Source organism: Heterodontus francisci, chromosome 4 (assembly GCF_036365525.1).
Source record: "Heterodontus francisci isolate sHetFra1 chromosome 4, sHetFra1.hap1, whole genome shotgun sequence".
In the NCBI taxonomy this organism is placed as follows: domain Eukaryota; kingdom Metazoa; phylum Chordata; class Chondrichthyes; order Heterodontiformes; family Heterodontidae; genus Heterodontus; species Heterodontus francisci.
This window is the reverse complement of record NC_090374.1, coordinates 137036952-137109040: the sequence shown is the minus strand read 5'-3', so window position 1 is coordinate 137109040 and position 72089 is coordinate 137036952. Positions and strand designations below refer to the sequence as shown.

General features: G+C 42.2%; 2 protein-coding genes across 2 annotated transcripts in view; both read right to left on the bottom strand.

The window, feature by feature from the left end:
- The window catches only part of kcnv2a (potassium channel, subfamily V, member 2a), a 16339-nt gene extending 9553 nt beyond the window's left edge, over positions 1-6786 (bottom strand). Inside the window, exon 1 of the mRNA XM_068029029.1 lies at positions 5476-6786. Within this exon, the coding sequence (XP_067885130.1) occupies positions 5476-6786 (1311 nt within the window). The remainder of the gene's footprint in view (positions 1-5475) is intronic.
- A 30086-nt stretch (positions 6787-36872) lies between these two features.
- Positions 36873-62353, bottom strand: vldlr (very low density lipoprotein receptor). Its single transcript, XM_068030210.1, has 19 exons — positions 62101-62353; positions 59447-59566; positions 54055-54177; positions 53227-53349; positions 52077-52448; positions 50512-50634; positions 50320-50442; positions 49451-49570; positions 49254-49379; positions 48044-48215; positions 47156-47377; positions 46844-46962; positions 46633-46772; positions 46155-46296; positions 45588-45737; positions 42363-42461; positions 38570-38647; positions 37912-38081; positions 36873-37352 (listed from the first exon to the last, which is right to left on the bottom strand). Exons 1-19 carry the CDS (start codon positions 62168-62170, stop codon positions 37317-37319), a joined length of 2628 nt encoding a protein of 875 aa, XP_067886311.1. The 5' UTR covers positions 62171-62353; the 3' UTR covers positions 36873-37316.
- Between the last annotated feature and the right edge of the window lie 9736 nt (positions 62354-72089).

The following is a 72089-nucleotide window of genomic DNA, read 5'->3' as shown; positions in this document are numbered from 1 at the left end:
AGTACTCATTTAGCACCTCGCCCATTTCCTCTGGCTCCACACATAGATTCCCATCTCTGTCCTTGAGTGGGCCAACCCTTTCCCTGGTTACCCTCTTGCTCTTTATATATGTATAAAAAGCCTTGGGATTTTCCTTAATCCTGTTTGCCAATGACTTTTCATAACCCCTTTTAGCCCTCCTAACTCCTTGCTTAAGTTCCTTCCTATTGTCTTTATATTCCTCAAGTGCTTCATCTGTTCCTAGCCTTCCAGCCCTTACGAATGCTTCCTTTTTCTTTTTGACTAGGCTCACAATATCCCGTGTTATCCAAGCTTCCCGAAACTTGCCAAACTTGTCTTTCTTCCTCACAGGAACATGCTGGTCCTGGATTCTAATCAGCTGACGTTTGAAAGACTCCCGCATGTCAGATGTTGATTTACCCTCAAACAGCCGTCCCCAATCTAAATTCTTCAGTTCCTGCCTAATATTGTTATAATTAGCCTTCCCCCAATTTAGCACCTTCACCCGAGGACTACTCTTATGCTTATCCACAAATAACTTAAAACTTATGGAATTATGGTCACTGCTCCCGAAATGCTCCCCCACTGAAACTTAGACCACCTGGCTGGGCTCATTCCCCAATACCAGGTCCAGAATGGCCCCATCCCTAGTTGGACTATCTACATACTGTTTCAAGAAGCCCTCCTGGATGCTCCTCACAAATTCTGCCTCATCCAAGCACCTAGCACTAAATGAGTCCCAGTCAATACTGGGGAAGTTAAAATCACCCACCACTACAACCCTGTTACCTTTACATCTTTCCAAAATCTGTCTACACATCTGCTCCTCTACCTCCCGCTGGCTGTTGGGAGGCCTGTAGTAAACCCCCAACATCGTGACTGCACCCTTCCTATTCCTGAGCTCCCCACCTATTGCCTCGCTGCATGACCTCTCTGAGGTGACCTCCCGCTGTACAGCTGTGATATTCTCCTTAAACAATAATGCATCTCCCCCACCCTTTTTACATCCCCCTCTATCACGCCTGAAGCTTCTAAAGCCTGGAACATTTAGCTGCCAATCCTGCCCTTCCCTCAACCAAGTCTCTGTAATAGCAACAACATCATAGTTCCAAGTACTAATCCAAGCTCTAAGTTCATCTGCCTTACCTGTTATACTTCTCGCATTGAAACAAATGCACTTCAGACCACCAGTCCCGCTGTGCTCAGCAACATCTCCCTGCCTGCTCTTCCTCTTAGTCCTACTGGCCTTATTTACTATGTCCTCCTCATTTACTTCACTAGCTGTCCTACTGCTCTGGTTCCCACCCCCCTGCCACATTGGTTTAAACCCCCCTGAGTGATGCTAGCAAACCTTGCAGCCAGGATATTAGTGCCCTTCCAGTTTAGATGCAACCCGTCCTTCTTGTCCAGGTCCCATCTGTCCCTGAAGAGAGCCCAATGGTCCAGATATCTGAAACCCTCCCTTCTACACCAGCTGCTCAGCCACATGTTTAGCTGCACTATCTTCCTATTTCTAGCCTCACTGGCACGTGGCACAGGGAGTAATCCAGAGATTACAACCCTGGAGGTCCTGTTTTTTAACTTACTACCTAACTCCCTAAACTCCCCCTGCAGGACCTCATCACTCTTCCTGCCTATGTCATTGGTACCGATGTGTACCACAACCTCTGGCTGTTCACCCTCTCCCTTCAGAATGCCCTCTGTCCGTTCAGAGACATCCTTGACCCTGGCACCAGGGAGGCAACATACCTTCCTGGAGTCTCTTTCACGTCCACAGAAGCGCCTATCTATGCCCCTGACTGCAGAGTCCCCTATAACTATTGCTCTTCTGCGCTTTGTCCCTCCCTGCTGAACAACAGTGCCAGCGGTGGTGCCACTGCTCTGGCTGCTACTGTTGTTTTCCCCTGATCGGCCATCCCCCCCAACAGTATCCAAAACGGTATACTTGTTTGAGCTTGTTCGAGTTGAGGAAAAAAAATCTATAAAAAGACACAGCTAATAAAGACACACCATAAAACAAAGGAACAAGACACTACTGCTGAGAAATCGGTGTACCAGAAAGTAAGAATTGAAAACTAAAATTAAATACAGCTAAAATGAAATACAGCAAATATAAGAACTCAAAGCCTGGAGTTTCCACTCAATTGCACTTTTTTTGGCATTATTCCCTCGATATCGATGTAACTGCACAAAAGATCACAGAATCTTAAGAGCAAGTTTGTCGTCAGCTCAACTCGAGATTTTGCGATCATTTGCGCTAGTTTTATAAAATTCCCCTAGAAGTAGGACCTCTCCACAAAACTGGTCACACTCCCAGGGTGAATTAATCACCATTGGGAGTTTCTGCTAAATGCACTCGTTTACAGGCATTAAATTGGCTCCAAAAATTAAGCTGGATCTTTGGGGCACAAGGACACTAATTCAAAACACTGGACTGAATTTTACTGCCCCCCCCCTCCCCACCTCGACGTTGCGGGGTGGGTGGGGGGGTGGGGTGAAGGGTCCAGAAAATGCCACGGGCTTCGATGCTGGGAAGGCCCCGCCCATATTACTGGTGGCAGTGGGACCTCGTGGTGGCACCCCCCCCCCCCCCCACCCCCCCCAACCGCTGTTCGGCGACAGGACCATCATTTCAATATGTTAACTAATTAAAATTGAGGAATAATTATTTACCTCGTATTGCTGGCCGTCCCGCTCCGATATTACAGTTCGACCTCTGACCGGAGATCCGATGCGGGACACTGGTGGGGAGGGAGGAGGAGGTAAGTTTTTAGGTGGGGTGTGGGGGGGGGGGTGGTGGGGGAGAGGGAAAAAACTTACCTGATTGGTCGGGGGGTGATGGGAAGGGGTAAAGGTGTAAGTTTCTGAACTTTGAGGGAGGGGAATGTCGGGTACTCAAGGTAAGTATTTTGGGTGGGGGGAGAGGGCAGGAATGATATGTAAGGCTATTAGGGGAGTGGTGGGAGAGGGGCTGGAAAGATTTCTCTAATAATTTTTAATTTTTTAAAATTCACTATTTCTTTAAAAATTTAAGCTGTCAGTAAGGGCTCTAAGCCCTTTAAAAATGGTGCCAGTGCCGGCACCTGAGCAGTGGCACCGGATGCTGTTGCCAGGGATGGAGCGCCCGCCCATCCATGTCATCGGGGGTGAGGGGGGTTGGTCTGCCTCTGCCACGTAAATGATCGGCGGCGAGCTGGAAATATTCAGCCCAATGTTTCGAAAATATTTGAATTTAAAAAAAAATTACTAATGAACTGCCTACTGTATCCCAATCTAACTAGAAAATAGTTCTGCAAATTTTTTAAATGTAATTTTCATTAATGTAAAATCAAGTCACTCATTGGTGGTGGATTGACACTGTGATTTAAAATGCTTATCTTTTGTGATAAATTGTTTTCCAGCTGTATCAATCAAAATTTACCAAATTAAATATATCTTAAATATATCAAGGAATATTTTTTGAAGCAACATTTTTTAATAGTTACTTCTTAAAACGTTCCCAATTGCGCTGGTTCAAGGCAGATTTTGTGTCTTACGATATTCTAATGAATTTGAACAGAAACTCGGGGGAAAGAAAACACTTTTCAAATTGGCTACAGTTTTGGGTGCAATCTGTGCTGGAATTGCCCATTGTACCCAGTGAAAACTCTAACTGATTTTAGTCAAACCACATTGGTTATGCTAATTATTGAGAACCTAACTGTTTTAGAAAGATGTGATTTGTTACATCATAAAAAGCTGAAGCTATCTGCCTTCATAAACACGGCCAAAGACTGATTACTATTGACCGGTCAAGGAACTCATTGTGTTGAAGCTCTCTGGAAACAACTATTCAAGCTTCTGAAACAAGTGATGTCTGCTTGATGGCGGATTTTCACTTGCTAAGAATTCAATGACGAACCATCAAATGTTGAGGGCTAAAAGCTAAAAGATTTGTGGTAATCATACAAAGACTTTCCTTATTCATCAAGTTGATGAAGTACCCGGGGTTGTTATTTCCTTGATTTAATGTTCAGGCGTAATCCTAACACAGAGTCAGAATTCTATGTGGAGGAATTCTTGGGCAATAATGACCATAATATTATAAATTTCAGTTGATCAGTAGAGTAATGGACATTGAAAATTCAATATTAATTCCAGATTAATCAGGCTACTTTACTAACATAGCAGAAGACTTGAATCAGGTTAATTGTCAACTTCATCAGATGGGTGTATTACTAAAACCAATACTGAAGAATAATGAAATATCATTAAAAACATATTAAAATGCAAGGAAGCTATATATGTCCCCAAAGTCAAAAGAAGGGCACATGGTAAGACAAAGTGAAAAATGCTGACTGGTCATGTAGAAGGACAAATTAGACATAAAACCGATTTTATAAACTAAAGGATAATAACCCACAGGAGAATAGAGACAAATATCTTTCAACAAAAGCTGCCATTGGAGGAGTTGAATTGTCATGGAGAAGATGATAGTGGACAACTGTGGTTGCAGTGGTAAAAGCTTTTTTACTATGTGAATAGTCAGAGGGCTATTAAAATAGGGCCATTGAAGTATTCCTCAGGACAGATTCAACTAGATTTCCAGGGTATGGCTGATGCCTTAAATGATTACTTTGCATCAGTCTTCAGTCCTGTGAATGATGCTCAATTACCAACAATTATTGACGTCAAATTTGAACAAATTAAAATATCTGAGACTATCTGCTTGAATAGAATTATCTGTTACTAACACTTATCTGGAATTAAATGGCTGCTGCTGCAGAAAACATTGAGCCGAAAGTATTTAAAGAGATGGGATTGTGCTTTGCAAACCCCTTACCCATATTTTTAACAGCTTGCTCCCTTGCACTGGAAGGATGTTGATGTAGTTTTGATTTTCAAAAAGGTTGGTAAGTGCCTGGGAACTATAGGCCCATTAATTTCACTTCAATCATAAGCAAGATACTAGAAAGGATCATAAAAGATGTTCTCTTTAGTCACCTGGATAGAGAAGGAATTATCAATGACACTCAACACAGCTTTTGGAAAAGAAAGGTCATGTCTTATTAATTTGATTGAATTTTCTGAACAAGTTGCTAGGTTGGTGGATGAGAATAGCCCAGTAGACATGCTATAAGGATATGCTTGGGGGAAAATGGGAAAGTTCATATTTGGGTCAGCATAAAATCCAGATTAACATAGCATGGACCTGATGCATAGCACTCTTCTGTGGTTGCAAATGTTCATACTTCGAGGGCACTGTAGAAGGAGCTGAACTCTGAATTTGACCCACGCACCTAAGCAGGGAGGGTTGATAATGAAAATTAATGACTCTCTCCTCTAGATTGACAGCCCTTAACATCATCACAAAAAGACATTTTGGACATAGCAAGTATAACATTCCTTACACTTCACTTTAAGCCCTGAAGATAGTTAATTATTAAACAAAGTTACCCTTCCCCATTAATTGAGGAATTGTTAGGTTGTACTCACCGAAGCCCACCACCAGGCATGGGGTATGGATGTAAAATTAGTGCCTGGCATATCATGTTCAACAGAGAAAACCAAAGCAGAAAAGGAAAATATCCCCATTGCTATAAAGAGGAAAAGGCAGCCAACCTGCTGGTAACATTGCTTCAATGTGAAACCAAATGCCCTCAGTCCAGTGGAATGCCGGGCAAGCTTTAAAATCCGGAAAATTCTCATCAGTCTCATGATCCTCAGCACTTGGCCAACTTTTCCCACTCTGCCCACTTTCTCAATATCCTGATCATGCCTCCCATAGTCTTCATCCTCAAAACATTCTAGCAGGACCTGGAGATAAAAGGGGAGGATTGCAATAAGATCAACTGCATTTAGAACGCTTCGTGCAAACTTCTCAATATCTGGTGTGGACAGTACTCTTAGAAGGTACTCTGCAGTAAAGAAAATGATGCAAATGCTTTCTACAAGTTCCATGTAGGTATGTCCACTCAGTTGGCCAGCTGGACTTTTGTACTGCATTTCTTCAACTGTGTTCAAGGCCATGGCTACAATGGAAACTAGCACAAACATACTGGAAGCCACAGCCACCATCTTAGCTATAACCGAAGAGAAAGGCTTTTCCATTAAGTTCCAGATTGTTCTTCTCTGGTGACCGCATATCAAGTCTCTGAAGTGCTCCTCATCTTCTTCCACTTCAAGTTCAGCTTGGAGCTGTCGTTGTATCTTTAGCTGCTCATTCAACTCATCTTGTCTCTCTTCAAAGGAGATTCTGCAGCACCTATTAGTGTTTTTGATCCGTATACCCCAGTAATGGATCTCTTCAATGAAGTTTCTGGGACAGAGCTCATTTTTGATCCACAAAACCCCTGTCCTGTAGAAGTTAAAGATATGGTGGAAGATTTCAGGATCTCGATCAAAGAAATATTCATTGTTTTTTACACTGTAGTCATCACACAGATCCAATTTTCTATTGGAATCAGTATATGTAGCCAGTTTTCCAATTCTGGTCTTAGGAAACCGAGCAGCAGCAATGTAGGTGATCTCGAACATTTTGCCTCCGACATTAATATTCAACATATAATCTTTTGAGGAAGAATTTGGTCTGTACTGGGGGACAGTTGGTAACTCTTCATCAGATTCTACATCATCATAATTAATTTCATAGATATCAGACCCAAGTTCTTGCATGGAGCTCCATGGTTTCAAGCCACATTCTTTCACAAATGCCAAGTCACTCGCTTGTTGCTGAGATGCTTTTAAACTCTCTTCATGTTTGTAGTTTGCAAACAGACTTAGGCGCCTCTGCTTAAATTTTAACATTTCTGTCTTTGAAAGAACTTACCCGATCAGTGGCAAGTGGATTGAACTGCATTGAGTTTATTAAAGAGTGTTAAAGACATGTTTGAGAAATGCTGCTGACCTCATTAACGTGCTGACAGAGAGGATCTAAGAGCTTAAGTGGTGATTTAGACATTATCCCATTTCAGCTGCATCCTCCTGGTGCCACTGACGTCTTTCATTTGTGCTCACTTATCAATCTATTATTTTTGTGGTGTGTGTGTGTGTGTGTGTGGAATAGATTAGACAAAATATTTCCTGGGTTATTGTCAGTCTTGGAAATTATGTTATTTATCTATAACCAATTATACCAATAAACTATTACAGTTTATGCTATTAAGTTGATAGCAGCATACTTACATCATTATGTAATCATTGGGGACATTACAATGTAAAATAATGAAAGATTTCATTTGAATTAATAATGAATACAATGTATCATAAGACTGTGCATGTAAAATAATACCCTGTAACTACTTTCTATTGTCCAAATAGGATTATAAGACAAGTATGACTCCTTTTAGGAGTAATCGTGAAACTGGGTGAATCAGTACAAACAAGTTGAAAAGAAGTCATAGTTAGGAAAAAAAATTGCAGTAATTAGCCATTTCTTCTTCCTCTTCCAACTGATGTAAAAGTAATAAGTGCAGTTTACTCTGCTACATATACTGAGGAAGATCCATGGAAAGACCATGACTGCTCTTGTATCTTAATCTTGTTTTCTAGCTTTACCTTATTCACATAGTATATTGAATTCTCCTTTACCCATGTGTTATGTTTTGGGGTTTTTACAGTATGTAGTTCCTTAGGTTCTGTATTACTGGGCACTCCTGTATGTGGATTTTGTGCCCTCGACAAATGATAATGTACCTTTACCTGCCCAATAATGTAACAAGATCCCAATTTTGAACAGAGAGCCTATGTCACTGTACTCCACTTTAACGGAATATATCATGTGCTGCCACATGATCTCATCTTTAGTAGACAGATATCAAACTATAGCCTAGCCCATAAACCACTAGGCAAATTTTTTGAACACTCATCACTCTCATAATGTTGCACAGAGGAAGTCAAAACTTTTTTTTATTTCCAAAATCTACTTTATTCATAAAAATCTGATAAAAAATACATTACAAAACAGTTCCAAACAGCATCAAGTCAAAAAATACAAACCGTGCAAAGGAGGTCAGTTTCCTTCAATGCAGGAGTGAGTTGCCTCACAACCCTTCCATTTCATTTTTCATGCCATATACATTTTACAGCAAACAAAAATTTTCCCAATACTGTTCGAGGGGTTTTCCATGGATCCAGCCCCTCAGTTCAGCTTGGTGGGGGGAACCTTACATAGAGGTCATTCACCATTGAGCCTTTAGGAAGTCTTCAGGTAGAATGAGAATAAAGGCAGAGAAAATTTGAACAGGGTGTGAGGATGTAGTTCTGCCTCCATTTTAAAGTCATATGTTCAGCCCTTTATATTTCTGTTATACATCCTATGTCCACACATAATGAAAACTGCCTATCTGAACTTGCCACACTGTAGTTGCACCCTTCCCCTAGTGGTGGCACTGCAAAGCCTTCACTGGAATGAGGTGTAATTACAAAATAAATTTACATAAAATGAATGTAAACAATTAGAAGGTGAAATTAAATTTTATATTAGAAGTTTTTATATCATAAAGACTTGGAAGAAGTTGGAATGAGTGAGGTGGTGCTGTAGTGGTAATGTCATTGAACCAGTAATCCATAGACCCAGGCTAATGCCCTGGGGACACAGGTTCACATTCCACTAGGGCACTTGGTGGAATTTAAATTCAATTAATTAATAAATTCAATTAATACAAATCTGAAATTGAAAGTTAGTGCTAGACTCAGTGAAGGTGCCATCAAACTATCATTGATTGTCATAAAAACTCACCTGGTTCACTGATACCCTTCAGGGAAGGAAATCTGCTGTCCTTACCTGGACTGGCCTACATGTGCCTCCAGGACCACAGCAATGTGGTTGACTCTTAACTTCCCCCTGAAATGGCCTAGCAAGCCACTCAGTTGTCAAGGGCAATCAGGAATGGGCAACAAATGCTGGCCTTGCCAGTGATGCCCACATCCTATGAAAGAATAAAAAAAATGTGAATATGTAAGTTGTATAGTAAAATGTATTTATGTCATGGAATGTTTCTTCTATAATATACATAAACCATAGAGTATAAGTTCTATGTAGTAACTTGCATAGAAATAATGCAATAAAGGTATTATGAATAAAAGCAAAATACTGCGGATGCTGGAAGTCTGAAATAAGAACAAGAAATGCTGGAACTACTCAGCAGGTCTGGCAGCATCTGTGGAAAGAGAAGCAGAGTTAACGTTTCAGGTCAGTGACCCTTCTTCGGAACTGGAAGGTATTATGAATGCTTGTTGCTGTGATGTTTTGACTGGAAGTGAGAAGCTACAGGCAGTACCCAGAACTGAACCCGGGTCGCTGGAGCTGTGAGGCTGCGGTGCTAACCATCGATGATTTATTTATTTATTTAGAGATACAGCACTGAAACAGGCCCTTCGGCCCACCGAGTCTGTGCCGAACATCAACCACCCATTTATACTAATCCTACACTAATCCCATATTCCTACCAAACATCCCCACCTGTCCCTATATTTCCCTACCACCTACCTATACTAGTGACAATTTATAATGGCCAATTTACCTATCAACCTGCAAGTCTTTTGGCTTGTGGGAGGAAACCGGAGCACCCGGAGAAAACCCACGCAGACACAGGGAGAACTTGCAAACTCCACACAGGCAGTACCCGGAATCGAACCCGGGTCCCTGGAGCTGTGAGGCTGCGGTGCTAACCACTGCGCCACTGTGCCGCCCTGATTTCTGATAATTGTAGGGATAGGTTGGGGGGAATACACTGAAATGGTGGAGAGGTATGAAATGTCAGGGGAGAACTCTGGAGAGGTTGGTGTTAGTGAAGTGTAGTGGTGAATGGATGGTAAAAATTTGAGTGACCGGAAGTACTGAAAAATGTCCAAAGAAAAATTGAGCTCCAGAGTTTTTAGGGCTGGGGGTTAGTACAAAAGGTCAGTAGGATGAGGTTGGAGAAGGAATGAGGGAGTTATGAAGGGAATGGTCAGGGAAATTCTATGGAGGAAAGGTAGAAATAATGTAAGAATTTTTAAGGGTTGTCCTGGGAAATGTAACAGAAGGTGGATTGTTAAAATGCACAAAGGTGAGATCAGGATTAAACATAGCAGAAGAACAACAAAGGTTGGAGTAAAAAAACAATGACCAGAATGGGAGTAAGATTAAAAGAAACAGAAATACTGGGAGCAGGTGATAGAAAGAGAAACAAACTTCGGGAGCAACATTAATAGTATAGAAATAACAAGAGGAAGAGCCAGAAAAGCATATCAATATAAAGAGCAGGGTTTCTAAACATATGGATGCAATCAGATGAAGCATCAGACACGGCTCTCTTAGACTTCAAAGATTGTTTTATTACAAAAAAAAAGTTTCAAATGAGTAAACTTTAACTAGAACTTATATCAACCATGTACAAATACTCTGATAAATGTTAAATAGAACCTTGAATATTTAGTTTTTGTTTGAGAAAGTTAAACTCTGTCAATTCAATACATTTTTACAGGAACTCTGATAAACTTAAATAGCTCCCTGAGAAATATAGTTTAATTACAAAAAATAATTATAACAATGTTTAACTTTTGTAAGTTCTCATGGTATAAGAAACATAGGTCCCAAAAAGCCTGGCTGGTCTGCCGTTCTGGCTATAACTTTGGCAGGAGATTGCTGAAATAGTCGGAAACTAAGCTGGGGGTCTGGATATGCTGGGTCTTGGTCTTTTGCTAAAGAAAAGATGGCTTTGTGGAGATGAACACCAGAGGTGAGGTGAGAGTGACTGCCCTTGATATCAAGGCAGCATTTGACTGAGAATGGCATCAAGGAGCCCTAGCAAAACTGGAGTCAATGGGAATCAGGGGGAAACTCTGGGTTGGATGGAGTCATACCTAGCACAAAGGAAGATGGTTGTGGTTGTTGGAGGTCAATCATCTCAGCTCCAGGACATCACTGCAGGAGTTCCTTAGGGTTGTGTTCTAGGCCCAACCATCTTCTGCTGCTTCATCAATGACCTTCCCTCCATCAAAAGGTCAGAAGTGAGGATGTTTGCTGATGATTGCACAATGTTCAGCACCATTCGCGATTCCTCAGATACTGAAACAGCCCAGCCCATTATGCAGCAAGACCGGGACAACATCCAGGCTTGGGTGGATAAGTGGCAAGTAACATTCGTGCCACACAAGTTCCAGGCAATGACAATCTCCAACAAGAGAGAATCTAACCATCTCCTCTTGATGTTCAATGGCATTACCATCGCTGAATCTCCCACTATCAACATCCTGGGGGTCACCACTGACCAGAAACTGAACTGGACCAGCCACATAAATACGGTGGCTACAAGAGCAGGTCAGAGGCTGGGAATTCTGCAGTGAGTAACTCATCTCCTGTCTCCCCACTGCCTGTCCACCATCTACAAGGCACAAGTCAGGAGTGTGATGGAATACTCTCCACTTGCCTGGATGCGTGCAGCTCCAACAACATTCAAGAAGTTTGACACCATCCAGGACAGACCAAGGCTTCTTAGACAGCTCCTTCCAAACCTGCGAACACCACCACCTGCAAGTTTCCCTCCAAGCCACACACCATCCTGACTTCGAAATATATCGCCCTTCCTTCAATGTTGCGGGATCAAAATCCTGGAACTCCCTTCCTAACAGCACTGTGGGTACACCTACACAACATGGACTGCAGTGGCTCAAGAAGGCGGCTCACCACCAAGGGCAATTTGGGATTGGCAATAAATATTGGCTTTGCCAGTGATGCCCACATTCCAAGAATGAATAAAAAATAGACATGGAAAATCTGAGAGAAGAAAAAGGAGAGCAGGGAGATGGGTAATTGTGTCTGCCTTTGCTTCACTGCATGAATGTACAGCACACAAACAGGCCATTTGGTCCAACTGGTCCATGCCGGTGTTTATGAGCCTCCTCCCACCCCTCATTATCTAAACCTATCAGCATAACTTTCTATTTCTTTCTTCCTTGTGATTATCTAGATTCCTCTTAAATCCTTTATAGCTGTGTCTTCTATACTAGCCGTAACTTTCTTCGTAAGCCAATTTTTACTAATCAGCTTGGCCAGATTGGAAAAGGGAGCAATATGTTTTTCTAGTGTTTTGTTGTGGATTACTTCTTTAGCTTGGATGTGTTAATTATCAGTTCTTAACACACTTACTGCCAAGGCAAGAGGTTGTAGGTTCAAGTTCCACTCCAAGACTTGAACACAAACATGTTAGATAACCCTCCAGCACAATATTATGGGAGGTACTACCCTTCAGGTGAATGTAAAAGATCCTATTGCACTCTGTTAAAGAAGAGCAGAAGAGGTGTCCTAGCCAATATTTATCTCTTAATGAACATCACAAACATAGGTTTTCTGATCATTATTACATTGTTATTTGTGGGAGTTCGATGTGTGTAAACTTGCTTCCATGTTTCCTACATTACAACAGTGATTGCACTTCATTGGCTGTAAAGCACTTTGGGACATCCAATGGTTGTGAACGGTGCTATATAAATGCAAGTGTTTCTTTTCCAGCAATAGTTTTTTGCTGCTCATCAAGCTGAGAGATGTTCAAGCTAAGGAATGGAACTCTTACCATTTTAGACAGCCAATTCCAGCATCAAGCATTTAGAACTGAATTGAAATGGTTGCAACTAATTTCAATAGGACATTTACAAGCAAATGATAAAGGAGTCCCCCTTCTCCTCAGTCAGATGAATCCAGATTCTAAAAGTGAAAGACCAGAATCTGACCCACTGTACCATTCAGTTCCCACAGCAGCAGTTTTTTTCCCACAAATTATGCATGATCCACCAAGTTGCTTCTGCTTTTGGATAGGTGTGTGTTTTTCTCCAGCTTTAAGTTCCAAATCTTAGCCTGTACTCACTTTCTCAATTTTTCTTCCTTCCTGGATGGGGAAATCACTGGGAACCCTTTTAAAACACATACAATATTCTATCTCCCTGATCTTCACATCTCCAGGAATGACCGTTGCATATAAATCTAATTCTCAAGCTACCCTTTATCACAAAAAAGACTGATTTGGTGTTAAATACAATCACTGAATTATTATCAGTTGAATGATTTTTAATCTCACATGCACATTTCTGTTGCATGCACACAAAAATTAGCAGTGTGTTTGATAATAAAGAAGAAAGCTGTAGACTGCAGGGAGATATCAGTATATTGTTAGGTGGGCAGAACAGTGGCAAATGGAATTCAATTGAGAGAATTGTGAGGTAATACATTTGGGGAAGGCTAAAAAGGCAAGGGAATATACAATAACTGGTAGGATACTGAGAAGTGTAGAGGTACAGAGGGAACTTGGAGTGCATGTCCACAGATCCCTGAAGGTGGCTGGACAAGAAGATAAGGCAGTCAAGAAGGCATACAGGATACTTGCCTTTATTAGCCGAGGCATAGAACATAAGAAATAAAAACAACAAAATGCTGGAAATACTCAGAGTTAACGTTTCAGGTCAGTGACTTTTCATCAGAAATGGCAAAGGAAATATAATAGGTTTGAAGCAAATAAAGTGGGGGTGGGGCAAGAGATAACAAAAGGCAAGGTGTTGATAGGACAGAGGATCACAGAGAGTAATTGACAAGGAGGTCATGGAGCAAAGGCAAAGGGCGTGTTAATGGTGTGCTGAAAGACAAAGCATTATTGTAGAAAAATGAACGGTCCAAAAACACAAACATGAAAAAAAACAGTGGGCGGGCCATGGTAAAAAAAAATGATGAAACTAAAATAAAATAAAAAGAAAAAAGAAAAAATGTAACTGAAAATAAAAAGGGGGGGTCCATCATACTCTGAAATTATTGAACTCAATGTTCAGTCCAGTAGGCTGTAGCGTGCATAATTGATAAATGAGATGCTGTTCCTCGAGCATGCATTGATGTTCACTAGAACACTGCATCAAGCCCAGGACAGATATGTGGGCATGAGAGTGAGGAGGGGGGGGGGGAGGGGGGGGGGGGGGGTGCGGTGTTGAAATGGCAAGCAACTGGAAGCTCGGGGCCATGCTTTCGGACTGAGCGGCAGTGTTCCGCCAAGCGGTCACCCAATCTACGTTTGGTCTCCTCAATGTAGAGGAGACTGCATTGTGAGCAGTAAATACAGTATGCTAAACTGAAAGAAGTACACATAAATCGCTGCTTCACCTGAAAGGAGTGTTTGGGGCCTTGGATAATGAGGAGAGAGGAGGTAAAAAGGCAGGTATTACACCTTTTGCGATTGCATGGAAAGGTGCCGTGGGAAAGGGACAACATGTTGGGAGTTGTGGAGGAGTGGCCCAGGATGTCACAGAGGGAACGATCCCTTTGGAATGCTGACAGGGGAAAGGAGGGGAAGATGTGTTTGGTAGTGGCATCACACTGGACGTGGCGGAAATGGCGGAGGATCATCTTTCGGATGTGGAGACTAGTAGGGTGGAAAGTGAGGACAAGGGGAACCCTGTCGTGGTTCTGGGAGGGAGGGGAAGGGGTGAGGGCCCTGTCAACCACAGTGGAGGGGAATCCTCGATTGAGGAAAAAGGAAGACATATGAGAAGTATTGTTGTGGAAGGTAGCATCATCAGAGCAGATGCATCAGAGATGGAGAAACTGGGAGAATGGAATGGAGTCCTTACAGTAGGCAGGGTGTGAAGAAGTGTAGTCGAGATAGCTGTGGGAGTTGGTGGGCTTATAATGAATATTAGTAGATAGCCTAACCCAGAGATGGAGACAGAGAAGTCGAGGAAGGGCAGGGAAGAGTTGGAGACCATGTAAAGGTGAGAGAAGAGTGGAAATTGGAAGCAAAGTTGATAATGTTTTCCGGTTGGGGGCAGGAGCAGAAAGCGGCACTGATAAAGTCATCAATGTACCGGAAAAAGAGTTGAGGGGTGAGGGCAGGGAGGGCCTGAGTAGGACTGGAACAAGGAATGTTCGACATATCCCACAAAAAGACAGGCATAACTAGGACCCATAGCAACACCTTTTACTTGAAGGAAGTGAGTGGAGTTGAAGGAGAAGTTGTTCAATGTGAGAACAAGTTCAGCCAGGCGGAGGAGGGTGGTGGTGGATGGGAACTGGTTGGGCCTCTGTTCAAGGAAGAAGCAGAGAGCCCTCAAACCGTCCCGGTGGGGGATGGAGGTATAGAGAGATGGACGTCCATAGTGAAGAGGAGGCGGTTAGGGCCAGGAAACTGGAAATTGTCAAAATGACGTAGGGTGTCAGTAGAGTCATGGATGTTGGTGGACAGAGACTGGATCAGGGGAGAAAAGATAGAGTTAAGATAAGAAGAAATAAGTTCAGTGGGGCAGGAACAGGCTGAAACAATGAGTCTGCCAGGACAGTCCTGTTTGTGGATTTTGGGAAGGAGGTAGAAGCGGGCTGTCCAGGGTTGTGGGACTATGAGGTTGGAAGCTGTAGAGGGAAGATCTCCGGAGGAGATGATGTCAGTGACAGATAGTACAGATAAGTACAGATAGAATATAAGAGCTGGGAGGTTATGCTTGAACTGTTCGGCCACCACTGGATTACTGCATACAGTTCTGGTCACCGCACTATAGGAAAGATGCGATTAGACTAATGAGAGTACAGGGGCGATTTATGAGGATGTTGCCAGAACTGGAGGATTTTAGTTATGAAGAAATATTGGATTAGCAGAGGCTGAGGGGAGACCTAATTGAAGTGTATAAAATTATGAGGGGTCTAGACAGAGTGAATAGAAAGGCCCTATTCCCCTTGGTTGAGGGGTCCATAACCAGGGGGCATAGATTTAGGGTAAGAGGTTTAGAGGGGATTTGAGGGGAATTTCTTTACTGCGAGGATGGTGGGGATTTGGAACTCACTGCCAGAAAGGGTGCTAGAGGCAGAAATTCTCATAACATTTAGTAAGTACTTGGATATGCACTTGAAGTGCCGTAACCTACAAGAGAGGGAAAGTGGAATTAGGCTGGATAGCTACTTGTTGGCCTGTGCAGAAAGGATGGGCAGAATGGCCTCCTTCCATGCTTTAATTTATATGATTCTATGCAGATTTCCACATTCTTCCCTAGTCAGTCCTGATGAAAATTGCTTTTGATGGGTTTTGCCAGTTTTCTTGATTGGATCCTTGTGATGTTTAATTGGAAAGGAATAAGCCACTGATGTCGTTAAAATGCGCTATTTAATTTTTCTAAACTACTTTTTGAAATGTTATTTTCCATTAGTTATGTCACCTGTAGCCCTAACCTTTCTCAATCTTGTTTTTACCTGCCAAACTTTCTACCGTTGGGATGTCAACCTTAATCCTTGGGGCATGCAGATCTGTGGTCATTGACTTCAGAGGGAGTCTGTTGGATCAGTGGGCACCTTGGCCAGGACCCGCATACACTGGGGCCCAGATCTGGGCCAAAAAATCTGGATGAACCTTTTGGGGTGAACTCTCCAGCTTCCGTAAACAACACAATCATCAGGGGAGATTGGGGGCTGGGCAGGGTCTGGGGTCTCCCTGAATCAGGAGTTAATACATGCTGGGCCTTCTGAGGGGCCTGGTGTGTAGTCAGTGAGGATATACTTCGTTATACTGTTAGCAGCATCGAATGAAGTTAGAAGAAATATTTGAACCTGAAAACTTGAATCAGGAACATTTTATTTTACTGAGCACAATGCTATGATATGGCACATAACTGAATATTTTACTTTTGTACTATTTTTACATGCTTCTAATCAGTTCAATCACCTAGAGTCTCCCAAGGATCTATCCTTGGCCTTCTCCGATTACACATCTACATACTGCCTATTGGCGATATTATCTAAAAACACATCATATGTACTGACGACACCCAGTCTTACCTCACCATCATCCTTCTTGACCCCTCCACTGCCTTTTATTTGTCGCGACATTAAATGCGGCAGCTCATTTAAATGACTGGGGTGGACCGCACCTGCTGCGCCCCCACCACCGGATGACCTGGAGGGGGCGGGTGGACTGTCCCCGGCAAAGGCATCAGGCACCACTGTGCAGGCGCCGACACCATTTTTAAAGGGCTTCAAGCCCTTCAATTTAGTTTAAATATTTAAAGATATTGGCCTTTTCTATTTTATTGAAAAAATTAATGTAATGTTTCTTACCCCTCTCCTACCCCCTCCTATGACCATATAGTTCATTCCTTGCCTCTCCCCCCACTAAATAATTACCTTGCATATCTGACCTTCCTCTCCCAAAGTTTATGAACTTTTCACTTCAACCCCTTCCCTACATCAATCAGATTGATTTGACCCTGCTCTCCCCCCACCGCATTGAAATACTTACCTGTTCTCCCCTCCCACCAATGTCCTGCATCCGATCTCTGGACAGAGATCCGAAGGCGCGGGAGTGCCTGCCACCGGCAAGAATATCGCACCGGGACTGATGGCAGGAGTGGGTAAGTATTTAATTCATTATTCAAATAAATTAACATTTAAAAATTTTGATCCTGCCGCCGAGCAGCACCACGAGGCCTCGCTGCCGCTAGCAATATGGGGCTGGGATTTCCCAGCGTAGAGGTCTGTGGTGGGCTTCTCCCAGAGGCATTTTCCCGTTTCCCCCACCTTGACCCCCAATGTCGAGGGGGTCTGTAACATTTGCCCTGTGTGAGCTGAAATTTCCTCCAACTAAATATTGGGAAGACCAAAACCTTTGTCTTCGGTACCCACTACATACTCCATTCCCAAGCTACAGATTCCACCCTTACTCTGGCCACTAACTGAGGCTGAACCAGACTGTTCGCAATCTTGGTGTCCTATCTGATCTTGAGATAAGCTTCGACCCTATATTCTCTCCATCAAGATTACCTACTTCCACCTCCGTCACATCGCCTGTCTCCACCTCTACCTCAGCTCACTTGCTGCTAAAACATTCATCCATGCCTTTGCTATCTCTAAGTCAGCTATTCTAAAGCTCTTCTTGCTGGCCTCCCAGCTTGTACCCACCATAAACTCTTGCTCAACCTAAACTCTTGCTCATACCCTAACTTGCACCAAATCCCATTCAACTATCACCCCTGTGCTCACAGACCTACATTGGTTCCCAGTTAAGCAACACGTTGATTTTAAAATTCTTACCTTTGTTTTCTGCATAGCCTCACTTCTCCCCCATCTTTCTAACCTTCTCTGGCCCGACAACCCACCGAGATCTCTGCGCTGCTCCAATTCGGGCCTCTTGCACATCCCTAATTTTAATCACTCCAATACTGGCAGCTGATTATAGCTGATTAGGCCCAAAGCTCTGAAATTCCCTCCTTAAACCTCTCCAACTCTCTATCTCTCACTCCAAGTTTAAGATGCTCCTTAAAACCTACCTTTTTGGCCAAACTTTTGGTTATCGTTCCTAAAGCTCCTTATATGGCGCAGTATCAAATTTTGTTTGATAATGCTCCTGTGAAGAGCCTTAGAAGATTTTATGTTACAGGTGCTATATAAATACAAGTTGTTCTTGTTGATAATGCATTGTTATGATTTTCAAGAAGCAAAGGGATGAACTGATTGTATGTTGTTGACACAGATTAAACCTTGAACTATGTACCATCAAAGTACAATATAGTTATTTTTTTCTGATTAGGCAGTGAATTCAAGTTAAGAGTGTTAGGTTTGCTTTATCCTCCAACTCTTGTAACTTCAGAAAGAAGACACTTTAAAATACTGGAAAGCTACTCTGAAGTTGGGACATTGAAGTTGCATGTTCTGGTTAAAGCAGGCATATTGTCATGGATGGTTAAGATTTAATGCCTTCTACACATACTTTTCCATGGCATCTGCGTATTTGGGATGCCAAACCAAAAAGGGACAACTGACATCTTTCCATGTCCTCTCTTTTTTTCTTCAAGAATTAGCAAGTATTTGGCTGAAGTATTCTTTTTTGTCTTTGTTTGCAACAGAGCTCTAAAGAAAAAAATCTCTATTTTTCGGTGAACAGGTGTGTGCGAGTGTGTGTGAGGGGCTAAGGTAAAAGGGAACATTCATATCTCAATCTGTGTGATAATGCTTTGCTTCGTTACTGGTTAAGTCTTGTTTTATAACAAACCAATAATTTTGTTGTTTATGAAAGAAATCTGGTTGGTGTATTTTATTCTGAGATAAAGAGCAGAGTCTATGATTAACAGCATCGGTAACTGGGTAAACATTTTAATACATGTTGTGACCTATGGAGAAGTGGAACTAGGAAAAACAGTGCACTCCTCCCAGCTCGGTCGTAACATATAATTGGGGGCTCATCTGAGATTAAAACAAATGCTGTCGACGTACAATTGTAAGTGGGGCAATAATTATTGAAAAGAGGAAAAGTAAAAAAAAAAGATTTATGGTGCACATAAAGTTTACACTACCGAAATGTCTGTATGAGTTGCTACAACCTTTTTGGGGAAGGAGGATGTATCCCTGAGTGATTTAAGAAACTTAACCAAGGTTAGATTAAAGGAATTGGCAGAAATATTGGAATTAGAGTTGAAACCAGGAGCTAAGAAAGCATACATAATTGAAGTAATAGCACAGCATTTACAATTAGAAGAAGAAGGCGGCAAACCAGATGGTAGTGCAGTTGAATTAGCTAAAATTCAGTTGCAGATGAAGCAGCTTGAACTTGACAAAGAAAAAGAAAAAGAAATAGAATTGGAAAAACCTAAGGTTGAATTTCAAAGAGAAAGTGAAAGAGAAGGAAGGGAATTTGAATTTAAAAAGATGGAACTAAGGCGAAGGGGTGGTCTTGACTCCAGTGAAAATTTTGGGAAGTAAAGTTTTGACTCCAGCCCAGGACCCAGTGGAGAGCTGTTTAAATTTGTACAAACCCTCCCGAAATTTGAGGAAAGGGACGTAGAGGCATTTTTCATTTCTTTTGAAAAGGTAGCCGTACAGATGAAGTGGCCAAAGGAAAGCTGGTCACTGCTTATGCAAAGCAGGTTGATGGGCAGAGCTCATTCTGAAGGCGGAGGGTGAACTGCCAGATGTTGTGGAACACATCGGTACCAATGACATAGGCAGGAAGAGTGATGAGGTCCTGCAGGGGGAGTTTAGGGAGTTAGGTAGAAAGTTAAAAGACAGGACCTCTAGGGTTGTAATCTCGGGATTACTCCCTGTGCCACGTGCCAGTGAGACTAGAAATAGGAAGATAGTGCAGCTAAACAGGTGGCTGAACAGCTGGTGTAGGAGGGAGGGTTTCAGATATCTGGACCATTGGGATCTCTTCAGGGACAGATGGGACCTGTACAAGAAGGACGGGTTGCATCTAAACTGGAGGGGCACAAATATCCTGGCTGCTAGGTTTGCTAGCGTCACTCGGGAGGGTTCAAACTAGTGTGGCAGGGGGGTGGGAACCAGAGCAGTAGGACAGCAAGTGAAATAAATGAGGGGGAACTAGTAAATAAGGCCAGTAAGACTAAGAGGAAGAGCAGGCAGGGAGATGTTGCTGAGCACAGCGGGACTAGTGGTCTGAAGTGCATTTGTTTCAATGCGAGAAGTATAACAGGTCAGGCAGATGAACTTAGAGCTTGGATTAGTACTTGGAACTATGATGTTGCTATTACAGAGACTTGGTTGAAGGAAGGACAGGATTGGCAGCTAAATGTTCCAGGATTTAGAAGGTTCAGGCGGGATAGAGGGGGATGTAAAAGGGGTGGGGGAGTTGCATTACTTGTTAAGGAGAATATCACAGCCGTACTGTGGGAGGACACCTCGGAGGGGTCGTGCAGCGAGGCAATATGAACAAAGAACAAAGAACAGTACAGCACAGGAAGAGGCCATTCGGCCGTCCAAGCCTGCGCCGATCTTGATGCCTGCCGAAACTAACACCTTCTGCACTTCCGGGGCCCATATCCCTCTATTCCCTTCCTATTCATATATTTGTCAAGATGTCTCTTAAACGTCGTTATCGTATCTGTTTCCACCACCTCCCCTGGCAGCAAGTTCCAGGCACTCACCACCCTCTGTGTAAAAAACTTGCCTCGCACATCCCCTCTAAACTTTGCCCCTCTATGTCCCCTAGTAACTGACTCTTCAACCCTGGGAAAAAGCTTCTGAGTATCCACTCTGTCCATGCCGCTCATAACTTTGTAAACCTCTGTCATGTTGCCCCTCCACCTCCGTCGTTCCAGTGAAAACAATCCGAGTTTTTCCAAACTCTCCTCATAGCTAATGCCCTCCAGACCATCCTGGTAAACCTGACCCGAAACGTTAACTCTGCTTCTCTTTTCACAGATGCTGCCAGACCTGCTGAGTGGTTCCAGCATTTCTTGTTTTTAATCCTGGTAAACCTCTTCTGTACCCTCTCCAAAGCCTCCACGTCCTTCTGGTAGTGTGGCGACCAGAATTGCACGCAATATTCTAAGTGTGGCCTAACTAAAGTTCCGTACAGCTGCAGCATGACTTCCCAATTTTTATACTCTATGCCCCGACCGATGAAGGCAAGCATGCCGTATGCCTTCTTGACTACCTTATCCACCTGCGTTGCCACTTTCAGTGACCTGTGGACTTGTACGCCCAGATCTCTCTGCCTGTCAATACTCCTAAGGGTTCTGCCATTTACTGTATACCTCCCACCTGCATTAGACCTTCCAAAATGCATTACCTCACATTTCTCCGGATTAAACTCCATCTGCCATTTCTCCGCCCAAGTCTCCAACCGATCTATATCCTGCTGTATCCTCTGACAATCCTCATCACTATCCACAACTCCACCAACCTTTGTGTCGTCCGCAAACTTACTAATCAGACCAGCTACATTTTCCTCCAAATCATTTATATATACTACAAACAGCAAAGGTCCCAGCACTGATCCCTGCGGAACACCACTAGTCACATCCCTCCATTCAGAAAAACACCCATCCACTGTTACCCTCTGTCTTCTGTGACTGAGTATCCATCTTGCCAGCTCACCTCTGATCCCGTGTGACTTCACCTTTTGCACCAGTCTGCCATGCGGGCCTTGTCAAAGGCTTTACGAAAGTCCATATAGACAACATCCACCACCCTTCCCTCATCAATCATCTTCGTCACTTCCTCAAAAAACTCAATCAAATTAGTAAGGCACGACCTCCCCTTCACAAAACCATGCTGTCTCTCGCTAATAAGTTCGTTTGTTTCCAAATGGGAGTAAATCCTGTCCCGAAGGATCCTCTCTAATAGTTTCCCTACCACTGACGTAAGGCTCACCGGCCTATAATTTCCTGGATTATCCTTACCACCCTTCTTAAACAAAGGAACAACATTGGCTATTCTCCAGTCCTCTGGGACCTCACCTGTAGCCAATGAGGATACAAAGATTTCTGTCAAGGCCCCAGCAATTTCTTCCCTTGCCTCCCTCAGTATGCTAGGGTAGATCCCATCAGGCCCTGGGGACTTATCTACCTTAATGCTTTGCAAGACACCCAACACCTCCTCCTTTTTGATAATGAGATGACTGAGACTATCTGCACTCCCTTCCCTAGGCTCATCATCCACCAAGTCCTTCTCTTTGGTGAATACTGATGCAAAGTACTCATTTAGCACCTCGCCCATTTCCTCTGGCTCCACACATAGATTCCCATCTCTGTCCTTGAGTGGGCCAACCCTTTCCCTGGTTACCCTCTTGCTCTTTATATATGTATAAAAAGCCTTGGGATTTTCCATAATCCTTTTGCCAATGACTTTTCATGACCCCTTTTAGCCCTCCTAAGAGCAAGATGGATACTCAGTCACAGAAGACAGAGGGTAACAGTGGATGGGTGTTTTTCTGAATGGAGGGATATGACTAGTGGTGTTCCACAGGGATCAGTGCTGGGACCTTTGCTGTTTATAGTATATATAAATGATTTGGAGGAAAATGTAGCTGGTCTGATTAGTAAGTTTGTGGACGACACAAAGGTTGGTGGAGTTGCGGATAATGATGAGGATTGTCAGAGGATACAGCAGGATATAGATCGGTTGGAGACTTGGGCGGAGAAATGGCAGATGGAGTTTAATCTGGAGAAATGTGAGGTAATGCATTTTGGAAGATCTAATGCAGGTGGGAAGTATACAGTAAATGGCAGAACCCTTGGGAGTATTGACAGGCAGAGAGATCTGGGCGTACAGGTCCACAGGTCACTGAAAGTGGCAACGCAGGTGGATAAGGTAGTCAAGAAGGCATACGGCATGCTTGCCTTCATCAGTCGGGGCATAGAGTATAAAAATTGGGAAGTCATGCTGCAGCTGTACGGAACTTTAGTTAGGCCACACGTAGAATATTGCGTGCAATTCTGGTCGCCACACTACCAGAAGGACGTGGAGGCTTTGGAGAGGGTACAGAAGAGGTTTACCAGGATTAAAAACAAGAAATGCTGGAACCACTCAGCAGGTCTGGCAGCATCTGTGAAAAGAGAAGCAGAGTTAACGTTTCGGGTCAGGTTTACCAGGATGTTGCCTGGTCTGGAGGGCATTAGCTATGAGGAGAGGTTGGAAAAACTCGGATCGTTTTCACTGGAACGACGGATGTGGAGGGGTGACTTGATAGAGATTTACAAAGTTATGAGCGGCATGGACAGAGTGGATACTCAGAAGCTTTTTCCTAGGGTGGAAGAGTCAGTTACTAGGGGACATAGGTTTAAGGTGCGAGGGGCAAAGTTTAGAGGGGATGTGTGAGACAAGTTCTTTACACAGAGGGTGGTGAGTGCCTGGAACGTGCTGCCAGGGGAGGTGGTGGAAGCAGGTACCATAATGACGTTTAAGAGGCATCTTGACAAATACATGAATAGGATGGGAATAGAGGGATATAGACCCCGGAAGTGCAGAAGGTTTTAGTTTAGGCAGGCATCAAGATCGGCGCAGGCTTGGAGGGCTGAATGGCCTGTTCCAGTGCTGTACTGTTCTTTGTTCTTTGTTGTTCATCAAGTTTATGCCATGCTTTCTGAGGAGGCTACTGCAGATTATGAGGTGGCAAAAAAGGCTATTCTCACTGCTTATGAGTTGGTACCTAAAGCGTACAGGCAGAAATTTTGGAACCTCCGGAGACAGTCTGGGCAGACTTATATAGAATTTGAGCGGGTAAAACAAATTATTTTTGATCATGCGAGCACTATGAGGCATGTATGAGAACCTGAGGGAACTGATTCTCCTGGAAGAATTTAAAAATGCACTCCTTCCGTTAGAAAGGAACCATGTAGAGAAACGGAAAGTTTCAACAGCCAGACAGGCAGCGGAAATCGCTGATGATTATGAGCTTGTGTATAAGCCCAAACCCTTTGTCCGTCAACCCCACAAACCTGAGAAGGATAGAAGGTGGGAGGGTGAAAGGAAGGCAAGTAGCTGGGGACAAGAAAGGACAGTTGGAACGCCCCGGGATCTCCTTTTCAGGCCAGGAAGAAAGATCCTGAAGGTGGAAGTGAGGTCCGCAAGTCTAAGTGTTACCATTGCCACAAGGTGGGACACCTTCATGCAGAGTAAAGGCCTGTGGGTCTGGAAAAAAAAACCTGACCCAAACCCGACAGAACGGCATCAGACCCGAGCCCAACCTGACCCGAGTCCTTCCATTTTTTCCCATGCCCGACCCAACCATAGTGCACTCACTGTACTTAACACTTTTGGATGGATGGAATGGAAGGAAGCTGCAGCATGAGCACGATGACGTCATAGAGATGCTCACTCGCTCACTGTGCAGACTCAGAGTCTGTGGAGTCCAGATGCACGTTTCTGTCTTTGACGTCCCAGACTCCCAGCTCAGGCAGGCTTTTCAAATTTTGACGCTTACTTACTCAACTTCCCTTTTCCTCCCAGTAGAGCAAAAGGTAGTACTGTGTGTGTCCGACTCGGACCCGGCCCAACCCGGACCTGGCCTGACCCGGACCTGGCCCAACCGGACCCGAGCCTGAATGCCGAGCCCGGAAGAGTGACCCGACCCAACCCAACCTGAACCCAACACATGTCGTCGGGTCCCATCGGGTTCGGGTCAGGTAGCAGGCCTTTAATGCAGAGTCCTGGAAGTTGCAGGGTAAACCCATGGGACTTATTGGGGTACTGAAAGCCAATGCAGAGAAATGGGCCCTGATCAGGCTGTAGCTCTGACTGCAACTGTAAGGTCAAGTACAAAAACTGCTGAGTGCGGGGGATGTGAGTAAGATACCTGAGAGTTAGAGGGAATTCTTGTCAAAAGGAAAAGTAACTCCTGATCCCTCCAGTGAGGCAGGTAAACCTATAGTTATATTTAGGGTTACAGGAGCCATCCAAACTCTTTTGCTGGGAAAAGGCGTAACTTTTCCACCAGAGAGCGCATTGAATGCCAAGGTTTTAGTGAGTTGTATCGGTGGGGAGCATATACCCATACCTTTGTAGTGGGTGGACCTAGAGTGTGACCTACTGTCTGGTAACTGTTGGAGTTGTCCATTGTTTGTCTGTAGATGGAGTTGACCTACTCCTGAGGAATGATTTGGCTGGAGCAAAAGTAAAAGCTACTCTAGTAGTCAAAGAAAACCAAGTGAAGTTAAAGAGACAGAACAGTTGCAGGAAAAGGTTCCAGGAATTTTTCCTTCATATGTAGTGACCCAAGCAATGGTTGAACAAGTTCCATTGTTGGAGGTAAAATTAGCACCACAGTCAGATGTTTGAATATCTGAAACTTTCTTTGGGGATTTGGATAATCTGAAGGAAATGTTCAGTAAGTCTTCTCTGAACAAGGCTCAGCAAGCTGATCCAGAGTTAAATAAAGTGGCACAATTGGCTTTAATGGAAGTTAAAGCAAAGGGAGTTCCAGGAAGGCTACTATATTAAAGATGAGATTCTGATGAGGAAGTGGAGACCTCCTCGCAAACCTGCGGATGAAGAATTGACAGTTGTTCACCAGATAGTGGTACCGCCCAAATATCACTCGGAAATATTAAGGATAGCCCATGAAATTCCTATAGCAGGACATGTGGGGATCCGGAAGACCCAATCGCGTATAGGTCGACATTTTTACTGGTCAGGTCTTTCCAAGGACATGGAGCAGTTTTGTAAAACGTGCCAAACGAGCCAGATTTTGGGAAAACTGCAACCTGCCAGAAAACCGGCACCTCTAATTCCCATACCAGTTTTTGGGGAACCATTAGTAGGGTGTTGGTAGACTGTGTAGGACCTTTACCAAAAACAAAAGCGGGACACCAATATATACTCACTATCATGGATATGGCGACTTGGTTCCCAGAGGCCATTCCCTTGAGAACAATTTCTGCTAAGGTAGTGGTAGAGAAGTTAACCCAGTTCTTCACTAGATATGGATTACCAATTGAAATTCAGTCAGATCAAAGTTCCAATTTTATGTCTAAAATTTTTCAGGAAGTTTTGGGTAATTTGGATATAACACAGTTAAAGTCTTCAGCATACCACCCACAGACACAAGGGGCTTTAGAAAGGTACCATCAGACCCTCAAAACAATGATGAGGACATACTATCATGAATATCCCCATGATTGGGATAAAGGGCTGGAATTTCTTTTGTTTGCCACTAGGGATTCACCTAAAAGGTCTACAGGTTTTAGTCCTTTTGAATTAGTTTATGGACATGAGGTAAGAGGTCCTTTAAAACTATTTAAAGAAAAGTTTTTAGAACAGAGGGACAAATCTTCTGTGTTAGATTATGTATCTGTGTTCTGGGAACGTCTCACGAGAGCCTGCAAAGTGTCTCAGGAACATCTAAAAGGTTCCCAAACAATCATGAAGAAATGGGCAGACAAGCATGCCAAGACACGAACATTTCAACCAGGGGATGAGGTGTTAGTATTACTGCCTTAACAGGGTGAACCAGTGAAAGCATGGTTCAGTGGTCCATATAAAATGGTCAAAAGAATTGGTAAAGTAAATTATTTGATTGACACCCCCGATTGCCAGAAAATGAATCGATTGTGTCATATCAATATGTTGAAACAATATCATTGCTAGGAGAAGGATAAGCAAGCACAGGGTATGTCAAGTAGTAAGGATAGTGAAGGATGAAAGGGATAGTGAGGATGAGGCAGAAGGAGACTTAAACAATTCCCAAATTGAACCTCCTGCTGTCTAGTTAGCTAATACTGAATTGTTAGGGAGATTGGACACTATGCTTTCATATTTAGATGCATAAAAATGAGAAAACCTAACAAGGCTACTCACAGCTTTTAAAAGAGTCTGAAGTTACAATCCAGGATGCACAACCTTAGCCATACATAATGTGGATGTCGAGGAATACTTTCCTATAAAACAGTATCCTTATTGCTTAAGTCCAGAGAAACAGGCCCAGGTAAAAGCAGAAATCCAATACATGCTGGAAAACCATCTAATTGAACCCAGTCAAAGCAGCTGGAGTTCCCCAGTGGTGTTAATGCCTAAACCTGATGGTTCAACTAGATTCTGCATAGACTACAGAAAGGATAATGCTATAACAAAGGCAGACTCCTACCCAACACCTCGCTTGGAAAACTGTATTGACAGAGAGGGCAGTGCCACATTTCTTACAAAAATAGATTTGTTAAAGGAAGCTAAAGAAATATTGCCCTTTGTCACACCAGATGGTCTTTTCCAATGCAGGGTAATGCCACTCAGGCTAAAAATGCCGCAACCACTTTTCAGAGGCCAATGAACCAAGTGGTAGCCAGTGCTCCTAACTGTGTGGGTTACCTTGATGATGCGGTGGTATACAGTGATACTTAGAAGGAACACTTGGAACAACTAGAAGTTCTGTTTAAAAAATTACAATTGGCTGATTTAGTGATAAACCTTGCCAAAAGGGAATTTGCAAAGCCAGAGTAACCTATCTCGGGCACATAGTAGGGCAAGGACAAGTGTTGCTAAGAATGGCAAAAGTACAAGCATTGATGGAGTTCCCTACTTCTGGGATTAAGCGAGAAATCATGAGGTTCTTGGGGATGTGTGGTTTCTAAGGCAAGTTTGTTCCAAATTTTAGTACTATAACTGCTCCACTGATGGACTTGCTACAAGAAAACCAAGGTAGTGTGGTCAGGTGAGCGCCAAACATCTTTTGAGAGGCTGGAAGCCATTTTGATCAATGAACCAATGTTGGCTGCTCCAAATTTCACGAAGCCCTTCAAGGTAGCAATCGATGCGAGTGTCCTGGGGGTCGGTGCGGTCCTGTTACAAGATGATGAATCAGGCATAAAAAGGCCAGTGCGATTCTTTTCCAAAAAGCTAAATTGACACCAAAAAAGACATTCAACAGGGGAAAAAGAAACCTTAGGCTTATTACTAGCTCTTAAGCATTTTGAAGTCTATGTCTGCCACAACTACAGAGAGATACTGGTATATACTGATTATAACCCTCTAACCTTTGTGGAAAAATTCAAAAACCAGAATGCCAGACTGTTTGGATGGAGTTTACTATTGCAACATTATCACTTAAAGATTATCCACATTGTGGGAAAAAATAATGTAATTGTGGATGCTTTGTCGAGGATTTAACTTTGCTTAGAGTTATCTGAATGCAAAGATGGTACAAAGCAGAACTGTATGTATTAGCTACAGGTAAAGAGTGAATGAGTATGAGTGTGAAAATGTGTTTTAAAGTATTTTTCATCTACAGTTTTTTTCCCACTCTTTGTAATGAAACACATTTGAAAATGGCATTTCATTCTTCCAAGGATGGAGGTGTTACAACAGTGCTTTTATATTTTTTGTTATGTATTTTATTTTTGAGGACTCATGTATTTTAGAATTATGGACATTGTTTTATTTGGGAAACTGAAAAGGATTCCATGGATGATTTTTCACTGTGGAAATTGAAAGGACTCTGAGAGGACTTGGTTTATAAACAACCATTACTGGAAGTCACTTCTATTCAGATAAATACCTAGCAAGGGGCTTTTCGACTTGGGGGAGATGTTTACAGAGAAGTGACTGGTCAAGATTTATAGGGGTCAGGAGGCTTGACTCTTGAGATATTGTTTTGGTTTTGCTTTAAACAGTCAGTTGGGGTTTGGACCATGTTCTGCAAGGAGTTTAAGAATCAACCTGCCAAGGACAAAACCCCAGCTCAGCCTTTTTCCATCTCTTTGAGAAGCACTTACACTCACTTCTGAGAAATAGATGCTGCATTCCTCCTGAAAAGCCTGCCAGAAACTCCTGTTTCCACATTTCTTCTGGAAAGCCTGACCAACTGATCCTCAACGTTGCCAGAAAAGAACTGTTTTATTTATTTTATTTAGAGATACAGCACTGAAACAGGCCCTTCAGCCCACCGAGTCTGTGCCGACCAACTACCACCCATTTATACTAATCCTACATTAACACCATATTCCTACCACATCCCCACAATTCCCCTACCTACACTAGGGGCAATTTATAATGGCCAATTTACCTATCAACCTGCTAGTCTTTGGCTGTGGGAGGAAACCGGAGCACCCGGTGAAAACCCACGCAGTCACAGGGAGAACTTGCAAACTCCGCACAGGCAGTACCCAGAATTGAACCCGTGTCGCTGGAGCTGTGAGGCTGCGATGCTAACCACTGCGCTGTTCTAGGAAGATTCCAGAGATAGCCATCTACGCGTATTTGGGACTCCAAACCAAAAAGGGACAACTGACATCTTTCCATGTTTTCTCTTTTTTTCTTCAAGAATTAGCAAGTATTTGGCCAAAGTATTCTTTTTTGCCTATTTTTTGCAACAGAGCTTTAAAGAGAAAATCTCTGTTTTGCTGTTAACCGGTTTGTGTTTGTGTGTGTGTGTGTGTGTGTGTGTGTGTGAGGGGCTAAGGTAGAAGAGAACTCTCATATTTCAATCTGTGTGTTAATGCTTTGCTTCATTACTGGTTAAGTTTTGTTTTGTAATACTGATAATTTTGTTGTTTATTAAAGAAAGCTGGTTGGTGTATTTTATCCCGGGATAAAGAGTAGAGTCTATGATTGACTGTATTGGTAACAGGGTAAACATTTAAATATATGTTGTGACCTGTGGAGAAGTGGAACTAGGAAAAACAGTGCACTCCTCCCACCTCAGTCGTAACAAATGTCATTCCAAATTGAGACCAAATAAGACCAAATAAATCTTTTGGTTATACCTTTAAATGTTCTGTCTTGGAATAACCAACTGTATTGGCTACATGAATACAGATAAATCAATTACTTGTTCGAAGCCTGATAAATTTATTGCTATTTTCCCAATATTACTCTACTCAGATCATGGCTGTCCTTAAATAGGTAGCAGACAATTTGCAATTCTTTAAATCAGAACCCATTTATCCTGCAGTTCAATGTAAACAAACACCAGAAATTATAATATATATACAGATGAAGATGATTAGAAAGCTGCCACAGTCTAACAGAAATGCAACATTTTGATTGTACACCTTCTACAACACAGGGCATTAAATGTAAATCATTTGTAATGTTTTATGCTTGGCTCAGGATTGTTTAGACACATTTTCTGCTTGGATTATGATCTCTGCACACAATTAGTAAATAGAAAGTGATTTAGTACAGCTTTGGAAAGGAGTTGTATAAATAAGCAGAGTTCAAAAACAACCCCACCAATTTGCAAACCTCCATGCCACTCAGCCTCGTTATTCATTCAGCACATCTGGCAGCACCTGTTCATCTGAAAGGTTCTCGACCTGAAACATAACTCTCTTTCTCTATCCATAGATGTTGCCTGACCTGCTGAGTATTACCAGCATTTTCTGTTTTTATTTCAGATTTCCAGCATCCATGGTATTTTGCTTTTACATTCATTCAGCACAACGATTCAACAATTGAATGTATAAAAAAAATAGAAATTCTTACACATATATTTCTATCAAAAGTCTTGTGACTGGGAAAAACTTCCTATTTATCACACTTATTTTCACTGTCACAGTATTTTGTCATCTCTGGGTGTACCTGTTTAATACATTCAATTCTTAGGGTTATATACTTAGATTATATTTGCCTTTTTGTTTTGCTCATTAAGGTCATCTCCCAGATTTGTTCCACTAGATGGTGCTACAGGTAAGTTCACATTTAATATTTTTTTTAGAGATACAGCACTGAAACAGGCCCTTCGGCCCACCGAGTCTGTGCCGACCATCAACCACCCATTTTATACTAATCCTACACTAATCCCATATTCCTACCAAACATCCCCATCTGTCCCTATATTTCCCTACCACCTACCTATACTAGTGACAATTTATAACGGCCAATTTACCTACCAACCTGCAAGTCTTTTGACTTATGGGAGGAAACCGGAGCACCCGGAGAAAACCCACGCAGACACAGGGAGAACTTGCAAACTCCACACAGGCAGTACCCAGAATCGAACCCGGGTCCCTGGAGCTGTGAGGCTGCAGTGCTAACCACTTATTTTGAACTAAACTCCCTACAGTTAAATTTTTGTTTTACTATGCTACTTGTTTTATTTTTATTTTGCTAACCTGCTAACACATTCATGCATCTTGGTCCTCTCACATTTCCACCCTCCTTCTCTCCCCTTGGGCTTGCTGTCACAGATCCTCCAGTTGTCCTCTCTCTATTTCCCCTGCGTTTCTAATCCCTGGCCCTCTCAAGAAAGGGAACTTTTCACCTCACTGCAGGAACGAGAAAGGGATGTGTATTTAAATTTAAACATTGCATAACTGACTGTCTTTAAGAGGTTAGGACAAATGAGTCCACCAATATTTGTAGAGAGCAAGTTTGACAGCCATGGCAGTAAAATTACAAACTTTGTTGTAGCCTTTTCAGTAATATCTGATGATTTTAATTTGCACAAACATTGAACATGATGCCAATTAATTGAGATAAAATATCAAAACTATAGATTTGTTTTGTACAGTGAAACCTCCTTCGAATGCTTATAAGTAACTAACAATCCCAAAAGTCTTGTCGTGACACTACTTAATACTCTTAAGCCCTGCTTTGCGCAACAATTTGAATTTGACTAAGGTAACTATATCCTTTCAGTCGTGTTACTGTACATTCAATTTGTCTTGTCAGCAATGACCATATTAAATTATGTACACATTATTTTACAGGCACTCAACCTTAACTTGGCATCAGATCTGTACAAGCAAACAAAATGTACCATGACCTGATTTTTACAAAATACTGAGTTGAACATGCTGTACAATATTCTGAACACAACAGGTATTTTACTGCATCTATTGTATTAGTGTAAAGCCACCCATACTGTAGACGATTATCCTTTTTTCCCTTGTCTATGTACTGTGCGCTACTTGTGCCTGCGTCCAAGCCTCTCTAAGTATTATTCTTGGGGTTATGCAAAACCAGTCTAAGGCTACTGATTTTTTATTTGTCTACCCTGAGGTGTAGAGCAGAAAATAGCGACTCAATAATGGCATATCTGAAAGCTGAATCCCATCAATATGAATGTTATTCTTTTAATCCAGCTGCAGACTCAGTCTCAATGATTCTGAGTGAAATTCGCACTAGAAAACCAGAGACATGAATGGTCGGAATTTTACGCAGCCCCAGCGGGTCGGATGGTGGCGTGGGGGCGATGTAAAATTGAGCGGCAGGCTCCGCGAGGCCTAACCGCCCCGATTCCGCCTCCGACCAAGTTTACGGAGGTCTGGCGGGGGGGGGGGGGGGGGGGGGTGAGAAGCGGCCCGCCCGAGGCCAATCAAGACCCTTAAGTGGCCACTCAACGGCCCTCGCCTGCCTCCACGGGTAATTTACCCATGGCAAGTAGGTGTGCCGGGGACGTGAAAGGCCGCCCAGCTATAGCTGCTGGCCTTTCCACACCCCGGGGGGGGGGTGGGGCCTGGCAATCGGGCACAGGGTGCCTGATTGAGGGCCGCCCCCGCCTCCCAACCCCGGGATCCAAGACGCTCCCTCCCCCCAAACGACCACCCTAGCCTCACCAGGGCATGACTGATTCCCCTGGTGAGGCAACCCAAACTTACCTTCAGTCCCGGCTCCTTTGTATCCTCCTTGGTCGGCTGTGCTGTAGTCCCAGCAGTGGCCACCGCTCCCAGTGGCGCTGCTGAGACTAAGAGCTGCCAGCTCGCTGATTGGCCGGCAGCTCACTGAGGCGAGACCTCCTCCCTCAAGTGGGTGGAAGTTCTGCCTCGGGCCAATTAAAGCCTGGGGATCTGTAAAATACTGGACGGATCCCCAGGCTGGACGGAAGCAGGTTCGGCACCGACATTTATGTCGGAGTCCGGCTCTCATCCGCCCAGCGTAAAATTCCGGCCAATGGCACAGGTGGATGCTGCAGGCAGACTGTGATGTTTATTTGCTAGCCCTAGAAGAGTCGGAGAATTTACTCTTATGAACTCCCAATGATTGTCTCAATGATTTGCTTATAACATCCTACAAAGAGGCGTGATTTGAGATGAAAATCAGATTATGCTGAGTTATGTTTTATACTTCATTGTGAGATTCATCAGAACTAATCAAAGGTCAAAGACCTGAAACATTAACTCTCTCTCTCCCCAGGTGCTGCCAGACCTGAATACTTGCAGCATTTTTTAATTTTTGAAAATTTGTTCATGGGACACCAGTGATGCTTCAAGGCTATACTTTTAGCTCATCCAAAGTTAGCCCAAGAAGCTTTCTCCTTGAATCACTACAGTCCAAAGTAATATTCAGGAATTCCAGGATATTACTCAGCAGAAATGATGAAATGGCAAGTCAGGATGATGTGACTTGAAAATGATGGTATTCCCACACAGCTGCTTTTGCCTTTTTCAATGTGGAGGTTGAAACTGAGAGGCTTGTCTTAGTAATCTTGTATATTGCACCTATGGCACTCACTGTGGGTTGTTTAAGAGTGGATATTGAGCCTGATGATGGGAACCAAGTGAACTGCTCTGTCCTGGATGATGTTGAGCTTGTGTTTTACAGCTACATCTACAACCATAAAAGGCAAGCAGTAAGGATTCCATTACCCTCTTGGCTTGTGTTCAAATCCTACCATGACAACTTGTGAAATAGAATTCAACAAATCTGGTAAGTAGTGGGCCAGCAGCAGGAAAATAAACACAAAATCTTTTAGATTGTTGTAAAAATCCAACGGGCTCAATGCCCTTCAAGGAACAGAGACTGCCACCCCACCCAACTCACACTGGCCTGCTTGCAACTCCAGTTCCCCCCACTGCTGTTGACTCTTCATGGCATGCGATAGACTAGCAAATCACTTCAGAATTCAATATAATAAAACACAACTTGTCCAACTGGTAGCATAAATCCACAAGAGAAGGAACACAGTGGTATAATCCAGAGGGAATCACAGAAAGTCTTCAACATTAATACTGTAGCCCAAAGCTTCACAAACAAGGTCAAGAAAACCTACTGATCAACTATCTCTGTACATTTAGTCCTGTTCAAATTTTTCCCATCAACCCTGCCACCACAATAGTTAATGGGTTGTGGAACAAACATTTCTAACTTATACCAGATCAAAAAAGTGTAATTGCTGTTTGTTTTACATGAGCTATCAGATGTACTATGAGCAAATATTTTGTTCAAAATTGCAAACAGGAGTCCATCTATTCAAAAGGAAGCAGCAAAGGCTCTGGTAACCACATTCTTTCATATCAGCATGTGATAAAAATTGTGCCAAAAGATTGTTTATAACGCTTTATCAAAAGTGACACTTGTACCAAATGAAGGAGCAGAGGCAGTTTGAGGGTGGAGTTCTGATACAGAACTGGACAAGTTGGTACAGCTGTTCAAGCAGACTCTAGTCCTTAGAAATGGCGACGAGTGTACAAAGTGTATTGCTAGATACATAAATCATTTGTTAGGCTGCAGTTAGCATATAGACAAAAGTTTCTGCTTTGGACACAATCTGTAATCCTGGAGTAAATTGCACTAGCTTTCAGATGATGTTTTAGTTCAAGTTTCTGCTCAAACTTATCTGCATAACAAATATACAGGGCTGAATTTTACTAGCCCTCGGATGTCAGGATTGTGGCAGGGGGGCCAGGAAAATTCTTCTGGGAGAGGCCCGCCACGCCAGGAAGGCCCCATCGTATTTTATCAGCGGCGACAAGGCCTTGGCGTGACCCCCTTTTCTCTTTTACTACAAGTAGTATTCCCTTTACTTTTTATTCTGGGGCATCCATTACTCTCCTGTTTCTAGCACATCTTCCTCTCCCCATTGCACTCGCTCAAATCCCATTATGTTGACCTTTTATCAGAACCAGCAATTGTTACAAACCTGAACTATTAACTTTGCCCCAAATGCTGACAGACCTGCTGAGTGTTTCCAGCATCTGCAGTATTTTGCTTTTAGATAAAGCAACTCAAGAGCCTCTTTGAAAGCATGCAAATGGACGCAATTAGCAGAAACTGGATATTAAATCTAGAGTGTGACTGGTTTGTGGGAAGGCCTGTCTTCCAATACTTAAACTAGTAAAGATGACAAGCTATTTGCTTGGTTACTGGATGTAACTTACCCTTGAAATTTTCTCATGCTGGTTTGGTCAATTCTGGGGGAATTGTACTGAACAGCACAAACTAGTGGAAACTGATAGCATTTACTTTTATGGGGATGAGGATGAAATTAGGACTAGAACAGCAGTGAAAAAAAAAATCAGTGACCAACAGGTCCAGCACAAACAAGTCCCACTATAAACAAGCTTGCTAGTAATTAATGGGTAAAGACAAGGGCAAAATTGGAAAAGGTAAATAAAAAAAAAGTGGCAAAAGGAAGGGTAGGAAAGTCAAAGCAAAAGGCAAACCACAAGTAAAAATCCAGGAATATAGAATAGCATTCTACAATCATAAAAAGATACATGCTAGTCCATTTTGCAGTCCTTGCCCATTATTTTGCCTTGGTTTCACCCATACCAAGATGGGTGGATATGTAATGGTCAAAGGTTAGAGTAAGAACTGATAGATCAAAAAAAAAAGTGCCTTGTTTGGATGGATGGTACTTGCACATTTAAATAGCCTGGAAAAATAGGCTGAGGCAGTTATTAGAAAAGGGGATGTTGGAAGACTAAGACTCAAGTATTTAAAATAACTTTTCCCTTAATGTTGGAAGTAGCCTTAGTCCAAGATTTGTATAATTTCTGGAAACTGACTGATGCATAAAGGTTATTCTTGGTCAATCTTATTGAATTCTGAACAGTATAGTTAATTATACCTACATTATCCTAGAGTTCAAAAAAATTAAAGTACTGCACAATGTACTTTTGATAAGTCAATGGAATCAGGGGAAATGAACAGAAATGGATAGCAAGTTGGCAACAAAATTGTATTTTTGTTGAAATTGGCATTTGAAGGATTAGACCAATTACCATTTGTGGCTGGACTTGAGAAGCTGTAGTAAAATTAAGATTTGATGAAACCAAAATTGGAGAGGAGGACTGCAAAACAGTAGTCAACTTGAATAGGTGTAATTGGCAAATTAACTTTAATATTGACAAGTTATTTATGCCAAATGGAGGTAATCAGGCCACAAATGCAAATAGCAATGCAAGTTGATAAGGCCATTAAAAAGCATGGTGTTCATTTCCAGAAGAATGGAATTGACAAATCTATCAAATCTGTGTCCCATAATGGGAGTATTGAACAGTTCTTATTGTTACTCAAGATAAAGACAATAAGACTAGATTAGAATGATTAGTAGAACTGAGGTTATATGCATGGACAAGGTGGTACTTTAGCAGGGGGGGGGGGTGGAAGTGGTGAAAGAAAGGTGGTGGCTCAGATTTAGGAAAGATGGGTGCTTCACTGTTGACTGCAGAGGAGATTAGGCATAAATGCAAGGGTTACTAATTAAGAAACTTTACTGAAAAGACTGTGCGACTCCCCATTTTAGGAAATAGAGGTGAAAGCAGATGCCTCACTTTGCAGTATAGAATTTGTTGGCCTATAATGGAAGAGAACAGAAAAGCTGCTTGTGTATCTTCCCCCCAAAAAAGAGGAATATTGCTTAGACATAGTTATATAGTAAATAAAAAAAAAACTGGCTTTATCAGTTCAAACAATTCACTGGCTCAATTTTAGAGCTACAGTGCTCTATGTAGGGAAATGGAGTCAAGGAAATGAGAAATTAGTACTTCAACTCAGATCAAAATACTTCTGCAATTATGATTTATTTCATTTAACACATTTACATTGTTTTCCAAACCATGGCAATTAAGTTAGAAATTTATATTGGTCATAAAAATTTACCTACAAATCTTGGCAGTTTGGTATTGCAGTTCTGTCCCTTTACCCCAGCTATTGCAAAGATATTTACAGTATTCAAAATGCTTAGATTTATTTACAAATCTTTATACAACAGTATCTTTTAGATACTTGTCTGCATTTGCCACAAAGGCTTCATGTGAAAGTGCTTGCAAAACTACTCAATACTGCAAGATTGAGGAATGATACAACATGTGACATTTACTTTAATATTTACATGTAGTAAAAAATTCTGTATCCACAAGCCACTCATACTGCTGCATCTTGGAGAGTGGTGCCACTGAGGTGAATATCAAACTGTAGATTGATAAAAGAATCCATCCAAAATAAATCAAGCTGAATCATCTTCTGTCTTGACAATTGATATCTAAAATTTAAATTGCAAGTTAGAGGCAGACTGGCCACTATTGTATACATGTTTAAAGAAATGTTTAGATAATGGAGTATGTTGATTACTAGAAAGTTCTTCGCTCATCTGATACACATTTGTAGCCATGTTATTTACTGGAAGAGGAATGGACTCTTTGTAATAAGCTGTAGTCATTTGCTCCAATCTACATTGGACCAAATTAGCAAGTTACAGCACAGGTCAAAAGCTGATTACAAGTATAATTCATTAGGTATAATGAATTAAATACAGAAGATCTGCCAGTTACCAATGAAAGGTTAATAGAAAGATTACAAATAGTTACTGGTGAAGTTGTAGAATCAACTCCAAACAGAAGTGCTGGCTACTTATATTACAAATTGTGTCAAAGGTCAACCTAAGCTGGCAAGGTTCTCATTATATAGTTAGTGGAATTTGCCAGAAACTACACTCCAAAATTCAGTATGGACTATTTGACAGGCTTGTTAAAAGTTCAGTAGTTACTCAGGTAAGGCATCAGGGTAGATTACAATCCTCTTCTACAAACTAGATTACTTACTGCAGGATAGGTATGACCAACTGCTTGACTTTGTCTGTTGAGGTCAATGTTCAAATCATCCTCTGTAGTTTTCAAGTAGACAGGATTATCAAAATTCATACTTTTTGTGTTCTTGTTTTGCCAGTTGCGCCATGCAATGTAACCAGCCACACATGCTATTGTCAAAAGCACTGAAATGAGAAATTAAGTTGGACTAGATCAGAATATTCAATGTAACTGGTTTGCCAAACTTTGATCAGTCCTACACCAGCTCCAAGAAATAGAAATTGCCATTTAAGTGGCTGAAGGAATGCCTTTAAATGCATTTTTCTAGGATAAGGAGACAGTGATGAGAAATCATTGAATCCAAAGTTCAAGAATGGCAATGGGGATGGGGCAAGGGGACAAGTGCAAATGACTTCTAGTAGAAGAGTTTAAAAATCTGTTTGGGGACAAAATTATACTCTACTTGGAGCCAGCCTTGGGAATAAGAGCTAGTGCCCAAACACTCACTTGTGGGTGGGGGGGGGGGGGGGGGGGGTGGAAATCCAGCATTGCAATACATTTAAAATGAAAGGCTATATTCAGCTGTATAAACAAATAAACAAAGCTGAAACTCAAATGCCATACTGCTTGCCTTGCATCTTGTAGATACAAGGTTAATTCATTTCCTACTTACAAACAGGAATGATAATCCAGACAGCTGCTGATCCTTTTCCAAACTGGCTCGCTTGAAGTGGGATACTTGAATTTACATCTGCAATAGTGCACAGGTTAAATTCAGACGACTTGTGCCAGTTTTTCAAATCTAGAATTAGAGAAGACTTTCCACAATTCAGAATCACTGCTTCTTTCAGCTACAGTTGGGGTACTTATTAATCCATCAACAGCTGTGCTGAAGGAGGGCACTATGGAGGACTCGAGCAGTGAGGCAATATGGACAGAACTCAGAAATAGGAAGGGTGCGGTAACAATGTTGGGGCTGTACTACAGGCCTCCCAACAGCGAGCGTGAGATAGAGGTACAAATATGTAAACAGATTATGGAAAGATGTAGGAGCAACAGGGTGGTGGTGATAGGAGATTTTAATTTTCCCAACATTGACTGGGATTCACTTAGTGTTAGAGGTCTAGATGGAGCAGAATTTGTAAGGAGCATCCAGGAGGGTTTTCTAGAGCAGTATGTAAATAGTCCAACTCGGGAAGGGGCCATACTGGACCTGGTGTTGGGGAATGAGCCCGGCCAGGTTGTTGAAGTTTCAGTAGGGGACTACTTTGGGAATAGTGATCACAATTCCATAAGCTTTAAAATACTCATGGACAAAGACGAGAGTGGTCCAAAAGGGAGAGTGCTAAATTGGGGGAAGGCCAACTACACCAAAATTCGGCAGGAGCTGGGAAATGTAGATTGGGAGCAGCTGTTTGAAGGTAAATCCACATGTGATATGTGGGAGGCTTTTAAAGAGAGGTTGATTAGTGTGCAGGAGAGACATGTTCCTGTGAAAATGAGGGATAGAAATGGCAAGATTAGGGAACCATGGATGACAGGTGAAATTGAGAGACTAGCTAAGAGGAAAAAGGAAGCATACATAAGGTCTAGGCGGCTGATGAAAGACGAAGCTTTGAAAGAATATCAGGAATGTAGGACCAATTTGAAACGAGGAATTAAGAGGGCTAAAAGGGGTCATGAAATATCTTTAGCAAACAGGGTTAAGGAAAATCCCAAAGCCTTTTATTCATATAAGGAGAAAGAGGGTAACTAGAGAAAGGATTGGCCCACTAAAGGACAAAGGAGGAATGTTATGCTTGGACTCAGAAAATGGGTGAGATTCTAAACGAGTACTTTGCATCGGTATTCACCGAGGAGAGGGACATGACGGATGTTGAGGTTAGGAACAGATGTTTGATTACTCTAGGTCAAGTCGGCATAAGGAGGGAGGAAGTGTTGGGTATTCTAAAGGGCATTAAGGTGGACAAGTCCCCAGGTCCGGATGGGATCTATCCCAGGTTACTGAGGGAAGAGAGGAAATAGCTGGGGCCTTAACAGATATCTTTGCAGCATCCTTAAACACGGGTGAGGTCCCGGAGGACTGGAGAATTGCTAATGTTGTCCCCTTGTTTAAGAAGGGTAGCAGGGATAATCCAGGTAATTATAGACCGGTGAGCCTGACGTCAGTGGTAGGGAAGCTGTTGGAGAAGATACTGAGGGATAGGATCTATTCCCATTTGGAAGAAAATGGGCTCATCAGTGATAGGCAACATGGTTTTGTGCAGGGAAGGTCATGTCTTACCAACTTAATAGAATTCTTTGAGGAAGTGACAAAGTTGATTGATGAGGGAAGGGCTGTCGATGTCATATACATGGACTTCAGTAAGGCGTTTGATAAGGTTCACCATGGCAGGCTGATGGAGAAAGTGAAGGCGCTTGGGGTCCAAGGTGTACTAGCTAGATGGATAAAGAACTGGCTGGGCAACAGGAGACAGAGAGTAGCAGTAGAAGGGAGTTTCTCAAAATGGAGACGTGTGACCAGTGGTGTTCCACAGGGATCCGTGCTGGGACCACTGTTGTTTGTGATATACATAAATGATTTGGAGGAAAGTATAGGTGGACTGATTAGCAAGTTTGCAGACGACACTAAGATTGGTGGAGTAGCAGATAGTGAAGGGGACTGTCAGAGAATACAGCAGAATATAGATAGATTGGAGAGTTGGGCAGAGAAATGGCAGATGGAGTTCAATCAGGGCAAATGCGAGGTGATGCATTTTGGAAGATCCAATTCAAGAGTGAACTATACAGTAAATGGAAAAGTCCTGGGGAAAATTGATGTCCAGAGAGATTTGGGTGTTCAGGTCAACTGTTCCCTGAAGGTGGCAACGCAGGTAAATAGAGTGGTCAAGGCATATGGCATGCTTTCCTTCATCGGACGGGGCATTGAGTACAAGAGTTGGCAGGTCATGTTACAGTTGTATAGGACTTTGGTTCGGCCACATTTGGAATACTGCGTACAGTTCTGGTCGCCACATCAAAAGGATGTGGATGCTTTGGAGAGGGTGCAGAGGAGGTTCACCAGGATGTTGCCTGGTATGGAGGGCGCTAGCTATGGAGAGCTTGAGCAGATTAGGATTATTTTCATTAGAAAGACGGAGGTTGAGGGGGGACCTGATTGAGGTGTACAAAATCATGAGGTATAGACAGGGTGGATAGCAAGAGGCTTTTTCCCCCCCAGAGTGGGGGTTTCAATTACTAGAGGACACGAGTTCAAAGTGAAAGGGGAAAAGTTTAGGGGGGATATGCGTGGAAAGTTCTTTACGCAGAGGGCGGTGGGAACCTGGAACGCATTGCCAGCGGAGGTGGTAGATGTGGGCACGATGGAGTCTTTTAAGATGTATCTAGACAGATACATGAATGGGCAGGAAGAAAAGAGATACAGAACCTTAGAAAATAGGTGACATGTTTAGAGAGGATCTGGATCGGCACAGGCTTGGAGGGCTGAAGGGCCTGTTCCTGTGCTGTAATTATCTTTGTTCTTTGTTCAATTCCTCATCTCCTGCAGGATTAACTGGCCTGAGTCTGAATTTGATAATTTTAATGGTACACCAAAAATCAAATGGTAATCTTACAGGAAGTCCAAAAAATTAGTCCAATAAATTGGAGGGGAATTGCTAGAGACTTGAGGATTAAAGTTGCTTGGAGTGTTCAATATCATTAGTGACAACTTGATCTCTGCAATATTACTGTTCTTGCAGGAAGAATGCTCAGATCAGTCTAACTAGCGAGATCTTTATCCTTCCCTCTAGAGGGGAGGGAGGGATACTGAAGCACCAAATGAGTGAAAGACCAAAAAGGTACTTTTGGCTTCTGAAACTCTAGTTTACAAGGAGCACACAAAAACCCACTTTCAATGAATGATTTCTGGGAAGTTTAGTTTAACTGGACATAACAGGATTCAATGCTACAATCTAGTTGAGGATGCTTGCTTTTCTTTAGCGAAGTACTGCTGGGGCATGTAGCTAGAAGCATAGTCACCTCACTCTACACAAGTTCAGGCAAGCAAATGGATAAGAGAATCCATGGATGATCTTTACCCTGATGCCCATGTGCAATTATTAGCTGGAGGTTAGTGGATAATGCTAGACTAGGTCCTGTACTTTCTCCCCAGCTCAAGGACTGAGGCTAGGGCCAAACTAAATTCAGTAGGAAATTGAACTGGGATTTACTTAGCTTTAAAAAAAAAGCAGCAGGTATGCCAAGCTCTAAGTGAGATTAAGCAACTTCAGGAATAAGACATTAGGTTTTTCTTGCCCTTCTCCACCTGAGATCTTGCACCAATATATAGTGGATTCAAAGCAAGGTTTATAACACTGAGCACAGGTTTTTACATATACAGTAGGACTTTTCTGTAGTGCCTATGCCATAAAGGAAGTCATTTAATCTAGTGTTGCATTCTGGTGAATCACTACTAGAATCATTACCTCTAGAGCCAGGCAGGATAGTTGATATGGTTACATGGGGAGCTGCAAGTGCTACAGATGTAGAAGACACGATGTGAGCACGTCCAGTAGTTGCAGTTCCTTTTAAGAAAAAATTCAAAGCAAAAGATACATGTCAAACATGAAATTGTGATAATGCAACTTGAAATTCAAATGGCAGATTCATATAGGAAGACAGTTAAGCAATGTAGAGTAACAGCTAGGACCCTGCTCATGCAAAATTTATGCAATTTGTGAAAGTTTACTTTCACAGTTGGAGTATAGTACCCTTTTCCAAGTGGCTGAGTACAAGCCTCAATTTATCTAGGCTGAGGGTATTTTAGTAACTTGCTTCAGTTTTCATTTCCTTCCACTGAAATCCAGAACTAAAGCCTCCAGCACTAACATTTGAAATTTACAAGTTTACAACTTGACAAAACCCAATCTTGCAACCTTGTCAGTTGCTAAAAAGAGCATTTAGTGCAGCTAGAGGCCCAAAATTGGGCAATTTTCCAGTTGGTTAGCTAACAGAATGAAATGTTAATTTCATCAGACACTTGTCTATAGCCTTCAAGTGACTTTAAAAAGTTGAAGTGTTAAAGTGTTGGGTGGCAGTGGTTAGCACTGCAGCCGCACAGCTCCAGTGACTTGTGTTCGATTCTGGGTACTGCCTGTGTGGAGTTTGCAAGCTCTCCGTGACTGGGTTTTTGCCAGGTGCTCCAGTTTCCTCCCACAGCCAAAGACTTGCAGGTTGATAGGTAAATTGGCCATTATAAATTGCCCCTAGTAGGTAGGTGGTAGGGGAATTGAGGGAAGTTGGGGGATGTGGTAGGAAAATGGGATTAATGTAGGATTAGTATAAATGGGTGGTTGATGGTTGGCACTGACTTGGTGGGCCAAAGGGCCTGTTTGTGCTGTGTATCTAAATAAAATTCTCTGCTAGGTACTGAGCTAAGGGATTCATTTAGGGGCATCAGGTTTTTAACAGTAGCATATTGATAATGTTACTGTACTATAAATTGAGGCCTGGACAAATGCTAGAGAAATTAGTTCAAATCCACCACAACAGCAGAGTTTAAAAATCAATTTCTAAACCTAGAAAAAAAGTCATGGTAGTAATGATCATGAAATGAGACTCAAGGGCTATGTGTCCTTCAGGGAAGGACATCAGTTAGCTTTCTGATCTGGCTTACATGTGATTTGACCCACATCAAGTGTTTTTATCTGAAATGGCCCTTTGAAGTGGCCTAGTTAGTTGTATCCAACCACAGCAGAGAAGTCCAAGAATAAACTTGATTGACCCCCAGCATCAATCCAGGTGCTGGAAGTGTCAGGTACACCCTCTCCCAAAGTCCTCCTCAGCAACATCTGGGGATTAGTCAGCCTGGCTTGGTCTGAATTTGAGGTGTTGCTGGCAAGGCCAGCATGTGTCACCCATCCCCAAGTGTCATTTTAAGTAGTGAGCTGCCTTGAACTGCAGTCCATCTGGTGTGGCTGCACCCACAGTGCAGTTCTAGGATTTTGACCCAGTGAAGAAACAGCAATTATAGGTCCAGGTCAGAATAGTGTGCAGCTTTTGAGGGAGGGGTGGGGGTGGACTTTCAGATGGTTGTGACTGGTGCCCTTGTTCCAGGTGGTAGAGGTTGTGGGTTTGAAAAAGAAAAAGGTTGAGTTGCTGCAGTGCTTCTTATGGTACACCACAACTGGTGCAGTGGCTGTGCAGAGGGAATATAAAAAAGGTAGTAGTGAGGTGATCAAGTGGGCTGCTTTGGCCTGGATGTAGGGCTTCCTTTGTTGGAGCTGCATTCATCCCAGGGATGAGATTATTCCATCACACTGACTGGACCCTCCAAACTTGTAGACTGCTACAGCCAGTGACTTGGGGAGGCCAATTACAATTCTGCTTTCAGAAATTCAACCAAGCCAGCCAAAGTGTACTTTGACCAGTGAGGACTTGAATAGTTGGATGACTACTGGATCATCCACTTCGGACCAAGTTTAAGTTAATAAAATCTATTTTCCCTCTAATCTAGAGAGAATGTATAATGCACTTTAAAATTGGTGTTAAGTGGTGTATAAACTTATACAGAACCAACATTAATAGAATGAGGTAAAACATGGTAAGCACAACTACCAAAAAGGAATAAACCCTGGTGTGGTCAAATAAGTGGCAAAAGGAGAGCCCAAGACCCCTTCACTTGGCTGTAACAGACCACATCTCAGCCCCAGGACATTGTGGCAGGAGTTTTACATGATAGATGCTTGGGCCCAACCATCTTCAGCAACTTCAATGATGTTCCCTCCATCACAAGGATAGAGGTGATCTGCTGATTGCAGCATCCACCATTTGTAAAACCTCATACTGAAGCAATCTCAAGACTGGATGCAGCAAGATTTGGATAACTTTCTGAACTTGGAGTTCTGAAGGGTCACTGACCTGAAACATTAACTGCTTCTTTCCACGGATGCGGCCAGACCTGCTGAGTATTTCCAACATCTTTTTATTTGGATAACTTTTGGCTTTGCCAAAAAGTGACAAAGGCCACCTGCAAGGGGACCTAACCATCTCCTTGACACTAATTACTATTGCTGAATTCCCAACATCCTGGAAGGGCCCCAGTGGTGGGGGTGGGGGGGGGGGGGAGAAATGGAGAGAGTGAGGTTACTGTTGTCTGGAAACAGAACTGGACTAGCCATGTTGCTACAAGAGCAGAGGCTGAATTGCACAGAGAGAACTCACCTGACTCACTCAGTCTGCCCACTATCTACAAAGGTGTTAGCTGTGATGGAATACTCTCCATTTATGTACATGCAGCTCCACCACATTGGGACAAAAGCAACTAATTTGCTCAGCACCCCACTGGGGCACCATGGCACAAGTATAAATCTACAAGATAAAAAGCAACTTGCTATAACTCCTTTGATACTCCTTCCAACACCATAATGAATCCCACAGAACAAAAAAGATGCAGACTACCTGCAAGTTTCCTTTCAATTCACATGGTCCTGACTTGAGCTACAAAAATTGTTCTTCCTCCAAGGGAAGGGATCCTAGAACTATAATAGCACTGTTAGTGTACCTGTACTAGTGGTTCAAGACACCAACTCAACCCAAGGCTAGTTGTGAGTTATGTTCATATCAGTTCTTGCTTAATGGATCTTGTGGGAAATGTGACTGTTTAATACTTTAAACAGACAAGCTTAAAATTTGTATGATTTTTTTTATACCCATTCTGCATTGTTGACCATCTTGTGTGAGCTCCATTCCAGATGGACATATACAGGTGTACTTTGGTGAATGGCTATTAATTTGAGGAGCAGGCAGACACATGTATTCACAGCCTCCATTTTTCACTCTCTCATTGCACCAGTTTTTGCCTGCAAAGGGTCATAACATAAGTAATCAATACAAAAAAGGAATTGGTTCATATCATGACTGATGGTTGTACACAAGCCCAAATTCTAAGAATTGAATTAATTAGCGATGACAGTTTGCCTACATGGATTCCTTTGAACAGGAGATCAAGGCAGGTTATGGAATGTGACAGCATTCATAATAGATGTTGCTGTTACTACAACTCGTTCAGATACAAGTTAGTAGCAGGCCTAAATAAATTTAGGGTGCTTGCCAGTTAAGTTAATGATACCTAAATAGTATATCAACTGGTCCCTCAAATGCTTTAATTTGTTAAACTGGTTATGGAATAGTCAGCTACTACATCTATAAAAAGTTGTAAACAGGGGCTTTGTTTACAAGGTACAAAGAGCTTCTCTGGTAATGTTCAAAGTTCATACCTGATGGCTGTACAAGTTCATGATAAACTATGATATCTTGAGGTTCATTAAGGTTGGAGGCCAAAAGAACCACATCTAGTCCTGTAAACTTGTTGGCTCCATAAATAGCTTCATTTTCTCCATCAGTCCAGAATACATGATCCTAAAACAAGAGTTACTGCAGCATAAGAAAGCTATGAAATCTTAATTGGTTAGTGTTCAAAACTATGAAATGTGCCTTTTAATAAAAAAAAGGTTTAAAGTCTATGCAGTGTTAATAGGGAGATGCTTTTTCAGGTTGCCAACATGCTCACTTTAAAAGTGCAAAAGCATTAAGACAGCAAGTTTGACTAGTGCACCTAGCTGTGGGATCAGCCTACCAAGTTAATTGAAGTTTAGTACTCTTAAATGCTATTTACTTTAACAAAATGGTTTTATAAAATTCCAAGTGTTGGCTTTTATGGAAGGAGGGAAAGCAAGCAGAGCAGTAAATCCTTACTTCAAACACAGTAACAGCAAAAGGGTGAGCAAGGAAGTCTGGTGACAAAAGCACCCTTCTTCGGTCTTGTCCATTTAGGTCCACACTGGATAGTGTGTGCATTTTTGAGTCAACCCAATAGAGGCGGCTTTTCACAAGATCTGTGGACAAAGACAAGCATTAGCTTTATGAAAAAAAAACAGGCCTGAGAAAACAAGCTTTGTTCACTTACCAAGTGTAATTCCATTTGGCCATTGAATATCTCTGGTAACTAGGAGCTGTCTATCAACACCATTCATTCCTGCTTTTTCGATTTTTGCTGGTTCACCCCAATCTGACCAGTAAACAAATCTGCATTGAAAAAATTTGGGAAATAGGTTTGTACAGCTAAACTTAGAAGACCCAATTAAACACATTTAATAATTGATTAGCCTTCAAGTGCTATTAGTGCCAAAACTGCAATATTCATAGAGATAACACTAGTGAAGTTATTAAATCTCAAATTGAAGCAAAGTTTCACAAAAAAAAAGATTTTAGGAAGTACCCAGTTAGTGGATCAACTACTACAGAAGCTGGTTCCCTCAGATCAGTGTCAAAGAGAGTCATCTGTTTGGTTCCATCAAAGGTAGCCACAGATAAAGTTTTAAAACCTAGATCAGTCCAGTAGATGTTCTTGTAAATCCAGTCCACAGCAATTCCCACAGGGATTAGCACATCAGTAACAATTCTTGAATGAGCAGCTGAACTGTGTTGGTCCAGAGAAGTGCTTAAAAAAAAAGTAATTTAATTCCTCTAAATCATGAGTATAACAATTGGAAAAGTACAATTAACTATGATCTTTCCAAGCTAGCTTAACTGATCAGCTAAGCAGTATACATTACACATGCCCAGTTTCTCTGGGTATGTGTTTTGGCCATTTAGGACTAAAGAGAAATTTACATTAGCAAATTCCATGAGTCAGAAGCCTTTGAGCAGTGGGTGCTCAGTCCTTCAGTATGAGAACTGAGAAATTTGGGCTCTAAGTGCTATGGGGATAGGATAAGAAAGTGTTATGTAAAAGATCAGCCATAAATCTTACTGAATGGTGGAACAAGCTTGAGGGGCTGTACTGTCTATGCCTGCAACGATTAAAGTTCTGTAAAATTTCTCCTCAAAATCTAGTTAGAAGTCAACTGAAATTTACAAGACATCAGGGCCACATAGATGGCAAGCTCAAGTTGAGACAAATCATACCTGATTGTGCAGTACTCAAACAGAATGACAACTCGAAACTGCCTCAGGAGGCAGCAGCTCTGCTAAATACATGAAGCAAGTTTTTGCCTGTGCATGTTGGTACAAGTGTGCAATATAAATACTCATGTGCATATACAGGTTAGGCTGTAATTAACCAGCCACATACTACTATAGTTTGATCAATGCTATGAACAATTACCTGAAAATTGCCCGCTGTCCCAAATCAGCCCAGAAGATTTTTTGGGCTACAATATCAGCATCTAGTGCCACAGTATTTCTTAGCTGTTCAACTACTTGAGTGTATTCTTTGTGCTCAAGTCCTATTTTCCTAATGTCACGACGATTAGTGAACATTAAATAGGGTTCTTTACCTGTAAAAAAGTTTGCATTGAATTAATCGACTTCAGAAAAAAGCTCGAGGTCAAAAGTTATAGTTTCATGACTCTTCAAGAAGATTTTACAAAGATAACTGCAGGAGATTGAACATAAAGAAAATTGAAAGTATTAAACTGCAAGTTACTAAGTAAACATTCATCTCGCTGAGCCAAGAGGGCAGTTTTTAGAAGTATAATTTTGTTTATAGGATGTGGGCACTGACTGGGCTAGCATTTATTACCCATCCCAATTACCCTCAAAGGTAATGAGCTGCTGCAGTCCTTAGTGTAGGTACACTCGATCTGTTAGTAGTGTTCTAGGATTTGATTTAGTGAAGGAATGGCAATATAGCTCCAAGCCAGGATAGTGTGCAGCTTGGAGGGGAACTTGTAGGTGGTGATCCCATACAGCTGTTACTCTGGTCTTAGTTGGGAGGGGTTGTGGGTTTGGAAGATGCTGGTGAAAGAGCCTTGGCGAGCTGTAGCAGTGCATCTTTAGATGGTCCACTGCCACTGTGCAGTGGTGAAGGGAGTGAAGTGTTGAAAGTGGATGGTGTGCCAATCAAGCAACCCATTTTGTCCTGGATAGTGTTGAGCTGCACCCATCCAGGCAAGTGGACAGTATTCCATCACTCCTGACTTGTGCCTTGTAGATGGTGGACAGGCTTGAGTCAGGTGGTGTTACTCCTTAGAATTCCTAGCCTCTGACCTGCTCTTGCAGACAGCAGGTGTGGCTGATCCAGTTCAGTTTCTGGGCAATAGTAATGCTAGGAGTGGAGTTTCCCCAATTCATTAACTCCAGTTGAGGGCTCAATGATGTCATACTGTCAAATATTATCTTAAATTAAGGGAACCTTCTACAAGTTTATTCAAATCTCTAGTCAGTGCTGAAAACAGCCTGGCCAATTCTTTAAAGATAGGGATGTATTTTGAAGTTAGAACTAAACAATGTGTGCCTCAAGCCATTTTAATTTGATGGAAGATATGAGTGCATGGTTCCTAATCAAGTTGTAGATTTCTTGAAAAGTTTCTTACCTATTGCCTTGCAAACTCCATTAGCTGGATCCATTTGATATCCTTTATAGCATTCACATTTATAGCCTCCTTTTAAGTTGATACAAATTTGACTGCACATACCAGGATTTTGACATTCATCAACATCTGCAGAGAAAGTTAAAGTCAGCATCAAGTCTTAGAGAGAGTGTTCTCTTTTGGAAAGCATGTTAACTTACCTCCACATGTTTTTCTATCAACCAACTGGAAACCAGCAGGGCAATCACATTCATAACCAATGACAAGATCTCTGCAGATGTGAGAGCATCCTCCATTGTTCACCAAACATTCATTTAAATCTAGACAGGAAAAAAATAACTCATTAAATTTCAGAACACTTTCAATTGTTAACATAGGACTGAAAAGTCTACAAAATGTAGTGGAAAGTTGGGATGATCTGGTTTAAAGTTCAGAAATATTAGATGGTTCAAATAGTAAACCCATGTGTTGGCTGTTCAGACTAGCAGAGTTCATATTGAAGTTACAGGCCACAAACCAACTCAAGTGAAGTTGAGTCTCCATAGTAAGCATAACCAGAAAACTAGTCTGCACTGCTGCAAGGCATTTAGATCTTAATGACTAAGCTTTTAAGTGTTAAAGACAGCATGTGCTACATGGATTTACAAATTAGGGCTGCAGTTTGAAAACAGGCTTAGTTAATATTTAGCTATTAACACTAGGGATTGACCTAGTAACAAAGCTAGTGGACCAAGGTCAGGAGACCATTGTTCCCAGTTTGAAAAATATTCACTTTTTGGAATATGTTTGAGCTACCATGATCAAATACCAAACCTGCAAGGGCAGCTGACTTATGGACTTTGCCCACATCAGTTTTTACTATTACATAACTGCAAACTGAAAGTATTAGGCCATCACAAACTTAGGTCAAGGGTTATGACAGATAATGACAAACAAATTTTATGGAAAGAGTCTGATTACTCAAGTCTATTAAGTGATGTACTGTTAATTTTTTTTTTATTTTTTATAAATGTTGCTCCAAGCTAGTGTAACAGGAATGCCAGTTACAAGCCCATCAGGGGCCACTTACCACATTCTTTAAGGGGCTCATCACTCCAGTCCCTACAATCCTGTTGCTGATTACACACTCTAGTCATATCTATGCATTCCCCACTGTGACACTTGAAGTTAGTTGGACCTGTACACTCTGAAACTGAAGAATACCAAAGTTAAAAAAATATTTAATGGTAACTAGTGCAAATAGTCCAGAAACTTTACCTACCATTCCTACAGTTGAGCTCATCAGTGCCATCAGGACAATCTCTGACTCCATTACATTGCCTGCTTCCATGGATGCAGCTACCATCACCACATCTGAAGTAATCTGGTCTACAAGTTAGAGGAGCTGAAAAGAGAGTGAAACAAAATTTGAGCCACATCTACATGCATCATGTAATTTGGAGTCAAAGAACTTGATCTGTGCACTTGCTTTTATGCATTTTGCTAGCTGTGTACTAACTGTTATATGGTCATGATTATGCAGTTAAGGGCTTCTAGCAGTGCTTTGGCAATCAAAAACTAGTTAGATTTCAGGAAGTTTAAAGAACCTAGTTTGTCCACCCTCAATTGACTGACAGTGGTGAGCTACCTTGAATTATTGCAGTAAAGTAATAGAATGCTGTTAGGAGTTGGAAGATTCTGCTGCAACATTAATGAAGGAATGGCTATTTCTTTCCAAGACACATGCAAGCTGGAGGCAGTTTGTTGTTTTCCATGTGCCTTTTTCTTAAAAAAGGTGGCATTTGCAAAGCCTGTGAGTTGTTGCAGTATAAACAGTCACTGGGTGCATACTACAGCTATGTTGTACTGGTGGATGGAATGAATGTTTAAGGTGGATGAGTGATCAAGTGGGCTGTTTTTGTCCTGGATAGTATCAAGTTTCAAGTATTGCTGGAGCTGCATACATCCAGATAAGTATTGTGTATATCACTCTTGGCTCAAGTGGAAAGGTTGTAGTTACTCACTGTAGAATATACAGCCTGCCTTGTTCCTGTTGCCACAGCATTTAAAAAGGAGCTGGCCCAGTTAAGTTTCTGCTCAACAGTGAGAAGTTTAATGATATGCCACTGCATGTCAAGGAGTGATTAGACATTATGTCACAAGTGACAGTTAGATGACCACCAGGCTTGGTGGCAAGTAAGTTTTTAATGTGGGCATTAACTGCTTCATTAATAATTGCAAATGGAACTGAACACTAAAGTCAGTAAACATGACTGAAGGTCATTGATGAATCAGCTGAAGATTGAGAACTTCTGCAGTAATCTCAGGGTTGAGATAAGCCTCTAACCACAGCTTTTGGGCTAGGCATGACTAGCTAATGGAGAGTTCTCCCCTCCCCAACTTACAATTCCAATTGACTTCAATTTTAACAGGGCTCCTTGAAGCCATAGTCAAATGTTACTAGTGGTGTTTAGACTGGATGTGCCAAATCCAGTGCCAAGGTCAATCTGTTTTATAGTGGGTTTGATGCAGCCAAGTGGCTTGCAAGTTCATTTGAAGTCAAGTCATGGTGTTTCGGCCATAAAATAAGTAAAGACAACAGATATGGGCTATTCTAAGAACAGTTTTAAAAAAATGCTTCATGGTAGTTATTAATTTCAGATTTTATTGACTTCAAATTCATAACCATGGTGATGTTTGAAGCCATTTTGACTGCAGAATTTGTCCAACTACTGTACCTACTTTTCTGCAGACTCAACTTTCCTATGCTACAATTTCCAGTCATGTTCAAGCTAGCCAAGTTATTTTACTGGTCAAATGCCAACTCAAAACAGCTCAATTACTTACGACAATTTGCTTCATCACTTTCATCTTTGCAGTCAGCATCTCCATCACAGTACCATCTGCGGTGGATACATTCACCTGAATTACATCGGATCTCAGCAGCAGAGCATTTTATGAGGGGAGGAAGGGTGTGCCCACAATGTTCTAGAGACTCATCTGAGTGATCAGTGCAGTCAATATCACTGTCACACACCCATTGCAGTGGGATACATTCTGAACTATTGCACTGAAATTCATGTGGGCCACAGGTTGGCGGTGCACAGCCTTTTTCATCACTTCCATCACCACAGTCATCTTCACCATTGCAGACAAATGTGTTTGAAATGCACCTGCTGCTGGAGCAAGTAAATTCTAGTGTACTGCACGTTAGGGCACCTGAAGAGAAAAAAGTTTAAACTAAATGCTTGCTTGTGTACAATTTATACAAGAGGCTGAGCTATTCACTTTAAAATAATGCCAAGCCATCATTGACAGTTCTCAACACCTACTTTTAGTAAACTGAATTCTGTTTAAAGCTGATCAGTACAATTTTCTAAAGACGACTACTCATCTTAACATTGCTAGTTTCAGTGGGACTAAAACAGCATCAGTTTCACTAGAAGTAAAGCACTATCCAGCTTTAAGTCAGCTGGAATAGTTTGTGGCCTTGGTTAATGTAGGATTTCAGAAGTTAAACTGCTGAAAGATTACAATTTCCCCTCTAGGCATATTCAAGACGAACTATCTTGCCAATTACACTGGAGTACATGGAGCCCTCCAGCATGGAGGTTTGGAAGGCAATTGTGTCACCAAGTTTATTTTGATGTTCCACATTTATGCCTTAAATACAACAAGCAGTCATTGGAACAGCCCTATAGAGAGAACAGGGGCATTTCCCACAGTAGGAGCCCTGTTCCAAGTTCAACTGGAAACTTGGAAGTGCAGAAGTTTTAGATTGTCAGTTATGCCTCACTAGTACTAAAGTGACTGAAAAGTATACCCTTATACTTTGTATGCAAATTGCAAAGCAAAATGGTTAGTGAACAAAAAATACAAAGTTGGCTTGGAACAGTTAGAGGTATTTCAGCCAATGGGCTGATCAACCCTTCAAGATTAGAGGGAAAGTTGAATTGGGAGCAACAAACAGTTTAGTTCTTGTAGTGGACCAACCTACCACAATTTGCCTCATCTCCACCATCATCACAATCTCTTTCTCCATCACATCTCCAGGGCAGAGGAATGCATTGAGTAGATCCAGGGCTACAGTTGACTTCATTGACATGACAAGTTCTCATGTCTGAAGGTACAGGAAAAAAAGTCACAAGTATGCTTAATTAACTTGATTAATGTATGCATCTCACTTAGAAATTCAATAAAAAACAGTAAAGTGTTCAAACAGGAAAGGCAAGGAAAATTCAAATCAATGCACAAATGTTCAGGATAGAAACAGTACACCATTTGCTTGATGCCTATGGTTAGATTGGAGGTCAATTTATAGAGATGGCTACCAGCTCAGTCATGCAAGGGTCAACTTACTGGAGTGAAAACAGGCAGTAGTACATGGAAATGCAATTGGCCTTTCGGCAGAAAGATTTTTGCTAGCTAACAAACTTAGAAGTGATCACAGGACCATCTTTAGCATGGAAAACTTTGACAGGACTACACAATAGAGACCTCAAACTAGCTTATGTTGGCAGGCCTCTGCCAGAGAAAAGTCATGGCTGCAGCCACTCAATGGGACCTCAGATTGTCAAGACTATACAAAGAATAGGAAGCAAAGCCAATATATTATGCCACAGAATGTGCATTTATAGGGCTGGAGCAGAGTTTAGAGTCAGTGATTTTGGGGGGGGGGGGGGGGGGGGCAGGGGTGGTGGTTCACACTATACATTAGTGTCAGTATGAAGCAAGCTATACTGCCCTGGAAATATTAATTCAAAGTCTTTGATCTAGATGGTAGAACAACTTAGATGGAGTGTTAATAATAGCTACTAATACTTACGACAGACTTCTGGGCTTTCATCTGATCCATCTTCACAATCAGCATCACCATCACACTGCCACCTACTAGGCACACAATGTCCATCATGGCACACAAAGTCAGAACTACCACAGGTCTTCTTACCTGAGAAAAAAAAAAGTGTACAATTTGTATTCAAGTGTAGCTTTAATCTGAAGTACTTAAAAACAAAAGCCCCCACTTCAGAATTTATCCTAGTAGTGGAGAATGTTACCAAGATCATTGCTAGTTTATCCACAAATTGACTGTAGAAGCTTTGTCTTCCCTAGACCCCAAAAGGTTTAGGGATTAGGAAAAGTTCTAGGTATTCAGTTGAACTTGGTGATTCAATAGCCACAACTTGCAAGAGCAACTACTTCCTGGTTAAGCATCAATTATTTGCAGTCGAGTGGAAGTGAGTGACAAATAGTCCTAAATCAAAGGCTGACAAGACTCTTACCAATTGAAGTAAAGAGCCAGAAGCTTATTAATGTGCTTAAGAAAAAAAAAAATACAAGTTGGGTAAGAAGGATCATTTTGATGAAAAAGTTATCCAGCCAGTATAACCATGTCATTCAGCCCACTCTAATGATTAAGTTTGTAAACATGTGGTTCTGAAGTGGCTATAAATCTGCCCTTTGTCTGCTAGCGATTTTGCCTATGCAAAAAAGAAAAATTGTATACTAAAGATTAAAGATGCATGCCAATAGAACAAGTTAATTGGAATAAGCCAAACTGAGGGTCATTTCAATTCCTAAGTATACTTAAGTTCAAAGTTAGCATTTGAGATTTCATTTCTATAGCTCAGATGGCAAAGGATAATACTATTTGCAACATCTGCTCATCAGTGCCAAGTGAGATCTAGCCTTGCAGCATGTGCTGCTTTATTTCCCCCTCCCCACAAGTGAGGAAAGCAAATCTACAACTTTGAAGTACCTATTGTCAATTTTATAGCACCACTGGACAAAACTAGCCTAGTCAAGATGGAAGATCAGTTATCAGTATAATACATTGGATTTCCATCAGATGTAGCTCCTTAACTGCTAGAGTTTGCCATGTTTACAAACCCATTTGTATTAAACCATATATAACACTTATAGCACCTTGAAAGTAAAAATGTCCCATGGTGTTTCATAGGAGTATTATATTATATAAGCCACATTAGATTACATGACAAACTTGGTCAAAGTAGGTTTGTGTCAAGACCCCACCTACCATGAAAGAGGCATATTAATTTGTCATGAAGTATTAATTTTAAACTGTTAGGGACTGGAGATGAATTGTTTAGAGATTAGCAGTGGGGAAAATTTGCATCCATTTGCCTGGTGAAACACTAGAACAGCTACCTGATCCAATTAACCCAAATTGATTTTGATCACCAGACATTGAATGTCAAACAAGCCAGCATTCCATTCCCCACACCCTTGCAGGTGTCTACCAAGATGAAAGGAATCCACAAAAACAGTTCAGTTTGTTAAAAGACAATTTGTCACTGACTAACCTGCTGGCCCAGGTTTGGTTTTGAACTGCTCACAGAACAGTTTGGGTCAGACAACTGAACGTGAACCTCTGAATTTCCAGATCCACTGACACTTAAACATCAAGAGCAGACCATGTTGAAACAAGTTTCAAAGTAGCCACTGGGCTCAAAACAAAATTGAACTGCAATCAGACTCTAGGTGGAACTCAAGGACAGTAAATAAACCCCAGCTATTGATTCAAACTTTTCCTTTATTCTTTCTACTTTTGTCAGTGCATTTATTGCATATGCATGCTAGTGTCATGTATTTGTAGTTTAACCAAATTAGACTTTTAATGTTAATAAACTTAAACCTTTCTGGTTTAAAGAAACAAAACCCTGTCTGGTTGATTTCTTTGCCTTACAAAGGGAGAACAGTGAACAAGGATTCACTAAGGGAGGGGGAAGCTAAAACAGTTAAAAAACTTAACCCTATTAGTCAAATCATGCAAAGGCTGAGGGGAACCCCTAGACCCCTTTCTCACCTGGCCCCAAGTGTCTTAAAGGCAGAAAGTGAGGTAGAGGGAGGGAATGAGTAGAGTTTGGGGCCCAGGCAGTTGAAGGCAGCCACCAATGGCAGAATTAAATTGGGATACTCAAGAGGCCAGAGTTAGAGTTGGAGGTTGGAGATAGAGACAAGGCTCAGAAATTTAAAAACATCTCATTTTCTTAAATTCTCAGCATTGTCCAACATTAGCTCCCAGTTAATCAGTGACCATGAGTGTATTGAGTGAACAGAACTTGGAGAGAATCAAGATTGGGCAGCAGAGTTTTGGAATGACCTCAAGTTGAGGGTAGGAGAGAGACACCAGCTAGGAGTGTTGAAAGAGTCAAGGCTAGCAGGAACAGATATAGATGACCATTTCAGCAGATGAAATGGAGACAGGGGCAAGATAATGAAGGTAGAACAAAGTCAGTGATAATGTAAATATTGTTTTTTTATTTATTTTGAGATACAGCACTGAAACAGGCCCTTCAGCCCACCAGGTCTGTGCCAACCATCAACCACCCATTTATACTAACCCTACATTAATCCCATATTCCTACCACATCCCCACCTTCCCTCAATTCCCCTACCACCTACCTATACTAGGGGCAATTTATAATGGCCAATTTACCCATCAACCTGCTAGTCTTTGGCTCTGGGAGGAAACTGGAGCACCTGGCAAAAACCCAATCACAGGGAGAACTTGCAAACTCCTGCACAGGCAGTACCCAGAATTGAACCCAGGTCACTGGAGCTGAGGCTGTGGTGTTAACCACTGCCACCCTGTTGGAATCTCAATCAACTGAATTCAGTCTCAAACTATAGTTGGGGATGGTAGTTAGGAAATGAAGTATGGACAGAAAACAATGGTTTCAGTGTCCACAATATTTAATTGGAAGTTTCAGCTCATCCAGTACCGAGTCAATTAAGCAGTGGTAGGTAGATTAGGAAAGGAAGTGGAAGGTTATCTGGTAGGTGGAAATGTAGAGTAATCAGTTCAGCCATGAACTTCTTGAATGGCAGAGCAGGCTTGAAGGGCCTGCTCCCAACTTTTTTTTTTGCTAACCTACAAAATATAAGAGTGTTCAGTGTATGTGAAAAGGGACAATGTGAAATAAGAGACACTGAATAGTACAGGAGCACAATAAAGTAAAACAGGATGAGTGATGGCTCAAAGCATATTCATAGACCTGTTGGGCCAAATGACTGTTGTAAATTTTATTAGTTAAATAGGATTACGATTAAGAGTAAATTGCAAGAGCAGTAAATGGATATTCAGTGCATACAGCACAGCTGCAAGACTCAAATGCAGTGGGCCAGCCTACATCACATTGCCAAGATGGCAAGATCAGCATAGACTCCAGTAGATACTCCAACACTGAAGGTAGTTTGGACTCCTACTCAGTTGAGCATATATTCCAAGCTCATGCAGTACACAAGGCTTACTAAGAAGTGATCAATAATATTCACCCAAGTGGACTCAAGACCTGGGGTACTATCATGGGAAGCAAGGAGTCATGTCTTGACAAATATTCATTTTTCTTCCCAAGAAAAGATTGAATTGTATTGCATCACTTAATAGATTGGAATTGTTAGAAATGGTGTCACTCAATTTATACATGCTTTCTGGACTGGTATTCCACCATCTAGACAACTTCTAAATTGCTCTTCAATAGTAAAACTATGAACTCAACTGTATCACTACAAATAGTTAATGCCAATAGTTCACTGTATTGGCATGAGATGTGAATCAGAAAGGTCACTTAGCCATTTGTATCCACCAGCCAAAAAACATTCCACCCATTCTAATCCCACCTTCCAGCATTTGGAATGTAGCCCTGCAGATTAAAAGGTCCTTCAGGTGCATATCCAAACTCCTTTTGAAGGAGTTAAGGATCTCTGCCTCAACTACCCTTTCAGGCAGCGAGTTCCAGACCCCCAGTGAAAAAAGAAAATTCACCTTATCTGTCACTTTAAATCTACATCCCCTAGTCACTGATTTCTCTGCCAAGGTAAACAGGCCCTTCACTGCCACTATCCAGGCCCCTCAATTTTGTACATTTCAAATCAGATCTCCTCAGCCCTCTATTTCAAGGAAAACCCCAGCCTATCCAATCTTTCATAGCTGCATTTTCCAGTCCTAGCAAAATCCTCAAATCTCCTCTGTACCCTCTAGTGCAATTATATCCTCTCTGTAAGGTGGTGACTAGAATGGCACAGTACTCAAGTTGTGGCCTAACCAATTACACAGCTCCAGCATAACCTCCCTGCTCTTATATTCTATACCTTGGCTAAGGAAAGGATTTCATATTCCTTTTTAATCACCTAATCAACCTTTCTGGCTACCTTCAGGGATCTGTGGACATTTACTTCAAGGTCCCTCACTTCCTCTACACCTCAGTATTTGTCCCATTAATAGTGTACTCCTTTGTCTTGTTGAATCACCACAAATCCATCACCTCACTGAGAGAATTCCATTTGCCACTTTTCTATCCATCTCACCAATCAATATCTTCCTGCAGCCAGCTCTCCTCCTGACTGACTCAACCACGTGGCCAATCTTTGCATCACCTGTAAACTTCTTGATCATGCTACCCACTCCCCATTACATGCAACTTCATACCACAAAGTAGGGACCCAGTACTGAGCCCTGTGGAACACCACTGGAAACAGCCCTCCAGTCACAAAAACAGATTACCTTTAGTTTCCTGCTGCTAAACCAACTTTGTATCCACCTTACTGGATTTCCTTGGATCCCATGGGACTTTTATAAAAAAGCTTGCCATGCAGGGCCTTGTCAAAAGCCTTGTTAAAATCTATGTCGACCACAAACTGCACCCTCATTTATCTTCCTACTTCAACTCAATCAAGTTGGACAGACAAGATCTTTTAATAAATCCTTGCCAACCATCCTTGATTCTGTGCCTTTAAGTGACAGTTTGTCTTAGACTAGATTCCAATAATTTGCCCACTACAAAGGTAGACTGATGGCCTGTAATTATTCAGTCTATTTCTCTTTTAAAAAGGGAGGTACAATGTTAATAGTCCTCCAATCTTCTAGCACCACACCCATATCCAGTGAGGCTTGGAAAGTGATAGTCAGACCTTCTGCTATTTCATCACAAAATATCACTGGGTTTAAAAGCTAAGACAGGCATTGTACTAAAATTTTGGCTAGCACCAGAAAATGATCTGGCTAACAGTTAGATCAGTGCCATGATTATAAATGAATGTTACAGTATGAAGGTATTGTCTTATTTGAGTGTTAACATTAGTTAAATTGGATATTTGAGCAAATAATACTGGACATTAGGCAAGGTTATTTACCCTTTTGAGGGTCCTAGTGGACAAGCCAGTTAATAGAGGAGAGAATAGAACTTGTTACTTACCACAGGAAGTTTCATCACTTCCATCTGTACAATCATCGTCTCCATCACATTTCCATACTGAGGGGATGCAGCGTCCATTTCTGCACTGAAACTGTGATGCCTCACAAGATACTTTAGAGCCTCGGTGGAAAAAAGTTGAACAAAATTTATACTTCAAACATTTTGGATTTTTAAATATACCTTTTAGGAAAATATTTAAGCAATGCTTTTTAATCTTGTAGAGTAGTTGATCCCACAAAACTAAATTCATTTAGTGTTTAAGCTTTATTACAAGACTCATGGCACAATTGGACAACATACTCTATGGAAGCAAACAGACAAAGATGCTGACTATCTATAGAACACCTCTAATGCAAGGTGTCACAAGGGAATCAATCAAATTATGACACATAGCCACAAAGGAGATATTACACCAGATGACAAAAAGCTTTGCCAAAGTAGTTGAGTATCTCGAGGAAAGGAGGGTATTTGAGCTTGCAGCCCAGGCAACTGAAGGCATGGCACCAATGGTGGTACAATTAAAATTACAATAAAGGACACAAAAGGCCAGAATTAGCCTCAATACAGAATGGGACATTGGAGCACACTAAATGCAGTTAAAGTAGATAGTTTCTGTAATGTTAGATTACCATTGTCCTACTAGAAGGAATGTACACCACTAAAAATCAAATATAGGCCTCCAATTCAGGAACATGGGAAATTTCAACCTACTAGTTCTGCCCAACTGGCTTGCCAGTCAGGCATGTTCTTCTCTGGAATGCTGGTAAACAGGGCAAAGCTCCAATATGGTGAATCATTCATTCAGGGATATCAGGTTAAGAGACACCTACTGGAAAATATCCATTTTACAAATAAACCTCCTGGCACACAAGTACGTCTGACACTTCAGATCCTGGCTACCAGGAAGCTCTTCCTTCCAATGATTTAAAAGGAAGGTGTCTAGGACAAGTAGCAACTAGCATTCAAACAGTTAAGTGGGAGGAAACAGCAAGGGGTTTAATTTACCTACACACCCAGGTGAGCAGTCGGATTCGACAAAAGGGAACTACCCAGAAGTGGGAGGCGAAGACATCTCAGCTCATGAAAAACAAGCAGGAACGCTTGGAAAATGCAAGGCTATTTAAAATTTGAAAAATACCTTCTGACGAATCTATAAGTCTCCAAATAAGAGTGCAAATCGCTTTTAGCAAAAATCCGACTCATTATAAAATGCCCCCGTGGGAAAGCGGAATCTAGTTCGTAAAAACTTGTTCAGAATTCCAAATCGTTTTTGCCAGAGAAAGGAAACGTTAGGATTGGACAGTGTCTATGATTCAGGGTCCAATTATTCTCAGAGGCGGATCTTGTGGTTCGAGGCCTCAAACAGTGAAACAGAACATATTTAGTATATTACTATAACCTTCCCCTATGCTGTGGGTAGAAGAGATTATAGCTTCATAGACAATTAGGGCATTGCACTGACTGCTTCACTTACGAAGTTTGTAAGTTGAAAACAGCACTGGACAATACTACACGTTAGGCGCAAAGTGCGGCAGACCAATAAAAGTTTGCTCAAAAGTAGACATTGTTTATCGTAGTTCAAGCCAAGGTCAAATAAAAGATAAGCCGAATTCAGGGTAAACGACTAAAGTTTAATGTCTAACTTTATCCACCTCTCCCAAACCCCGATTTTCAAATCAGCCAAAAAAGCTGACGCCTCAGTTGCTTCGCAGTTTGAAGTTAATTCGTTGCAAGTTGACAAGTGGGGGGTTTGGACTGAACCCAACTCCGCTTTAAAACCGCGTTAAGACAGGTGCAAACTCAAGCTAGGAGAGTTTATCCAGTGTAATTTGGCAGACTACACACAAATTCCCTTCCAGGGGAAGGGAACACCAATAGCTCTCCAACTACACGGAGGTTAAACGTAAGGTAGCCTTCTAGTTTAGAGAAGAGACTTGTTTATACCTGCGATTGCTATAGAACCTAATCCATTTATAAAGGTAACGCAACGCCAGCAGAGACTTGCATCACATTCACTAGGTTCTAGAGCAGGCACACCAAGGTCCAAACATTGGAACGAATGGTTTTTCCTGATCAGGAAATGTTATTCTAAAGTTGTTTAACTGTCTTTAAAGACAGATGGGACCAAAGATACATTGACACTACTTTCCACTTCAGAAACAGTAGAGCTCTTTAGAAGTCCAGCGCCTTTAAGAACAAAGGCTAGTTTCGAGCTTATCCATGAGATGCTAACCCCCTTCCAAGATAAATCATTTAACCTCAAGTTCACTGTTGCCCTTTTAATAGGGTGCTCCATTTTAATGGTATATAGGTCTGGGTATTCCCAAACGCATTTCCTACCCGACTGTGTGGCTTTTCACTCATCAACCGACTGATAACCAAGAAACGAAATACACAGGAAATATGTGCAAGCCCTCAAGATTATTACAACAAAAGCTCATTTAAATTTGCAATCCTTTACGGGTTATCACAACGTTACAGCTTCCTTTTTTTGTGTGCAGGTGGTTGGAAAAGGAACAAAGCCTCGTAGCTAAAAGCCACTCAGATTTCTAAAGGTTGCATTGCTTTCTTTCGTCTTTGGGTCTTGTACTAACACCTGCTTCTTTATAGCAACCACCAGCTCAGCTTCGAGATAATGGAGTCACATTACTTACCATTTACATGTCTGTACTGATATGAGCACACTGCGAACAGCAGCGGCAAAATCACACGGAAAGGAATCATGTCACTGCTTCACTGTCAGCTGCAAGCTACGGCTGCTCCTAAATAGTAACGGGTATATATATATTTTTTTTCCTTCAGCGAACTGAGAATAGACGGACACGCCAGAATGACGCAGGGACGTGCTTTTATATCAGTCTGAGCTCTCTGGAACAACTGGTTGGTCGGTGTGTGCCTCCTAACCCAATTACCTTATTAAATAACTGCATGGCAAATCCACATCTGTCAATATTGCTGCGTGAGACATGCTGATAATGATTGATTAACTGAATGTACCCCCCCCCCCCCCCACCTATTGATTCATCAGTTCTTTTATTTTCAGTTACAATGTATTTGGTGAAGGGTTCTCACAAAGACTTTTGAATGATGTACACATTTTTCATTTCTTGCGTTCTGATTTGCCAGAACTGGAAGATGGATCACACACATACCACCTACAAGGGGTAAAAACGCAAAGGTCGAATGTTCATTTATATTCGCATATTCTTAGGTCGAGCTGAGGGAAGCAGGGTTCTGTATAATAAGTGCACAATCGTGTTTATATAATTGTAAGATTCTACTTAATAAAACATTTCCTGTGTTTGATTACTTCAATACTGAATAGATGAATTATTGCTTTGAATCCTCTGAAACACTGAAAACCTCTTGTAAAATGCACTATTTATTAATTTTCAATACATTTTGTACAAAGGGAACAAACTCCAAAAGTTAATGGAATTTTGCAAAGCAATACATTGATCAGGATATTGGGTGGAAAAGAGAGATACACATCGTCTTTTTGCCATTTGCTATTCCTGTTACTTTTGTCACGACCACCTGGTGAGTTTTGGGTGGTTCCCACTGTTTAACTTCCACCTGACCGCAGCAAGTGTACTTTGTTATTCGGGTTTAACCCCTTTTTGTTTTATTTGTCAAATAAACAGACAGCAACAGGTTTTCTTATAGATTTAAAACAAAAAAGCAATTATTTATTGATCATACGCCTTAACGCGAAATTGTTGTAATTGCATCCACTCACGCATTTGCTCTCACACATAAGACAGATACAGAGGTAAAAGGGGTAAGTGATTATAAGTTGGGGTAGGTTTCGGGGGAGTCACGGCAAGTTGTTGAATTCTCTTGGAAGTCACATTCCCATTTGTTGCAGGCCTGAGGTGATTGTAGATTTCTCTCTTGGTTGAAGTCAGTGGATTACTTCTAATTCACTGCTGTATAGCATAGATGTAGAATTCTACAGGAGGGCACATGCCTTTGATGGAAACAAGCTTCTTGGATGATGCTTTCTGGGTGTCTCTCTCTCTCTAGACTGCTTTTTAAGATGAAGCTGTGTTACTTCTCACCTCCTGGTGGGAGACGCTTTGGTCTCTCCCCTATTGTGACCGCACAATGGCCCAGGACATGCCTACTTTACACCTTCTTTGTTTCAGAAGAATTCATTTATTTTTATTTTTATTTTTATTTATTTAGAGATACAGCACTGAAACAGGCCCTTCAGCCCACCGAGTCTGTGCCGACCATCAACCACCCATTTATACTAATCCTACACTAATTCTATATTCCTACCACATCCCCACCTTCCCTCAATTCCCCTACCACCTACCTATACTGATGGAAGAGCCTCAGCCCCTGGCTAACAGGTATGAGGTGCTTTAATAAAAACAAAAAGTGCTGGAAAATACTCAGCAGATCTGGCAGCATCTGTGGAGAGAGAAGCAAAGTTAACATTTCAGGTCAGTGCTCTTTCATCAGAACTAGTATGAGGTGCTTGCTACCTGTGCATATAAGAACAAGGACTGCAGGGTGGATGAGCAAATTGACCATGGCACCATGATGCAGGAAGCCATTCAACTGGGGTGAATGAAAAAACATGTGGTAGCGGTATAGTCAGGGGAATAGATTTTCTGGAGCCGCAACCAGGAGCAATTAAGGTTGTATTGCCTGCCTGGTGCCAAGGTTAAGGACATCTCATGGCTGGAGATGAACTTGGATTGGGAGGGGGAGGATCCAGTTATTGTGGTCCATGTAGGAACCAACGACATAGGTAGAAATAGGAATGATGTTCTGCTGAGAGAGTTTGAGGAGTTAGGGTCCAAATTAAAAAGCAGAACCTCAAAGGTGATAATCTCTGCATTGTTACCCAAGCAATGCAGCAATTCAGATAAGGTCAAGCAGATTAGAGAATTAAACACACAGCTCGAAGAGTGGTGTGGGAAGAAGGGATTTTTGATTCATGGGGCACTGGCACCAGTACTCGGGAAAGATGGAGTTGTTCCGTCGGGACAGCTCCACTTAAACGGGGCTGCAACCAGTGTCCTGGTAAATGATATAGCTAGGACTGTGGATAAGGCTTTAAACTAACATGAAGCTAGGGGAGGGTTCAGGTGAAGGGAGAATTAGAAATCCAAAGAGAAAGGTCGAGGAAATAGAACAGTGTAGCAATGTGGGTAAAGACAAGCAGAGTGGTACAGGAAGAGACATAGAGTCTAATGTGAATCAGCAGTTAACAGTAGTAAAGAATAAAATTAAAGGCTCTTTATCTGAGAGCACGAAGCGTCCACAATAAGAACTAGTGGCACAAATAGAGAGAAATTGTTTAGATCTAATCACCATTACAGAGACATGCAGCTGAATTTTATGAGCACGCCACCAATTGTGGCGAAGCATTTTGAAGATGGTGGTCCGCCTTCGCGGACCACCCGTTATGGAGCCGCCACAATATTCAGCAGCGGCTCATTATCATCATGGCAACGTGCAGCCCCCACCGCCCCCCCCCCCACCCCAAATTATGTGCCGGGGGAGGGCGGGACATCTGGCGCTGTGATCGGCATTGGCTCAGATGAGAAGCGGGTGCTGGGGCCCTATTTAAAGTGCCCCAGACCTGACAGTTAACTCTGCTTCTCTCTCCACAGGTGCTGCCAGACCTGCTGAGTATTTCCAGCACTTTCAGCTTTTCTGCCACATACTTTACTTTGTCCCAGTGTCTTGTGCGGTTGAGATCCTCTTCTTCCACTCATGTTTAACATTTGTTCTTGTAGGCTTGCTGCACTTGGGTGAAAAATCTTACTTTTGCACATATCAGAAAGTGAGACTGAATTGTATCATAAAAGGCAAATATACACAGAAATAAAAGCCTCATTTAATAATATCTACATACTATGGGCTTTTAATTTCCTGAATGTGAAAAGCTGCAGACTAATAGGCATTTAGAATCTGAATTCATTGTCGATCTAACTGTTATGTGACTGGAATTGAAACTATTTCTTAAAGAACCAGTAAATGATGTTTCTCTTCTAGCTGCATTGCAAACCTGAAATATGACATCAATAATTATGATCAACTGGTGCAGAAGCAAAGTGTACATGAACATGCGCATCTGTGTCTATCTGTCAGAGATGAAAAACCAGGACAACAGCACAGGTTTCCTCACTAGCCGTGCATTAGTTTTAAAACATGTGCAAAACAAACTTTGCAATCAGAAGTTAGAGCAGTTACACTGTGGAATAATTTTTGCATTTAAAGGACCAGACCAAAAACCGAAGATGGCAAATGGGTGCTCCAGGGTGGCCCACGGTTCAGTGATGCCTCCCTGCTCACTCTCCTCCAGGCTATGTGGGCAGGGCAGTTGGTCCCTTTCCCCAGTGATGATAAGAAGAGGCCCTCCCGCCTGACCAAGGCACCTGGCTGGAGGTGGCAGAGAAGGTAAATAGCTATGGGGCCATCCAGCGTCAAAGGGTCCAATGCTGGAAGAGGATGAATGATCATTCCCCCAGTCAGCTGGGGCCCTCCAGGCCTTGTGCACTCAGAGGATGACCGCTAATGTCATCCACAGCCAAAGGGCAATCTGTTCAGCAGCCTTCCTCCAATCAGGCTGCGAGTGCAGAAGTGGCACCACAAAGGAGCATCCGCAAATGTTTCCAAAAACCACCGTGACACAAATGGGTCTGCACGGGTGACACAACACTGTAAAAAGTTCAATCTCTAAATCTTCTTCAATAACATGTGTGTTGCTTTTACTGTGTGAATGTAGTGTGCCCACATGTACCGATTGTGTCTCCTCCCATTACATCATTGGCCTTTCAGAACTGCCAGTATATGGAATAACATCTTTGCAATGCCAGTGTTAGTCATGTGCATCTCCACAGATGCAGTAACATAGACAATGGCTCAATCTGCTGCTGCCAGTAATGGTGCACGCAAAGATGTTTCAGATGTGGACTGTTGCACAACAGGTGAACGAGAGTGCTATGTGGCTTGCAGAGCCCATGGTGGTTCCTATGGCGTGGAGAACCTTTGATCAATAAGGCGTTGCTGTTCATCTCTTGCTCGCTGCTTGCCCTGCATGCGGCGCCGGGATTCTATCTGTCCTCCCATGCACATTTCCTGCTGTAAGTTCTCAGTGTCCTCATCATCCGAGGAGGAGTCCTGCTCACGTCTGTCCTTATCCTGCAAGGCCTCCCCTCTATTGAGTGCATAGTTGTGCAAGAGCAGAGCAAACAGCAACGAAAAGAGCCACCCATTCTGGCTCATACTGCAGGGCACCACCCGATCTATGCAGGCAGCAGAAGTGCATTTTCAGCATGCCGATCGCCTGTTCAATGGTGGCTCCTGTAGCTCCTTGGCTGGCATTGTATCTCTCCACTGCAGCAGTGGTGGAGTGTCTCACTGGTGTTGGAGCCATGTCAGCAAGGGTAGCCCCTGTCTCCAAGAAGCCACCCCACCATCTGAGCCAGTTCAGTGTGCAGCAGCGGCAGCTGCAACTGGCGAAGGATGAAGGCATCATGGCAGCTGCCTGGAAAGTGGGCACAGATTTGCATAAAGCGGTTACAGTGATCACATACTAACTGTATGTTGAGCGAGTAGAAGCCCTTACCATTTACTTAATCAGGTGGTTGCCTGGTGGGTGCCTAGATGGCCACATGGGTGCAGCCTATGACCTCTTGCACCTGTGGGAATCCCACGATGGAGCCGAAATCGATCACCCTCTGGGCCTGGCTCCCAGGGTCCGTTGTGAAGTGGACATAGTCACCAGCCCTCCGGTACAGGGCATCGATGACCACCCTGATGCAGAGGTGCACAGCTGACTGAGTGAACCAACAAAGTTCTCCGGTGGGCCCCTGAAATGATGCAGAGGCATGAAGGTTAAGAGCAGCTGTCACCTAGAGGGCCATAGGCATAGGATGTCCACTGAAGCCCATGGACTGCAGATCATCGTTGAGCAGGGCACAGAGATGTGTCACTGCCTCGCTCAACATCTACAGTCGCCTCTGACACTGGCGCTCTGTCATCTGGAAGTATGTCATGTGGGACCTGTAGATGTGCGGCGATCTGTAGTGGTGAGCTCTCCTTGGGGACAGCTGTTGCTCACAACCGCGGGCCTCTACACGGGCTGTACCTGCCTGCTGGTATTGCCTACGGCGCATATCAATCCTCACTAGAAGCGGATCAAATAATATCGGATCAACCATCCCCATCTCCAAGTGACAATCAAACTTGGTTCGAAGGGCAGCCATTGTTGTTGACTGATACATCAGGTGCTTTCATGCATCAACTATGTGGCGTGGCATGGCATTGTCCATCTTAGCTCCCTCTAAGAGTAGCACAGCATGACCACATTAAGATTGTAACAGCTGCATGGATTTTATTCCCACCAGCCAGATAACCTTTACATGCCTCCTGTTTCTGGCACCCACCCCACACACAGGAGCAATGAGAGTGCCATTGCTCCTTCACTCACACAAACAATGGCGCAGAGCGGCCACCTTTTACGGAGGGAGGGTACGCAGTACCTCCATTCATATCTGCAGAGCTGTGCCCCCAATAATACCATCCCCCTTCCCACCTCCCTACAAGTATGCAGAGCTGTGCCCCCAGTAATACCATCCCTCCACCTCCCTTCATGCCTGCAGAGCTGTGCCCCCAGTAATACCCTTCCGCCCCACCGTTTTTAAATTCTTTCATGAGATGTGGGAGTTGCTGGCAAGGCCAGCATTTGTTGCCCATCCCTAGTTGCCCTTCACAACTTGTTAGGCCATTTCAGAGGGCAGTTAAAAGGCAACCACATTGCTGTGGGGCTGGAGTCACATGTAAGCCAGACCAGGTAAGGATGGCAGGTTTCCTTCCCTAAAGGATATTAGCGAACCAGATTGCTTTTTATGACAATCGACAATGGTTTCAAGATCTCCATTACTGAGATTAGCTTTCAATTCTAGATTTATTAATTGAATTAAAATTCCACCAACTTCCATTGTGGGAATTGAACCTGTGTCCCCAGAATTAGTCTGGGTCTCTGGATTGCTGGTCCAGTGACATTACCACTATGCCACTGCCTCCCCTCATGCCTGCAGAGCTGTGCTCCCAGTAATACCATCCTCCCTCCCACCTCCCTTCAAGTATGCAGAGTTGAGACCCCGATAATAGCATCCTCCCTCCCACCTCCCTTCGTGCCTGCAGAGCTGTGCCCTCACTAATACCATCCCCCCTCCCACTTCCCTTCACGCCTGTAAAGCTGTGCCCCCGGTAATACCATTCCCCCGACCCACCTCCCTTCAAGTATCCAGAAATGAGACCCGTCTATCCAGACTTACTTGCATTGTGTCCGATGACTCCTACTTCTGCCTGTTCTGCCAGCTTTTCTCAGTTGTGAATCGGACAGCACGTGACAGTCGCCTGTTCACTGAAAAATGTGGAACTGTGGAGTGAGAGGCAGTGGGAAGCATAATCAGGCAAGGTAAGTAACACTTTACATATGTTAATTGGGGTGCTGCCGCCGACCAGCGGGGGTGGGAGGGAGGGGTGCCGCACCGAGGTCCTGCTGTCACCGGTAAAATGGGGCGGAACCTACCTGGTGTCACGGATCATGGCAGGCCTCTCCCTGCAGTATTTTCCAGGCCCCGCCGCTATGACCCATGATGTCGGGCGGGGGCTTATAAAATTCAGCCCATGGTTGCAAGGTAACCAAGTTTGGGAAATAAGTATTCCAGGGTACACAACATTTCAAAAAGACAGGCAGAATGGAAAAGGAGGAGGGGTAGCCCTGCTAGTAAAGGATGACATAAGGATATTAGTGAGAAAGGATCTTGGCTCAGACGATCAGGAAGTAGAATCAGTATGGGTGGAGATTAGGAATAACATGAGTCAGAAAACGTTGGTGAGAATAGTTTATAGGCCTCCTAATTGTATTTATACCACTGGACAGATCATTAAACAAGAAATTATTGGAGCTTGTAACAAAAACATGTGGGTGAATTTAATCTTCATCTCGACTGGACCAATCAAATTGACAAAGGTGGTCTGGAGGATGAGTTTGTCGAATGCTTTTGTGACAGTTTCCTGGAGCAATACATTGTGAAACCAACTAGGGATAAGGCTGTTTTAGATCTAGTGTTGTGTAATGAGACTGGGTTAATTAGCAGTCTTATAGTAAAAGGTCAGCTGGGAAATAGTGATCAGAATACAACTGAGTTCCATATTAAGTTTGAAAATGACATACTCCAATCACAAACAAGAATCTTAAATAAAGCCAATTACATAGGTATGAGGGGAGAGCTGGTGAAAGTAAATAGACTGAAAGGTATGGCAGTAAAGAAACAATTCAAAATGTTCAACAAAAATATATTCGATTGAAAAACAATAGCTCAGCAAGAAAGATCCATCAGGGTGAGGACATGGAGATAAAGCACTCCACCGCTGGCCTTGGCACGCTCCTTCCTATTGTGGGCTATCTTCTTCTGCAGGCACAATGATGGACAAAGTTAGTCTCCCAGTGGGGAAAACCCCCAGACCTCTACATAAGCACAAAAGAAATACGAGCAGGAGTAGACCATATGGCCCGTCAAGCCTGCTCAGCCATTCAATAAGTTCATGACTGATCTTCGGCTTCAATTCCACTTTCCCACCTGCTCCCCATATCCCTTGATTTCCTGCCCCCCAAAAATCCATCTATCTCAGACTTAAATATATTCAATGATGGAACATCCACAAACCTCTGGGGTAGAGAATTCCAAAGATTCACAATCCTTTGAGTGAAGAAATTTCTTCTCATCTCAGTCCTAAACGATCATCCCCTTATCCTGAGGCTCTGCCCCTGTGTTCTAGACTTCCTTATACTTCTACTCCAATCCCTTTGCAATAAAGACCAACGTGCCATTTGCCTTCTTAACTGCTTGCTGTACCTGCATGTTAACTTTTTGTGTTCCTTGCACAAGTACACCAAAGTCTCTCTGAACATCAACATTTAAATGTTTCACGTCTTTTAAAAAATATTCTGTTTTTCTATTCTTATGACCAAAGTGAATAATCTCACATTTCCCAACGTTATACTCCATCTGTTGCCCACTCACTTAACTTGTCTATATCTCTTTGTAGCTCTTTGTATTTTCCTCACAACTTACATTCCCACTTAACTTCTTTTCATCAGCAAACATAAATGCATTTCTCTTGGTCTCTTCATTTACGTCATTGAGATTATAAATAGCTGAGGCCCAAACACTGGACATTGCGGTATTTCACTAGTTACAGCCTGCCAACCTGAAAATGCCCTGTTTATTGCTACTCTCTGCTTCCTGTCCATTGACCAATCCTTCATCCATGTTAATATATTACCCCAACTTCATGAGTTCTTCTAGGGTATTAACCTTTTGGGTGGCACCTTATCGAATGTCTTATCCATTCCTAGGCCTTACACTGAATTCCAAATGCTTTCAATTTAACTAATAACCTTTAACGTGAAACATTGCCAAATACCTTTCGGAAATATAGGTACATCATTTTGCAAAGCTTCCCGCAGTTCACTTAGGTTGTCTCTTCCTCAAAAATATTGAGATTAGCCAGGCAAGATCTTCACTTTCTGAATCCATATTGTCTGCGTTTACTAGGTTATAAAAGTACAAAAAATCCACAAGTTTACTCTTGATTATCAATTCCATTATTTCATCCAGATTGGAAGTAAGGCTGCTGGGCTACTTGCCTGTGGTTGTTTCCCCCCCCCATCTTTGAACATGGCTGCTTCCAATGTATTAGTGGTAAATCACCAGTGACCAACAACTCTCTCAAAATGGTTGTCAGTGCCTTAGAAATCCACCCTTTCGTCTCCCTCAGAATTTTAGAATAAGGACCATTTATCCCCGGGAATTTTTTGTTTGTACTTTTAGCCTGGCTAGGACTTCCATCACCTAACTTTCAATCAAAGTAATTGATTTTGCTTAGATATCTCTTTTTGCAAGGGCTGGTGCTCATATTTTCTCTTGTGAATACTTGGAAAAATTAATCATTCAGAATATTTATTCTTTTGTGTTTATCATTAGTTTCAACCCTGTTTGCATCTTTGAAGGGTTTTCACCTCTTGTCTGACTGTCCTCTCAGGGTTGTAGTACTGAAATACTTTTTTTACTGTTATTTTTAGTCACTACTGCTATGTTTTTTCTCAATTTATATTTGGTTGATAGATGTCTCCCATTAAGTTAACTTTGCTGTTTTCACATAGACTTCCTTTGTCAAGCAAATTATGCACTTTCATATGCTGATCTGGCATATAACATATCCCTTGTGTAAACTCAGAAGTTTCTTTTCATGTCTGAAATGTCTAATCATAGAAATTCTTTTGTAACTTGCCCCCTCTAAAGGATCAACTTTATTTACCTCCCACACACATCTAATAGACAGGGCTAACATCTGCTTTTCAGTCCACACGATCTTTTCTGAATATTCTATAAGCTTTAATAGAAACATAGAATGATTCAGCACAAAAGGCAGCCATTCATCCCATTGTGCCTGTGTTGGCTCTTTGAAAGAGCTCTCTCAATTAGTCGCACACCCCTGTTTTCTCCCCATAGCCCACCATTTTTTTTCACTTCAAGTATTTATTCAATTCCCTTTTGAAAGTTAATATTGAATCTGTTTCCACCACCCTTGAAGATAGCACATT

Bases quoted from the DNA above. Each gene is read 5' to 3' on its own strand.
- vldlr (XM_068030210.1), bottom strand. From the start codon at position 62,170: ATGATTCCTTTCCGTGTGATTTTGCCGCTGCTGTTCGCAGTGTGCTCA. The intron at 49,380-49,450 runs GTAAGTTAACAT...CTTTCTCTGCAG, and splicing joins TGATAGAAAAACATGTGGAG to ATGTTGATGAATGTCAAAAT. The intron at 47,378-48,043 runs GTAATTGTTCAT...TTTTTTTTTAAG, and splicing joins GGACAGCGGGCAATTTTCAG to CACTTCTCTGGACCAACACA.